The sequence below is a fragment of the Molothrus ater genome, chromosome 2, assembly GCF_012460135.2.
Source record: "Molothrus ater isolate BHLD 08-10-18 breed brown headed cowbird chromosome 2, BPBGC_Mater_1.1, whole genome shotgun sequence".
Classification (NCBI taxonomy): Eukaryota; Metazoa; Chordata; class Aves; order Passeriformes; family Icteridae; genus Molothrus; species Molothrus ater.
This window is the reverse complement of record NC_050479.2, coordinates 94,322,464-94,383,411: the sequence shown is the minus strand read 5'-3', so window position 1 is coordinate 94,383,411 and position 60,948 is coordinate 94,322,464. Positions and strand designations below refer to the sequence as shown.

Here is a 60,948-nt window from a genome sequence, read left to right as displayed (position 1 = left end):
GCTCTCCTTTTTCCTGTGAGGTGAGCTGAGGGTGCAAATCTGCGAGCCATGGTCGCTCTGGCTGGGTGCCCTGATTTGAGAAGCCCTCCGGGTGCTCAGAGACTGAGGCAGAAACCACTCGGCGCTGCTCAGCAGCTTCAAAACTGAGACCCAGGGTTTCTTGGGGTGAAAACCCCCTCACTAACTGCCTTTATGTCACCTCATCCTCCGCTCGGCCCGCAGCCAGCCTTTCCCCCTCTCCCCCTAGGAGTGCCCCCGGAGCGGCCTCTCGGCAGTGTTTTCCGTCGAATCCCACGAACCCAGGATTTGGGAGCCGTTTCGCTGCCCGGGCGCTGTTTAACCGGCTGCGCTCACGGAGAGCGGCGGGCGCGGGACTCTCCTCGGGCAGGAGGCAGCGAACGCCGCCCTCCCTCCCTCCCCGCAGCCGGGAGTTTTTTCCTACTACAGCCCTTAAACTTTCCACCGGCGCGGAGACTTTCCCGTTAACCCCTGCGGAAGCCGCAGAAGGGCTGCCGCGGCCGGACGAGGAGGGCACCGTAGGCGCCTCAGCGCTCTCCGCCCCCCATGACGGCTCCCCCTCCTCTGGAGCAGCGACGCCGCTCGCCCCTGGCAACCTCCTCCCGCTGCGGGCCGGCGGCGCGGCCGGCGCCGGCCCCTTTAAATGGCGGCCGCGGCCCCGCCGTGCGCCCCGCGCAGGCAGCTGGCGGGCGCCGCGCGGCCCTCGCCCCCCTCCATGGTAAGCGCCGCGCTCTGCGCTCCCTGCCCGCCCCTCTGGCGGGCTCTGTGCCCCCGGCCGCCGCCCCCCCGGGCCAGCGGAGGGCCCCCCAGGTAGGTGCGGGGAGCGGTAGCCCCGCTCCCTTTCCGGGCACCCGCACGGGCGGGCCCCGGACGGGCGGCGGCGGCGCGGCCCCGCTGGCAGCGCTGGGAAGCTCCGCCGTCCCCACCCACCTCCCCAAAGTTTTTGGGGCGAGGCGGGGCCGGGGGCAGGGGGGCCCTCGGGGCTCCCCGATGAGGGGAGCGGCGAACGGCCCGCGGGGTCCCCGCAGGGAGGAGCTGGGCTCCCGGGAGAGCCAGCGGGGAGGCGGCCGCGGGGCTGCCGGGCAGCCACTGAACCCCGGCGTTTTGGTGGGGAGGAGCGGGCGGGCAGCAACTGGTGGAAGTTGCAGCGAGTGCGGGTGTTGGCGTGGAAAAGCCCCGCGGAGGCCGCTCTGCTCTCATCCCACGCAGCCCGGAGTGTCTCTGCCTTTGCCTCGCTCCGCTGTCCCCTCCGTAGCCTGTCCCCAGCCCGGGCCGCGGCCCCGGCAGCGCTGGGCGGGGTAGCCCAACACCCTCTCGGTTCTGAGCTGGTTTGGAGTTGAAACACAGCGTTACCTCAGCCCGGCGGATCCGGTACTACAGGCGGGGTTACTGGTTAGGGCCCTGGGCTGGTTTTGTACCGTTTGCTAGCTGGGATGGCACAAGTGACGTTCTGTGACTCAGTTTCCCTTCATAAAGTAAAACTGACTTCCAAAGTGAAGAATACTGATAACAATGGAGAGTGCTACAGAATTAGAAAACAGTGCTGCTTATTATCTTAATAGTGTTATGAGTCAAATTACTTGTCTCTGAGGTGTTTGTATTTCTGTACAATTTATAGTGTAACTAACAGTAAGTATAAACACTTGATGTATCAGTATTATAATAATATATGTCAGTACTCTGGTAAAAATGCTACACCTGTATGACATTTCTCAAGTTCTGAAAGGTCTCACAGGTTCCTGAGATGTGCTGCATATTAGGCACCGATGTCTTGTGTTGATATTATTTGAGTTCTAAGTATCTGTGCAGCTTTAACATGCAAGATGGGGGGGGAAAGTGCGCTGGAAATAAAATACTTTGATAAAAAAATGTAAAATATAATTAAATATAGTGTAGTCTAGGGGGAACAAAATAAAACCGATGAAAAAGCTGTCTGTGGAAGTGTTTCCATGCCACTCACCTTGGTGAAATTACCATGTCAGGTTTCATTTAATATACAGCTGTTAAATGGACTAACCATCTTGTTTCACCTTTCTCCACCACTGCTGGATTACATACCTTACTTCTTTGTTCACAGGAAGTTCATGAAGTGGATCATGGTCTTATTAACCAGCTACTTGCTGATTCAGAGGAGACTCTTAATTCATGCACAGAGAAAATGCAGGGTCCTGCTCAGTATAGCTGGAGTGCTGACTGGAGCTTTTGGGTAATCTCTGCTAACTTGGCTTTAATTTATAAATATAATACCTGTCTGTTTTAATTTGCATGTGTGTGTATATGTACAAGTTTTATATCCACAGTTCTCAAGTTGCTTTGTAGTCATGAATTACTAAAGTGTTCTCCACCCATGTAGTGAGGCAGGTAATTTTATCATTACTGGCTTGCTGAAGTGTAAGGTGAGACTGAGAGGGGGTGAAGTTGTTTATCTGATGTCTCAGATCAAGTTAGTGACAGATCTTGTGGCTTCTATGCCCAGTCCTGTCTCTCAGGTCCTGACGTGAATCCATGCCAGCCAACCCATGCCAGTGTTTCTTATGCCTATAGAAATATATTTTTGATGCTCTGATGCTTTTTAAGCATAAGGACTGAATTTTGATTCTTGGTGGTTCAGAATAACATTCCTAGTGTTCATTTTTGTCAAGTAAACATATTTGTTTTTCACAAGAGTAAATAAACTTCCTGTGTTTTCTGTAAGAATTGACTTTGTGAATAAAAAAGGCAGAAAACAAGTAATTCAATTTTTTTTCTTTCCGGGGAAATGCCTGACTGAAAGCATAGTGTGTAATAAATAATAAGTGCCTATTTCAGTACTTTTCTTTTGGTAGATTTTTTTTTAAATGCCTTGAGAGAAGGTGAATGTGTGTCTAGATTTGGAGTGTATGTTTTGCTGTTAATTTGGGGCATGGATTGTTATTGTTTGATAGGGAAGGAGACCACATATGCAAGGAGCAGGCAGGGTAACAGCTGATCTTGTGGGAGACACAGAGTGCCAGAGCTGTGAGGAAGGGAGTCTGGTTCTGTATCAGGTGTCCTCAGTACATCGCTGTGCTTCAGCTCATAGAAAGTCATCTGGTCCACTGTGTCCTTCTCCTGACGAGGTCATCACAGTGTTCATTGTGCTTAGCAGGTGAAAGATTGAGTAACTAGTGAAGGCCAGAAGGAGTCCATGGCAGAGCTGTGAGCAGAAGCAGGGAATCAGATTTTCCAACTCCTTGTTTATAAATCTAGCTTGTATGTTTTTCACTCCTCTTCACAAGCAGATGTTCTAATGATAGGACATCTGGTTTTGCATCTCAGGCCATAGGATAAATCCCCTCCAAATGCATGTGTACTCTTAAAAATGCAATAGTAATCTGGAGCCAATGAAATGGGACAGGACTAATAAAATCCCAGCAGGTCATAGATAGACTTGTGTTGCTAGAGTGAGTTCTTGGGGTGTTCAGTATTTTCTTCACTATCCCTACAGAAACAAGGATGATCCTTGGCTGTTCTGCCTGTGCCCAGCTGTGTGTTGGTACTTGAGTCAATAGGAAGTCATGCTATGCAGACAGTGCAACTGCCAGCTATGTTCTTGTTAGGTGGCAAATTGGATTGTGTAAGCTAGTGCTCGATGGTTTGTATACAACCACTAATGCAGGTAGTATTTTGTGAGAGGAATAAACCTGTTCAGGTCTTGGTGTTGGGTTGTTGGACCTGCAGTTAACAACCCAGTGTTTCCTCGATATGCCTGCTGATTTAAAATAAATTTATTAGAGTATTCTATGTGGAGAATGTAGATGTGCTATTGGCTTTGCACTCTTAGGTTTGAGACGTGCTGAAAGCTTGAAGTTTCTTTTCAGGAGAGTGGGATCCTTCAGTGCAGTCGCAGCTGCTGTGTGAGGTGTTTTTCACTATGATAAAATGATTATCTTCTGTGTTATTTATACTCAAGACCTTAGTATGTGTTTGATGTTGGTGTTTATCTGGCTCTGCAAACATGACCTTGCAGTTAAAACAAAGTAATTGCGTAAATACTTCCCTCTTATAAGATAACGCTTTGGTTGGAAATGTTGTAGCCTTACTGTCTGTCACTGATTAATTTTAAAAGCTGTACCAGTCTGCTTGCAGGAAGCCATGGTGCTTATTTTCTCAGCCTCAAGGCAACTGAATTGTAAAGCAGCAAGAACCAGGAAATCACAAATTCAAGATGAAAATTAATTAATTCTATTTAAAATGTTATGCCATTGGTATCTCTCCTTGCTCTTGACAGAAAATGTTTCAATAACTTGCATGGTTGATGATCAGCTGCTGACTATTAAACCAAATTGTTAAATCTCCTTGAATTGAGTCATAGTAAATGTGTGGGTGACAGCATGGAAGGCAGCCTGTTGCAGTGTGTGAAGTATGTGTCACTAACATTTGACAAAGGTGATCTTAGTGTCCTGTGGCAGGTGGGGGGACCTGTTATGCTCATTCCCACTCTTGAGTCAGTAGAATGGAGGAATTGCTACAGAAGCAGGACTAGCCTCTGGTAGCATCCAGGGATCAGCTTTGATGCTAGGGTTATTTGCTTGGAGAGGCTGCATGTTTCCAGCAACTTAGGTTTGCTCCAAGGGTTCATTTCTTCTGAGGGTGATGTACTCTTGTTTTGCTGATAATAGAAACCAAATGTGGCTGTTAGAGCCTGGCTGGTTTGACTTCAATTTTTCATGGATTGAGTGGGAGTAGGCAGTTGTGCCATGCCTCTGGAAGTCAGGCCAGGTATCATGCATGCTCAATAGGCGCTGTGAGCACATGTAATTAGCAGCAGGCTAGGGTTGACAGCCTCTGGGACACAATCTCTCTCTTGGCTATGGTGAGTGGGGAGAAGGAAGGGTAGCTGAAAAACTATCAGGGAGGGAAGAAGAGTATCCTACTCTGTGGAATTTTTCTTATCTCTTAAAAAAAAGAACACTTTGGATATCTTTATTGAATAATTTTGTGAAATAATTAGTTTTCTCTGTTACTGTAAGCAATTCTTAAACTGATAGTATTACTGACTGCTGTTTGTAAGATTGATGGTGTGTCATGGGATATGTTTTGTTTTTTGTTTCTGGGTTTTTTTTTTTTTCCCCCCCACCTGGAGGTGGACAAAGCTGGACTTCTATAAACTCACTGGAAGAAGAAAAAAGATTGCTTACAAACTTAATCTCAGGGCTTTTTCTCTCCACTGGAAACTGTAAAGCTTTTATCTCCAGTTGATTAAATAGTCCTAGTTTTGGCAACCGCAAATAGATGATGAAAGTCAAAGATGATTGGAAATTATGTTATGTCTGGAAGCCCTATCTCAGGATTCTGAATTCACCTTTTTATCCTTTTTTATGCCCTTCATACTGGTATACGGTTCAGTTTAATATCCTTGGAAGAAGAAACCTGTGAAAGCCTTAAGTATTTTCCTACCTTAGTGAAGAAGGTAAAGGTGAATGAGGAGGCTAATGGAAAGGATCCTTGCATCAAAAGTGAGGCTGTTGTGTCTGGGAACTCTGGTTTGTATTAATGAACAGTCAAAGAAAGTTCATGTATGCCAACAGTAAGAAGAATGCCCATGAAAAAAAAAACCTAAAAAAGTAAGTCCTTCCCTTGGAATGAAAAGGTAGGTGGAATGAGTGGAAATCAAATGAGCATCTCAGAAAATTGCTTGTATCTGGGAGGCTTCTTTAAGAATTTGAAAATGTGAGATATCAAGGAGGTGTTGAAAAAAAGATAATAAGGCTTAAAAAGGCAATTTATTGGAGTGTAAGTTGGCTGCCAGTTTAAAGAGTTGGTCAGTGTGAAGGAGTTTGAAAATAGAGGCAAATAATTGATACAGTGAAAATAAGCCTTTTACTTTTCATAATATAAAAGCAACTGAGGTTGCACAAGATGAAGAAAGTGTTTTGAATTTTTACATGCATGGATCTGGTTTCTACAAGAAAGAACTAGTCTGTGAGTGTGTGACAATATGTATGGCAAGAATACAGTAAGCATATATGACTCAAACCTGCAGAAGGAGGGATGCAGATATGTATCACAATTTGGAAGATAATTTGATGAAGCACAGATACAAATTGAGGCACTTTGGGGCCCAAGACAGGTAGGGTTAAATGAAATATTTATTGTATCTATAGTTGTTTGAATCTTCCTTCCACCTTTCTCTGAAGACTCATGCCATTCTTGGAATGGCTTACTGGGCTGGTTGAAGTGGGAATTGTTTTGGAGGCTGATATTTAAGGCCTTCTGACAGTAGCTCTCTCTTATGTTGTATACTTGGTATGTTGTTTCTTATCTGTGCCTCCAAATATTTGGGTTGTGGAGGAGATATATCAATTCTCTTGACATTGGAGGAGGATTTTTGGCCTCCTTATTATTTGCTGGTATGAAGCAGTCTGGTAAGGAGGATGAGAATTGGTTAAATTAATTGCTATAGGTCTACAAAGAGAATAAAATAAAGAGTAAAAAATCCTTTAGGCACATTAATGCTGCATTTTGGTGTTTTGTTGGTTGGGCTTTTGTTTATTTGTTTCGTTTTTTTTTTTTTTTTAATGCCTTAGCTTTAGTACAAATAGCTTTTGCTGTAGTTGTAGGACTGGCATGTTGTTTGTTTACCTGCCTGGAATCTCCAGAAACAGGTACCTTTTTTCAGCCCTGTGATAGCCCTGATTATACAGAAGCAGTGTTTTAACCTGGTAGGAAGACAGACTGCAGTTCTACCCAATCCTTGAACATGGGTGATTAGGCTAAAGGGGTTTTTTTCCCTTTTGGTGCTGGGAATGTCTTTAGTGCTGTTGATGCAACTCCAGACTGAGCACTGAGGTAGATCTCGTTGACATAAAATTTTGACCAGTTCTAAGCAAAGACTGCCAGTGGTGCCCTGTCAAAATAAGCTTTTGCCAGCTGCAGCAGTAGATAGTTCTCTATAATATTAATTATTACTATATACATATAAATTAGTCTAGAACCTGAAGATTAAGTATAAAAGGTCAGAAAGAAAATGCTTCAGATTTATGTGATATACTTATTTTTTTCTAGCCACTGGGAGAAAAACCATAAGAAAGGCAACATGGTTCAGGAAATCTGCGTGGAGTTGGAATAGTGATATCCTTTTAATGAAAGGGAAGTCCCTAATGCAGAATGAAAGCTTTAAAAGTCATCTCTAGGAGAGGGAAAAAATATTTTTTCAAGTTTTATTTTTGGCCTTAGTTGTTCATTTACAGCTTGTATTTCTGCAAACAGGTAGTGGTGTAGCAGTGTCTTTTTCAGGTGTGCTGTGCTTGAACCACTTGTATATAAGGAGAGGAGAGAGGACAGGTAGATAAAACTGTGCAAAATGTGATTGTTTTGTGGTATATTAAGTAATTAGCAGCAGCCAGGAGATGTTTTGGGGCAATTGCTTGGTGAGTGCCACTTTCCATAGAATTTCAAATGCAGCAGGGTTACTGGCAGGCTTAATAAGATGACCAGAGTAATTTATAGCAAAGCAGTTTATGTAATTGGCCACAGTCACTCCTGCATTATTATCTATGTAGCGTTGTGGTTTAATATGCTCCTTCAGGTTTTCACTGTAGTCCTGGTTGAAAGTATTTATGTCTCCTTGTATGAGTCGCTGAAACCCAAATGGCACCAAGGGGAATTACTACCATGGTGATTGTTTCCTTCATGATGTTGTTTTCTGATCCTTGTTTGGGCACTGTTACTAAACTTAAATATAGATCAGAGATGTAGTTACAGAGAGACAGATTTTACTGGCAGGGTAAGGAGGGAAATGTTCAGCTGAAGGGTGCTGCTCATTTGCTTCTGTATTTGTCTACTTTGGCATCAAATAATCTTGGTGGGACTTTGTTGCAGGTAAGGAAGATGAGTTGAGAAGTTAAGTCTTGTAGTTTCGTTATTGTATAAGGCATTTTTCATCACCCTGAAAACATCTGGATTTTCCCTGTCTCTGTTAAATGGATCAAATAAGTCTAAAGACAGGCAGTTTGGACTTTTTTTGTATTACTTGGGCAGCATGCAGTGAAAAATCAGGTGAAAAAACAGATTTTCTTAACCAATAACATTGGCTACTTGTTCCATACATGTGCTATAAAAACAAATGTGAGTCAGATGAAACTGCTGTTCAGAAAGGAATGTATTTTGTTATCCAGAAGGAAATAATCTTAATTGGGCTTTTAATTGGCATTGCATCATAATACTTAGTACACTTATGGCTGTTGAAACCTGGACAACATAGTTACAAGACTCAAAGTTAGCCTGGGGAATAGACAGATTGACTTGAGCAAAAGAGTAACTTTGTGCTGGAGGATGACAAACTCCCTTCAAGTACACTTAACTTTAAGTGTAAAGGTAGTGCAGAGTTCATCCAAACACACTTGGTTTATTTGTATTAAGTTTGTTTTAGAAGGTGTATCACAGGACTTTGTGGTTGTATTTTGATTTACCCTTTATCTTTTTGGGTAAATCTTCATGGGGTAGACAAAACTACTAAAATAGAACAAAAAGAATGCTTGAATGCTGCATTTGTGAAGTCAAGAAAGTAGATACAGATCCACAATTTTCCCCTAAGAAATGAGAAGGAGTTTGGCAGTTAAGAACCTTGTGAACTTGGCTTGTGCTAATTCTGGGGAGGCAACATGAGATGTGGTTTCTGGTGAGGGGCATTATAGGAATAGTTTTGCTACCAGGTTCAAAAATGTTATTGCCAGCTAGGGAGGCGTTGATGAAGATGCTGAATAAATCTGAGATTGGGACACCTTAGCTCTTAAAAGCAGTTTAATTTCTAATTCAGAACTGAGGAAGGTGTTTGTCCATGGAAGTGTCCAAAGCTCTTGAACTTTTTACTTAATTTTCATATTTAAAATCTAAGTGTTTGTTTCATCCAAACTCAGAAGTGCTTGGTGGCAGTTATATAAATAATTCTATTTGAATCTGAAATAATCAGCCTCCTTGATAATTGCCAATGTCCACACTCAGGTGTTCAATCAGCTGCAGATGGTGTTATCTTATAAACAGGAAATGCACTTAAAACAGTCTATGCTAATGCTATTTTTGAGACCTGAGTCACACTGGTACCCAGGCTCTGGTAAGGCCTTTCTGAGATCACTTTGAATCCTCTCACTGGCTTTCTAATGGAAATAAATTGTCAGTGAATATTTTTCTGTATGGATATACTTCCCAATACTTTCCTGTTCCTTTCAGAACAGAAGATTCCCCATGATATATCCTGTCTTTGCTTTGGGAAAGCAGAAGAGTTACCTTGTTTTTCTGGTGAAACCAGTTCCTGCTATTTACATATGTAGCTGATCTTGACAGCAGAACTGCAGGTCCTCCAAAGCCACCACCCAGCTAGGTGCACAGACAGCTACTTACCCTAGCCAGCAGCCGGGGCTGCAAAATGACTGTAAATACAACCTCTTTTTGTTCCATTATCTTCTCCTTTCAGACTTTCAGATTGAAATCCAAGTGATTACAATGTCTTGACATGCATTTTTCTTTTTCTTCTGTGAGTTTTCTCAGTAGGGCTGTGCTGGGAGAGGGCTCTCTGCTGCTGACTCCATGTAGTTAGTTGTGAAAATGTAGCAGACAGGTAAGGCAGGTGGAAAGGGAGAGCCAGTGCAAAGAAAGCAGAATAGGTGCATGGCTGCTGTTCCCCTCTCAGAGCAGGCAGAGATCTGTTGGGCATGCAGAACCCTGTATCCCTTGCCTCTAAATGCCTGTGAAGAGCTGAGCTCTGGGTGGCTGGTAATGTACGCATTTTGGGGAATTTGGGTATACAGGAAGCATGCCCTGATGTCCTGAGCTCCTGCTCTGAACCTCACCCTGACTTAAAACAGGAGACAGTGGCTGAGTTTTGATTTGGCTCCATGCTGAGCTGCCAGGTGCAGATGTACTCTTCAGGCTGGTTCATGGACTGTAGCCTTCAGCAATGCAGAGAGGAGGGGGTGCTAGGCATTAAGTGCTTCTTTCCAAGCTGGTGTTTCCCTGGTGATAGTACTTTTCCTCTGCTGTTCCCTTTGGGACTTCTGTGAACTTGAAGTGATTTATGCTACTGCAGTCTGCTTCCCAAAATCAGTTTTGGTGATGGTGGTTTTAGATTGGAGCTGGGCAGTTCTTAAATGTCACCCCTGCATAAGTTTTCTTTGCCCAGTTGCTGCAGTATTTGTGTGCCTGTTCTGCAAGACTGGGGTGTTTCAGCCTGTTTTCCAAGCCAGCATGCAAGCAGAGGCTGGCAGAACACTAGCTAGCACTGCTGGAGGGTGGCCAGCACCAGCTCTGAGCAAGTGGGTGAGAGAGGGGGGAGCTGTAGAGGCTTTGGCCAGGGATTTGTATGGTTTGGAACAGGCTGCAGGCAGCTAGAGGAGGTATGTGTAGGGGGTGTGTGTCTTCTGACTTTACATTAGCTTCATGCTTCAGTCAGTTTTATTCTGAAATGGAGCATATGCTTTGCTCTGCACAGAACATGGCAAGCTTGAGATTTTTATCTCCAAATCAGAGTTGTTATGAAAGTACATTGGCTTCACTGTTAAAATGCTTTAAAACACTTACTTGCAGAAAAAAAAAAGTACTGAATACTACAAAACCATTGCTTCAGAATAAGCAGAGATATTCTCAAAGCAGATATTCTCAATCCAAGGTCTTATTTTTCAGGAAAAAAGATATAGTACTAGTAGTAATGGCAGGAGGCTTTCTTATAATTGATAAGGTTATCATTTTGTTTCCCAAGCACCTTCAGCTGAACCCTGTTTCAGTGAAATGGGAATATGAGCTAATTCTGGTATGACCTTGAAGGAGAAATTTGTGAGAGTACCTCACATGTTCTAAACTGAAATACTCTGTTACAAAATTCTTCCCAGTCTGTTCTACTGTTTTGGTTTGTTGGGTGTCTTGGTTTTTTTAAAATTTGTTTTGAGGTTTTTTCCCTTGTTTTTTTTTTTTTAAGAACATGAAAAATGTAATCTCTGGTTATGCAAATCAAAGTACTCTGAAGAAATACCTTTATATTTTCAACTCTAAGTCTTTTAATTTTCTTCCTGGGAAGGATGCCAGATTTTAAAATTCTTCACAAAAATGTTACCTTTGTTATAATTATATAACCTGATGTTAGCAGCATAGTATTTCATAGGATGTTAAATTTTCTTGTCTGTCAAAATCATAACTGTAACAACTTTGGTTGTGGATTTTCTAGGCTGTTTTGATAGTCATATAGGTGAAGCTGAAGCATGAGACCTTCATTTCTGCTCCTGGAAGAACACTGTGACTGGTGAGGTGTGGGAAATGACCAGGCCTTCTGTGAGCAGTATTCCAGCTCAGCCAAGTTCATTTTCTACATGGGGAAACGTTTGTGATCAGGTTTCCGTGGTTGACCAGAACTGCTTTTCAGGAAAACAGGCTTTCACCATGTGCCAGGTCAATGCTGGCTTGGTGAGACTGATGTCCATCTCACTTGGTGACAGCTGGGCTACTCCTGTGGGACACAGTACTTTGATGTGCTCTACCCAGTCTACAAAATAAATGGAAATAGTCTTCCTTTCAGAAGCACCTCATTCAGTCACTTCCTTGACACTGGGTGTCAAATGTTTTCTGAGTGGGCACCCAATATTTCAGCAGCTCTCCATAATGCAATAGTTCTGAGGAATTTCTTTCTATGTGGATTTTTGGAAGCTCCTGGTGTTATTGGTAAGGCATAATCTGCCTAACATGTTCAGTGTGCCTGCCTGTGTGAGAACTTGTGAGAACTATTTAATAGTAACACTCATCTTGGGAGAACTAGGGACTCTGTCTTTAGCCTTGTTATGGGGTCTTGTAGGCTTAAAGAAACACAACTACCACCCCAACTTTCCTCACCCCCAATGAAACTAACCCCTGGAAGATACAGTAACTGGAGTATTTGCCAGTGACCTGTATTTTAATATCCCTTTCTTTAAATTATACATGCTGTATTTCCAACTGAAGAAAGACATATTTTCACTGACATTCTTCTGGGTGCCACTGAAGGAGAATGCTGTTGTTTTTCTGCTTGGTCAATAAGAAATGTTAGAGTTCCTTTCTCCTTCAGCTTCCACAAAGAAGAGGGGGCTGGGCCACAGGAGTGGGGACATAATGGCTTTAGTGCACAGCCCTGTGCCTGCCAATGGCCCTGTGCTTGAGACTCCCCTCTCCACAGGTAAGGGTGAAGGAAAAACAGCATATAATGAATGTAAGGAAAATAGCTGTAGGTCCCTAAACATTTCCCCCTCGCAGTGTGACTAGGAGCTTGTTCACATTTCCTTGAGAGCATGGGAACTTTTGAAAAGCAGGCTTCTAAGGAATACAATGGCTGAGCAAACCCTGGCAACAGTTGCTTGGTTTCTTTTTTTTTTAATTGATTGACGTGCCTCTCATGACCTATCAATTAAATACAACTGTGTGGATAAGCAGATGTGATCAAATATCTCCTTATTAAAAAAAAACAACAACGAAAAACTCCCAAACACACACAACACCCCTCCCAAAACCAACAAAAGTGAACCAAAGTAGACAGTAAGTCACCCTAAGTAATGTCATGGTCCTGTGAGTGGTTCTTTCCCCATGTAAATTAAATGCTTTTGTCCTTCAAGAGAGAAAAGAACATAAGTCACTGCTAGTAAAGCTTTTGAGTACTTAATGATTGAAAATTGTTCCTAAACAGTTTTTTGTAATTTTTGTCAAGAAGTGGTTAGTGAAAGTAGATCACTGTAACAGAGTAGATCTGAATTGTTTATGTACAACAAGATGAACTGGAGAAGTCTGACACTTCCAATGTACAACCTAGTGCTAGGTGTCAGGAGAATTGGGAAACTGTGCTCTGTAACTGCAAAAAGATAAGGCAGACTGGCACTCATGTGGATGTGAGCTTTCACTGTGATTCTGTGCCTAAAAGCAATCTGTGATTCAGATTTATGTTTGTGGTAATTCCTGCAATGCTATATCTACCTTTCAAGAAGGACACTGAAAATGAGAGGATTCAGAAAAGCCAGAAGAGTAAGTCTGAAAAAGAACAATCTTTTTGCTGATAGGCTTGAGAAGCTTAATTCCTACCTCAGAAGGAGATATGGAGTAACTTGCTTACCATCTAAAAATAATTCACAAAGTAAAGATGAAGTTAACCAAATATACTAGCGGAAGAACTATCCATAGATAGGATGGATAGATATTTTATTTTTTTCCAAAGAGAAATTTGGTCATTTCAGCTCTACTTTTAAAGCCAGAGAGTTGTGGCTTGTGTATTATAGATTAGATTGGATGATTAATGAACTTTTGTGGACTGCAGGAATGCTGCAGTGGGATCAACATTTCTGTGATGGAAAGGCTTGTCAGACCTGGCACCTTTTACAGGTGAGAGATCATCTCAGTGTGCCATAGAAAGTGTTCCTGTGATAATGAGGGAGTCTGCCTGAATCTGTCCTGGAATATGTGAAGTGTCAAGTTTGTCTCCCTTACACTGTTAAATGAGGCTTTTATTCAGGGCTGTTAACTTGGTTCTCATCTCCCCTAGTGAGTCTTTAATTTCGCTGAAAGTGGGATCTCAGTATGTTTTGTTTAGGTTCTTTTTGGGTTTTTTTTGGTTTTTTGTTGGGTTTTTTTCCTTTGGGGGGGGGGGGGGGGGGCTGGTAGGCTTTGGGTTGATATTTTTCCCTACTTTTACTTCCCCATTTTTCCCTAATCAGGTGCATTTAAAGAACATTCACAGTATAGAGGAGTCTTGTATAAAATCCAGATTTCTCTCTGACTGGGTGTTGTTTTTCTGGAGACTGTGTTCTTTTTCTTTCTCCTGATGCTAAGAAGGGTTTTATTATTCAGTAGAAATGCAGCAGCTTTTGCCAGAATACTTAATGTTTGTTTTAATATGTTTATGTAAGGTTAAAATGTTCTTTTATCCTAACCTCACTAATACCTCCAAATTTGTTTTTGACCATGTCTAGAAACGTCATAGGAAAGTACAGGTCTTTGGGGAATAATCAGATGATCTTTATTTGGGGTTTAGTTAGTGGCTTGGATTTACATATTAGACAGAGGAGCAAAGCCTTAAGTTCCATGGGCCATATTTTGATGGTTAAGTGAGGCTTCTGAGCATAAAAGAAATGGCAGTTTGGGCAGCTTCCTTATAGGCTTGTTTGATTCTGGGACCCTGAGCCTGTGGTGATAACTGATTCTGAGACTGAAGCTCAGTGGGAGGCATCTCTTGAAATTAGGTGATATGAGAGTTATTACCCTACTGATAAGTTCAACTTACCTGTGATTTCAGCTGTTGAATTCATAGCTGCATGTCACAACTGTAGAATGCAAATTGTCAGGTTACCTGGGTTTTGTAGTGTCTCGAAACAAAGGGAAAACACTAACAAAACAAATGCAGAATTATTGCCGTCGTTAGTGATTGTTAAAAATGTGCACACCATTCTGCTGAAGTTGATTGCTTATTTGCATACTTAGTGATATCTGCAATCAAATAATTTCCTAATGATTAGGATTTTTGATGTACTCCTGGGAGAAATTGTTGCTTAATTTTCCTCTGCAGTTTGCTAAATGGCTCAAATTGTTTGCAGTGGCTACACTTTGAAGATGTAAATGTGCAGGGAATCTGTTTTTCTTAACAGGCTTCTGTCCTATAAATAACTCAGCTTAGTTCTATTTAAGTTTACATATGTTTTTCTGGAACATGACTTTATATAGTTGAACCATCCATTTCCAAACAAGGTATGAGAATCATTTGGTTATGTGTCTCCAATATCTGGTTCTTACATAACTGTCTTCTGTAAAACTTCTCGGTTGTCACTGAAAATGGTTTTCTATTTATGCTATTTTACAGGTTTCTGGTATATATATTGTGGCTTCAGATGAAAAATGCTAACAAGTTGTTGGCTGCACTTAATAATTTCCTTGGTGATTAAATATAGCATGACCATAAATGCCTAAGATTACCCTCAGGCCAAGTGTTTGCCTGATGATTTATAATTAAACTTAGAAATGTGTATGTATTAAAAACAAGTTGCTGTTTTCATCTTGTGAGTGCCATGCTACAACCTGTTTTACGCCTTTCCTCTTTTTATATTTGGTGCTAGATTTTGTAACTCAGAGGTGGCAATCTGCTTCAAATACTGCCACATGTTGGACATTATAGTAGAGACTAGGAGAGATACTGTATTCATAGAAATGTCTTGTTTTCTTCACTTTAAGGAAATTAAAATTGCCAATAGTGTTAAAATTGCCCCTCTTGTTTCCCAAGTCTGTTGAGGGATCTCTTCTCAATCATCAAGCCACCTACTGAGTAGGTAAAAAGTACATATTTATGTGAGCTAGTTTTCATGCAAAAAAGATAAGGTTCAAAAGTTTCAATGTGCTGACATTTTTCTGCTGATTAGATAAGGATTCAGAGCAGACTCTGCCTAGGTGTCCTAAGATCTCAGTAGAAATCTACCATTAATAAGGTTTTCTTATAGTCCAGTCACTCATGAAAACACTTCTAAATGCCAGCAAGGGTTTCTAAGACAAGCTGTAACAGGTTTTATGCTCTAGAAAAATTTCAGTTCTAAGTAAAACTCAGTATCCTGAGTCTGGATTCTTGGAGCTGTTGAACTGGCTGATTCAGGCACTAATATAAATATGTCTGTGACACTGTGATGCTCCCCTTTTCTTTGATTCCTTTTGTCTTATAACCACAAAGATGCTGAACTTCAGTGTAGCTCTTATCTCTTGTATACATCATGTTTGAGAAACTACATTTCTCCTTAAAAGCATTGCTTCCTAAATCATGATTTCACAAATTGTGACTTTTATTTTCCTCTCATGGCAAACTAATTCTTTTATTCCCTGTATGCTGGTGTTGGCAAAACAAGTCCAGACTTCAGTCAGCTGAGGTAGGACTGTGTGTAAACCATAGGGACTCAGGAACTACAGGTGGAAACTTGACAGGTGTGAGTTAATTTTTCATTTTTCCATATGTCTCTTTCCAGAGTAGTTGCAAAGAACTAGATTTCTTCTAAGCAGTGCAGATATTGGATGCTTTTTTTGGATGATCAGTTAAAAGTGTGCATTTCAGGGCTGGATGTTGCAGGCCAAGAAACCATAGCCCACCTACTTCAGCAGATTACATGCTTTCCAAGAATGTTGTTTTTATAATCACAGAAATAACTGAAATATAACTGGAGGCATTACAGTTTAGAGGAGACATGTTCTAACATGTTTCTCTTTAGCTACACTCAAACCTTTCATGTTTGCTTTCCTCAAAAGGGGAGGGGTGGATGTATTTTCTGTCTCCATCCCTTGCTGCCTTTTTGCATTACAATGCTCAGAATATCACTGGACAGCAAATATGTACTCAAACAGAGGTCAAACATATAGACTTCCTTTTATTTATGGTGTAGAAGGTAAATTGACTTATTTTTTAAGAGCTGATCTGTGTCAGAGCAACTTTGCTCTCTCACATGTTACATGCACTTAAACACTTGACTTTGAGGTTGCACTTGAACTTGCATTTCCTGTGGCCTAAGAGCTCAGTTCTCAAGTATAAGATGCCAGACAATTGTAAGATCTAAGCTGTAGGGTGGTGTTCAGGGAACTTTTGAACTGCAAGAAGCAGGAATGTCCTCAGTGAAAAAGAGCAAAATGTGGGAATCTTGAGGAGGTGGGAACAGTGCATTTGTTCTAGTTTATTAAAAGGCCATCAAGCTGAAGATGTCTGGTTTTGTCCTGGGGTTTTTTGGACAAGCACAAACATAGTGAAAGAATAGTGGCCAACTAACATGCTGCAGGAATGTGTCAAAAGTAAGGTCATACAATCAAAAGTAGTTCTTTGCCTCCTTTCTTCCATCTTCCCCCATCCTAAATATAAATAGAAACTAATCTTATGGTGGAGATGGGTTTAATGGTGAATGTCAAGTTTTGGAGTAATACAGGGGCTCAAGCAGAGAATAGCATCCATGTGCTTAAGATCTTTAGAAAGGTAAAAAAAAAAAAAAAGGCGTGAAAGAGGCTTTTGTAGTATATTTATACCTGGTTCTAGGAACACTTAAAAGTGATTTCTTCCTGTCATAGTTTTAGTCTAGCTGAGTGCATGACCTTATACAGCATTTAGTTAAGACTGCCTCTAAAATAAGTGTCCAATATCCATTAAGGAAAAAAAAATATGATCCTCTTACAACTGAAAATGAATAGTAGGACTTCTATGCAGAATATTTTCTGGAGAAGGTGCTGAAGCTCTTCATTTGTATGGGAGCAGGTACATTTGTTTATAGGAGTAAGGAGTTAAAGTCCATTGAGATAGTCCTCTGCTGTGAGTTTACTGCCCAATTTGAATCTTAAGAAAATCATAGACAGTGATCTCTTTAAAATGGGGTGAACTGTAGAACATGACAGAAAATCAAGAAGTGATGGTGATGCTGCTATTCATTCTTACTGAAGGAAACTATTTTCTTTGTTCCTGCAGTTCTAGTTACAGCAACTGTTGAAAAATCCAGTGCATTGAAGTATTCCTGAAGTAGTACTCTAAGCAGACATTGATGTTCTCTGTTGGGTCCTTTTGTTCTATTGGCCTCTGTGAGGGCTTGATTTTTTTCTGTCATCTCTGTGTTATGGCCTTGCTGCCTTTTCACTTGGTCTGTGCTAGAATATTTAGTCCCAGAGGGGCTCTCATCCCCTTATGGGTGGAGCAGGTTGCTATCAGCATTGTAATGCCTTGTGACTGGCATCTGGCCTGATACAGGGAATAGTTTGGCCCATGCCAAATAAATACTCTTACATAAGTAAGCATAAAGTTACAGTGATGATCACATTTAGATACCACCTATTCTTTATTGCTCTTCTGAGGTTCATTTGTTCTTCAAGATAAAATTACACATCCAGTGTGAAGACAGTTCATGGCTGAAAATAAATCTGTTTGCATAACCTTTTACTGTTCTTTGTTGCAGCTCTCAAGTTCCACTTACAAATATAGGAGTGAGGAATTCAAGAGACAGTTTTCTCATCTGCCAGACTCAGAGAGACTCATAGTAGGTAAGAAATAATCACAGAAAAAGTCTTTGTCTTCTGTTTGGTGCCTTCAGATTACAGTCATGTCAAAGCATTTTGTGTTTTTTATGGCAAATTCTGACTACAGGTGATAACTCCCTATTCTCCTGTCTTTGAACTAGCAAAAAATACTTTCAAGGAAAGACAGGTCCATACTCCTCTCTTCTACTGCCTGCCTTGTGGGAAAAATAAAAAATGGGATGTTGTTTCTGAGACCCTGTTAACTAGGTAGATCATCCTTAGAAAAAGCTTTCCCCTTGCTCCCTGGAACTAATACCCTTTCCCAAGGCACCTTGATTAATGTGACTCCTGGGACAGAGTGACACATGGGTGGTTGTAATTTAAAAGACGGTTTTTCAGATGCATGGGAGAGAAAAGAAGCAGGTGTCACAGAATATCAAACTATGATGCATTACTTTTCTCAGTACTGAAATACTCCTTTTCCAGCTCTGTTTCACTCCACTGCAGAATCCAAAGAAGGCAAGCATGTAATCCTACCTCCTTTGCATAGTGATGCACCTTATTCCCTTCATCACCTGCCTGTGTTGTATTTATGTAACAAATACACTGTATATTTTCATACAAAAGTGGCGTTGTGACTGTTTCAAGTTCATCTCTCATTTTATGCAACTTTTAAGGAAGTGAATATTGAGAGGCTGTTTAGTGGATGCTTGGAGTATGCAAGCAACAGCTCTGTAGCAGTTAAATCCCAGTGTCTTTTTCCAGTCACAAGAGGCAGTTATCCTCTGAAATGCCTTATGCATTTTTAAAATACTTCAGTAGGGATGTAAAACAGAAGGAAATGATATTACTTCAAAGCATTGTTTTGATGTTTCTCCTTCCATTGGATTGATTCATCCAATCAGTAGAAAGCCATGGAGCAAACTCTGAAGCGCAGTTTCAAAGGGACTGTATAGGATTTAGAGAAAGATTTAGTAATGGGTTAATCTCAATCTGCTCCATAAGAAGCAAAGCCACTACTTTCATATAAATTTCTTTTACCCCATAAAAAGCAGTGTTTCCTTGAAAGGGCTTTTTGCATCCTCCAAGCAAGGAGCTCTTCCTTTGCTTGGTGTAGAGAAACTAGGTCCAGGCTTTGTAGTGCTCCAAGAAACCACTGCTTGCTGCTGTTCATTGAAAGAATTGTTACTGCTTCTGTTTTTAAATCAACTGTTAAAATTAAGTAACTATTCCACTGTACTGAGCACTGTATATAAATAGTATAGAAAATAGTATTTTCTTAAAATGAGGGGAATTACTTAAACCTTCTAAATGGGAGCTTAAAGGAGTGCTATTTTAATTTGCCTGAAAATGTTGTTTTCAAGCAACATATTAAGTTACAGTTCTGAAAACTTAAAAGGAGAAATGCTAATCTCTTCCATCTGTTTTGATATTCTCTTTTGTGTAGGTAGGTCAGAGTGGGATTGCTCATGAGTTGCCCAGTGATGACCTCTGTAGGTCTGAATCCCTCTCCTAAAAAACGCAGAAGTCAGATGCAAGCTTCTTAGTAATGCTCTCCTCAAGTCCTTAACTTCAAACTCCTGTTGCCTTCCTCTGTCAGCATTTTGGTGTCTGACAGTTCTCAAACATGCACTTAGTTCTTTAGATTTAAGTTTCTGTAGTTCTATTTTTAGTTACATCTCCAAGGGCTTGTATACATGACTCATCCTTGTTATAAGAAAATTTATTTCTGCTTGATTATTTGAGGAGGAAAATGGTAGAGAATTTTAAAAATCATAATAAAAGCTTCTGTAAATGCAGATTTAGCTTGAAGTTAGGATGTTGGGGACTCCTGAAGTTCTTGATATTTGAACAAGAACTGTATTAATTATGTTCTTGTAGTACACAAAATCAAAATTCTGGCTCAGACAATACCAGATATAAAGGTATTAAATACCTCTAAGGGTAAAATCACTAATATATATTGTATCAATACATACATTCTGATTATTTTGTGTACATTAGGTAGCCTTCTTTAGGTTGGACCTCCCCAAAGAGGTCCATCTTAATTATCTAGCAGCAGTTCTTCTGAAAATTCCTTTTGTTTGACTCTTCAGGCTCTGAAACTGGGAAAGCTCTGAGATTTTTAAGAAATGCAACTAAATCCTCTGCTCTTGTTCTTAATTAGCAGGTATCTGATTATGGGTAATTACATTGTAGATGAAATCCATTTCTCAATAGGGGTGTTTCAGTCAGAGACAGAATGATAAAAATGATAGTCAACTTCAGGAAATACTCCCTGCCTCAATAACTGGATAGCTTCAATCTGCCTGTTAGTGTCTCACTCTGCAGATAGTTTTAGCTAGTGTTAGGATCTGTTTAGTAGAATACTATTATCTTGCTACAACATGAACTACTGTTACATAGGAGTTGACAGTATAATCTGTTGTACTATAAAATGTTTGTGTATTCTGTTGTTTAGATGCTTTGAAGTTTGACTAATGAATACTTCTCCCATGTACTCCTGGTCATGCCTGACACCTCTTCTCTGAAAACCTAAGATAGTACGCAGGGGATGGAATACATAGATGGAATGCTGTCCTCACATGGATGTACCATCAACTCTGGCTTTGGGCTGTTCCCAGAGCAATGGTCTGGATGCAAGCCAGTACAAGTCTGCCTTTGTAGACTTCTTAAAAGTGAAAGAAATGGCTTTTTATTGTATTGTAATACCCATTTCATTTTAGTTAACAGGTTTGGGTCAGCTGTGCTGCAGTCAGTGGGTGAGTAACTTGCTCTTGCTCTCTGTACGCAGATTACGCCTGTGCGCTCCAGAAGGATATCCTGCTGCAAGGACGCTTGTATCTCTCTGAAAACTGGCTCTGCTTCCACAGCAACATTTTCCGATGGGAGACCACAGTAAGATCTCTTAGCTCACTTGAATCCCACCTTTTCCATATCCTATCAGGATATAGGATTAGAGTCTCTCAGATCTCATCCTGTCAATCTCATACTAGTAACTCTGGGCTGTGAAGAAAGAGCCTGCATCCCCGAGTGGAAATTCAAACTCATTATGTAAAATAAGAGTAGCAGTGGAGGCATCTGAATGCTGAAGTAAGCCTGTTCAGTCTGTCATTCAGCATAAAAAGTTTAGGAATTATGCTAAAGCTGGCTTTTTACAGTTCTGGTAATGACAATTTGCCTTTCCTTACCATGCAAAATTGTCCTATAAAGGAATGTAACACATAACCTCCTACTGTAAGTCCTGGGGCATGACATGGTATGTGGTGTTGCCCTATTCAGAACTCTCCAGTATTAAACCTTACTTGACATAGCCTTACATGTAAATATCAGCATCTAAAAATAGCTGAAGGGAATTGATAAATGACTTCTGCAAGTTCTCATATTGTGGTCTATGGCTTTTGAACAGTACAAGCAAAGGTAGATAGGTATTTGTGATATGTTGGCCCTTTATTTCTGTCTGATTAGGTTAATGAGTTTAAATTTATTCATTCAGATGCAGTTGTTGCATCTGCTGCAGAACTTACATGAAACAGTGAATAAGAAAATGAAGATAACCTAGCAAACAGAGGATGGACAGGTCAAAATGTTCTGTGAACTATGAGACTGCTCTTAAGTCAGTATCTCACATTTGAGTGCTCTGAAATATACAGGACAAACAACAAATAGCTTGTGTATTTAAGCCCGTGAGGGGCTGTAGAAATACTTAATTGAAAACCAAGCTTAATTTCATCAGATGGATTTGATGATTGAATATGTCTTATTTTAGATGTAAAATTAATTAAATAAACTATACTCTTGAATATATAATCTGCTCAAAGACTGATTGGGTTTTGTTTTTTTTTTAATCCAAAACAGCATACATCCTGGTAACCTGTTTCTGCCTGTCTAGCAGGGTGACATCTTCAGCAATACCTTTAGGCAATCTGAGCTCATCAACTACCATGGTAGAGCCAAGTTTGGGACCTCATTAGCAGGCTGTGTTGTTGCAAAGAGAGAGGGAGTAAGTGGAGAACTTCCTGCTCACACAGGAAAAAACAAGTTAGAGCTGTACCTTCCTCCTTTCTCTATGCTGAATGGCAGCACAGCCTTATATTCAAGAGAAGAGGGGGGGTAGGCTGGAAGGAAATAGCTTCTTGCAGCCAGTCAGACCATGTTCTTCTAAACAGAAACATTTAAACTACTAATACACAAGTCAAATGTGCCTAGTAACCAGAAAGGAAGAATTTCTTGCAGTGACTAGACTGCAAATAAAATTTTGAAAATTGACTATATTGTAAACATCTGTGAGATAGATGAGAGAGATCAGGTAACAGACTATGTCCTGCTTTATGTATAGCATTCTGATTGGGATTGACTTTCAGATCTGTGATTTGTGTTTGGTTGGGATTGTGGCTGGAGGAGTGGAAGAAAAGCAGAAAGATCCACTTACTTCCCTAGTCCCAATGTGAAAGAGGAGATGACTCTTAAGTCACCTCAGCTTCTACTTTGAAATGCTTGCTGTTAAAGCAGCAAATGGAGACAGTAATTCCCTTTGTGATCTCATCTGAATTGCATCCCAGGGTTTGGGGTTAGTTTGAGTTCTTCTTGCATGTTCTGTAACTTCTAAATTTTTAGTCATAAGTTATTTTTAATATGTCTTATTAAATGTGTTTCTGCTTAGATTTCTATTGCTTTGAAGGATATAACTTTCATGACAAAGGAGAAGACTGCTCGTCTCATTCCAAATGCCATACAAATAGCAACAAAAGGAGAGAAGGTAAAAAACTGTTTTTAAATATATTCTTGCTAAATGATAGAGTCCTGATCACAGCACTTGTTCTAGTCTATATTTGCATAAGTACTTCCCTGTCAAATGCTTAAATGTGATTTGGATTAGAAGGCAGACTTAGATTTGGTCCCTGTGCACGTTTGCTTGCAAATTCGTCTCCAGTTTGACTGCAGAATCCCTTAGTGGTGTTGATACAGTAACCAGAAAGTGAAAGTTTGTCTCACATTTCAAAGGAAAACTAATTCAAAGCATGAATTCAGAATGTGTATTCTTCATACTGGAAAAATATCAAAGTCACTGGATTTCAAGTACTCCTTGAAAAAAACTACTGAAAACAAAAGGACTGTGATGTCATGGGTTTTGAGTAATGGAGAAATTTACCCCAGAACACGTGCTGGGAAATGAAGTTTTTAAGTGTGTATTTGAAAAACTAAAAAGCATGATGCAGAGTCTTATGTGTAATACACTTTGTGATTAGTTCTTCTATAAATGCTTGAAAAATAATAATTCTTGGCAAAGAACAGAGCTTTCCACTGTGAACCTGGAGCTGTTCTTTGGGAAGCAACTGTGATTCATCATATTTGCCTGTTCCCTCTCAATTCATCCAGCATTAACTTTCATTGACAAGGAAGATAGACCTCTTTGCTAAAAAAGCCCCAGCTTTCCAATGGGAAAGATTTTAATAATTGAAATTATGCATATAATTTGATCTCCTATTTTAATTATTTTAATTTCACATCATCTTATGTGAAAAAGTTAGTAAAAGGCTTATGGGGCAGAAGAATGCAAATAGCTGTGGCCTGTGAGAAACAGGCATATGTGTTTCTGATTTGTTCAACCTTCTGTGGGAAAAATTTAAGTGTGTTTAAGTTGAGGAGGGAGCTCTTCCTTTATACCAAGGGTAGTCACATGGCCAGAACAGCAAGTGTCTTCATTTACTGTGTGGACATTGGGGAAAATCATCACTGATGGTGATTCAAACTGTGGAACCTGAGGAATATGACCCCAGGTTTGTTGAATGTGAAATGAGTCAAGCTGTTACTGATGACCTTGGGCTATTCAAGATACAAGGACCGCATTCTGGGATACCTGAAAATAGCTACACATGAGCTTATGTTTTACTTTGTTTTTTTCTGCAGTTTTTCTTCACATCATTCAGTGCAAGAGACAGAAGCTACCTCAGTATCTTCCGTTTGTGGCAGAATGTGTTGCTTGATAAGGTAAGCTTGTCTGCAACAGTACCTGTGGTTAAGCAGCCAAATAAACTTTTTCTAATGTAGACAGATGTACCTCTGGAGAATAAGAGACTAGAAGTTAGCTTTTCCTTTCTGACTTAGAATTCTAATCTGATGTTCTGCTTTGGTTCCTTGTACTTTAGATCACAGACAAAATTCTCATCTTTTCCTTCTTAGACTGCCACCTACAACTCTGCTGTTGAAGGAGCGTTTTGTCTTTGCATATAGGTTGCATGCTTCTCTTCACTATGAGCTCAAGCATATGTTACTAAATTGATATGCATTTGCTTCACATTTTCTATGCCTAATTTGTGATCAAAAAGGCAAGAGATTTTCTCAGTGAAAACTTCAAGGAAAAGAGCCCAAAACTCCTTCTTAGATAAGTTAGCTGAACCTTTGCCAGCCAACTCATTACAACTCTGCTGACCTTGCATAAATGCAGTAAAAGCAGGCTGTATAATATGGAAGTGTATTTTGGAAACTTTGGCTAGTTAGCTTGATTTATATTGCAATTTGTGGATACTTAAGCTAATCTTTCTAAAAAGAGACATTTTTAGAAAGAACATCATGAAAGACAGACAAGACAATTTTTTTGTAAGAAAGACAATTTTGTAAACCAATTCCTTCCTGTTTGTCTCTCATTGTTTAAATATTTCAATTCAGTTGCAATTACACACCAAAATATCCATATATAACACTGCAAAGATCCCCAAAGATTTAAAGCTGTTGTACTACTTACACATAGTAGCTACACTTTTTTTCTTTTTGTTGGATGAATTTTAGGGCTGACTAGAGGCACTTTTTGTCAAAAAAAGCACTGAAAATAAAGGGAAGTGCTATTTAAGGCAAAACCAATGTTTCTTGCAAATCCCTTGTCCCTCAAATCAAATACTATTTAATTGTCTTGAATCCAGCCACAATGTACTTTGTCACCTTTTGACAGAAACAGGCAACTGGAAGTAACCTTGCTTTCTTTCATTGTGCAGAGTTTGTCAGAAATGGCACTTATGTTATTCACTTAGTTTGTGGTGCTGGACGGTCAATGTATGGACATTCAGGTATACAAACCTATCCTAGGGCTGGAACAGAGGTAACAAGCTTTGTACTGTTCAGTATTAATTTTTCTTGTGTGTTTCTTCTCTGACACTGAAATGAGTGTCACATTAGGATCAAATTTTCACTTGAGAACAGTAGCTAAAGGATAGATAAGAAAGCAGGAGGCATGGACTGCATGCAAGATGAGATGAAATGAGCCAGTGGGTTTTAGGAACCAGTGCATTAGAGTAGCTTGGGAACTATCCTTATTTCTGTCAAATCTTGCTGTTAGCTTGCTTTCATCCTCACTGCAGTATGTTAAAAGATAAATCTGTTTATGAGAATTTTTGCTTGGGGTTGTTAATTGTAAAATGGAGCATGGTCATGAGGTGTATGTAGGGCTTTTTAATGTAGTATGTTTAGAACTATTATTGAAACAGGATTTCTGTTAGGTTGAGCTCCTACTTCTGAAACGTAGTAATGACTTCTGATTCTCTGCTAGAATGTGTTTGAGTCACCTGTCAGCCTTCTTTATGATATTCTTTACTAGATAAAGCTATAGAGGGGCACTGTGGAGTTGAAAGTAGAAACTGAAGTTGCTGGAGCTGGATCCACTGACACTACTAGAATGGCAGCTGTCTACTGAACTAATACTAAAAGAGAGCCTTTGGTGTTTTCAAGCAGTTTTGCTGTTTTCTCCCCACCACTCCAATGTCAGGAACAGCACACATTTGGAAAAAGTCCCATATACCTGAGGCCCTGCCATGGTATGCAGTGCCTGAGTATGCGGAGTTTGGTGTTCCTGGCTTCAGTGATCAAAGGGATGCCATCAGAATTTGTACGGCTTTTGACAAAAAACAAATGTCACTCTGGAACCAGTTCCAAAAGGAGCTGGTTTTAATGTTTCCTCTGCCAGTAACTAAATGTTTTGAAGCCTGTGAATAGCTTGTTTATATTCTGAAGCACATCTTCTAGACCTGGAGATGACATCCAACAGTTAAATTATGAAATAAAGTTGTCATCAAAAGTATAAATCTTACTTTAGGTGTCATAGTCCTGGTTTGCACCACCTGACAGTGAAGAATCCCCAGTTTTCAGGATTTGGATCCAGGGGACTGGAATTACATTTGCTTCAAATCATGGTTGTACCAAGGTAAATTTTAGTCCCTGGCCTCTTCAGCGCTTCTGGGCACAGATTTTGTGCTATGAAGTCTCACCTCTGAGGGGTGACCTGTCTGCTTTACCTGATTCACCTTAAGCTTTCACCACCTGCAGAACTTGTCAGTGGGGTCAGCCTCATACCCTTTCCCAGATCTCCATCTGGTGGCCATTCTGCCTTGTACCTCCCAAATATTGCATGTCCTCGGTGGTTGAACAAGTAGTGCTTTGACAAGTCTGCCTTTCGGTTAGAAGTGACTTGCACTGTGCAAGAGAACCAGCAAATGGTTACATGCTATTCTGTGCCCAAACTTACTTCATCCATTAAGATGCTTTCCCCCAGCTTGCACCACTGCTCTGACAGGACTCCTAGTCCTCTTCAGCTCAGTTACAATTTTGTAGCTCATAACTTCTTTAGACCTTGCTCAGAATACACTATAGTGTGTTTGGTGCCCTTCAACTCTAGTTCCTCTGCAAGTCAGTGGGTCCTTTCTTCTTAACGTGAGTCTTTCTTAGGCTTTTTCATTTTTAAATGCCCATGGAAAGACTTTTTTTCTTTGAAGGAAAATTCCACTTTATTTTTTTTCCATCCCTGTTGCAAAACATGTGCAGAGTGAGTCTTGTAGGCTTTTACCTTGCCATTGTGTTTTAAATGATCCAGCATCATGGAAAATAAGGAATCATTAATGCAGGTCTGGAAGAGACATGACACCAGTCTTGATAAAAGAGATAGCTGCTTCCACATCCACTGCAGCTTTCAAAATACTTCAGTTTCTAAAATCCGTCAAAAATCCTATTTTGTAGTGGGCTTTCCAGATTGGCACAAGGAATTTATTCATGGTTGCTATTGACAAGAAGAGCAGTGCCATTCACTGTTTTGCTTTATTTTCCTAAACCTTACAGGTGTCAAATATCCTTCAAGTTTAAGGGAGAAGGAACAAATTAAAATGTAATTAGGCAGGTCATTCAAATCCCAAACAAACACAGCGCTCCTTATTTCTAATGGAACAAGATCTTAACTTAATCGGTCTCAATTCCCATGAGTCCTTTGCCTTAGAATTAGATTTATTTTCCTATTGTTCTTCTTTTGCTTTGCTGGGTAGAGATTTGCACCTGTCTCCGAAGACATTGTAGCAGGTAAGTCTAGAGGTGTGAGAAGGGACCAGAATTTCTGATCACCTGGGCTTCTTGTGGCAAACATCTCCCAGGACAGCAGTTCTGCCTTCCCCAGCAGTTTCTTAGGGAAGGTTGTGAAAAGAGAGATGTTTATTTGCACCTTTGTGTACAACAAGATTAATTTAAGAGATGTAAGAAGACTTGGTTTGATTCTGAGCTTCATGTTTAGGCAATTAGAGGGAAAATTTGCTGTTTCCCTCCCCTGTTCTGCAAACAATCAGGATTCTGTATCAGAGTTGCCTGGTAGAAGTGTGATGCGTGGTGAGGGCTGTCTCTTTAGTCAACCTGTATGGCAGGTCTTGTTCTTATTTCTGCATTTGTCCATAGAGGGTAAAAATCATCAGCTTTGCTTCTGTCGGTGGTACTCTGTAGTATTGCTTGTGCCATGACACTGCTTTGTCTGGCATGAAGCAAAGTATTGATGATCTGTGCTCTGCTTGAAAAGACAAAAGTGTATCCCAGCTGCTTCTTGTAGCCTTTGTTTTTGTATACAAAGAGAACTGAGGAAGAATGCGGTGTAGACCATCACCTTGAATGGGCAAAGTAATGAATGTTTAGATTTCGCCTTTCAAGCTTCAGAGCTTCTCTAAAGCATCTCTCAGAAGCAGAAGTCTGACCCAGAAAATTTATGCCCTTTTTTGTTTTCAAAACTGACTCTTTCTGATACAATAAAGCAAGTCTCCTTTGATCTTGGCTTGTGACCATTAAGAACTTATTATATCTAGCTGAGCTAGGAATAATTGAGCAGAGTGGAAGAATCCTGTTTTAGAAGAAGAAGTTGGTAACATTGCTTTTACAAAACAACAGGAAACAGCTTTACAGATTTCTTTATAGAAGCTGAAAAGCTTCTCTGCTTTCCTCGAACTATTGAGCTGACTGTAAAAGGGCAGACTGATTTGCCCATAGACAGAACATACTGGTCAATTTAATTAGCAACGTTCACTCCATTATGACTGCCATTATGACTGGGAATCAAGGCATTGGCAATATTGGGCAACAGAAATGAAAATGGTTTTATTTCTGTCCTTTGATTCCTAGTTGGAAGGTGTGTTAGCTAAAGATTCACCTCAGTTGTATTTTGAAACCATGTAATGCCCACCCCTGGTTTTGGCCATTTAATACGAACAGCTGTAGGTAGTTGTTTGTGGTTATGAGTTTATTGCTTCAAAGACAGAATGCCTGGGGAAAGTAAGGCCAGCTGTAAGTGGATGCATGTGTTTCAGCACTGCATTGCTCTGTAGAACAAACCCGCGTGCAGAGGGAGCCTGGCGTTAGCTGCTATGACCCTTGCTTTACAGCTGTGTGTTTGTGTTTTAATGTTTACTTTGCCCTCGCAAGGATTAAATACTTTGAAACCGATCTCTGCCAATAGAGTGCTTGTTGCCAGCACAAAAACCGTGGTGTGCTGGAAAATACCCGAGGGAAAAACTCTTCCTCGTCTCCCGAGTTGGGCTATTTGTCCCGGCCCTCGGGGGGAGCGGTTCCCGTGCGATGCGATGCAGCGCGGGGATCCCGCAGCGGGGGCGAGGGGACAGCGGGATCCCCGCGGGGCCCGGCCCGGCGGCGGCGGCCGAGATTGGCTCTGTCCCGCCCCGGGCCGGCGGCGGCAGCCGAGGAAGGCGCTGCCCCGGCCCCGGCGCCGCCGCCCAGCAGGAAGTGGGAGCGCGGCGGCGGCTCCCGGCGGGAGCGGGGCTGTCCCGGGAGCGGCGCTGCCCCGCGGGACGCGCCAGGTGGGTCGCGGAGCGGGACGGGGCGCGGGGAGTGCCGGCAGCCCGGGCAGCGCCGGGGCTGCTGCGGGCACGAATTTACATCCTGAGTGCGGGTCAGCTCCTCCGTGCCTGTCTAAAATTGCGGGTGCTGTAACTAACACTCTTCAGGTGAAGCAAGCGGGTGGAGAGGATCATTTAAAGGCCTTTTAAATAATGCATGGGTATTTAATGTCATCATTTCATGCAAATAGTAAGCACTACTTGTGTTACTGCTTCATTAGCACAGTTCTGTTCCCTTGATCAATATGGATGGTGGCCGAGGCACATTTTCCAGTGTGGTGTCTCCTGTTTTAAGATTGCTAGTATTGCTCTCTGAGCTCTGTTAAATACCAAAACCTTTTATTTCCTTTTTTTCTTTCTTTTTTTTGCACACCCCCTCCCCCCCAAGCCCTTTACAGCCAAGGTGGACTTTGAAACTCATTGCTTACTTTGCAGATACGAGTGTGTCATACTTTCACCTCCAAGCTTTCCTGACAATTTAAGAGAACTTAAAAATGTCTCGGTAGGTGTGGGAATTCTTGGAACAGGATAGAGATATTGTAGAGAAGGAGAAGACTTAGCTAGTCCTCAATCAAGGTAATCCTGAAGAAAAGCAACTACTTTTCATTAAGAGGATGCTGGTGGTACAAAGTGAGGACCTTCTGTCCCCCCTTGGCAAAGTGGACAGTTGGTTGACCTAGACACCAGTGTAGTGACTGAAATGCTAGCCTGCCACAATTTGTAAAGTTCTCTGAACATCCTCAGGAAACAGGTATCTATTAAGCAGTTTGTTCAGAATCAAAGAGGTAATTACTTACCTTGTGCCATATCAAGTGAAGTTCAAGAGGGAGGTACCTTGAAGGTATCTGTGAAAATATAGGTGACATGTGAAGAAGCAAGTAATGGCTACAAGTGTGTGTTTTCTTAAAATGATGATTTTTCTTATGCCTGGTATGGTTGGTTAAACAGCAGTGGGAGTGTGGAGTAGACAGGAGTACAGTTGCCCAAAATGCTGAAACCCAATCTTGGAACATGATACCTGAATGCTTTCGGTCCTTGTCAGAATTGAGGTTAAAGGCTGTGGTGTAATACAAACTTGTTGCTGTTTTTCCTCCAGTGCCTTACTGTTCCATACCGTGGTTCTTGACTAGCCTACTTTGTTTCAGAGGTTGACCAAGCAGGAATTCTGGCAGCTGGTGCACCAGAGCTATGGCTCTGAGCTGGGCCTGAACAGCGAGGAGATGGAGAGCTTCCACTCATCGTCAGAGGACAACGGGCAGTCTCGGTAAGGAGAGGCTGTACAGCCTATTGAAACATCTGGGGAGAAGCAGTGTCCTCTTTCTTAGAAACTCAGTTTCTAAAGAGCTGCTGTAGCCTTACCAGAATGGCTGAGCCTGTAGTAAAAGGATGCAAAGCTCTGAACTGCATAGACTGAGTGTGCATACAAACTTAACTATGTGAATTTGCTAAAATAGTAGCAGTGTAGCTGAGGCCCCTTAGAAGAGGAGAGAGGAACATCTTGTTCTCTCCCTAGGTCTGCTTGGGGACCAGCATAGGGTAGCTTAAATAGCAGCCTTTTTGCGTGATGGTGCCTAGTCCATCTAGCACCTTAATGCCCTTCAACAGTTTGGAAGGTTTGCATAGAATGGAGCATTATTATGGTTCAGATGCTTTCTTTCTCCCCATCCTCTGCGGAGACTGAAATACTTGTTTTGCCTTGTTCCCCTGATATCTGATGTCTTAGCTTATTTTTGTATTGTCCTCAGCTTGAATTAAGAAACAGGAATAATAATATAACAAGCCAGAATAATTGTAATAATAATGATGTGAATTTTTGAAAATTTCCTTGATTTTTTTGAACAAACGTGAACTGATTTATGACCTGCCAGTGTCAATCTAATAACAGCACTCTACATATCTCTGTGTAAATAAGTATGACTCTCCAAAATGGAACAATGTACTTTGTCTCTTTAATCCTGTGTTATCTGAATATGTTTGTGAGAAAAATGTCTTGAGTTCATTACAGGCTTCAAAAGATGTTCTATTAAGTTTTTTTGGGGTTTTTTTCGTTTGATTGGTTTGGTTTCTGTTTTAGGTTTGCTTGGATTTTTTGGTTTTTTTTGTTATGTTTTGGGTTTTTTCTGTTAGAAAGTCGCAACTTTGGAATAAGCTGTGCAAGAAAAAAATTAATTTCTGACACTTTCATAATGCTTTTTCTTTCCAAATTAGTTACAAGCTGTATGTTTTTTCATTTCTCACAGCATTCACTTTCTTGGTGTCATTAACCTTATGATCAGAAGCTGAATGTTTTGAGAGGTGGCTGAAATGAGGAAGATGGCTTGATATTAATGAGCTGTATGTGGGAAGAATGACCTGGTAGTTTTTAATGTTATCTGAACAGCCATGTTTTCAATGCAAAAATCCCACGAGACGCTTTCTCGGATTTCTCAGTGCTTAGATCTCCAAAGATATCTTCTTTTTGCTTTGGACAGATCCAGCATTTGTGATGATTCTGGAGAAAGGGATGAAAAACTACCCAAAATGATTGGTTTAGTTCGTGAGCCCACACTTCAAACAGAAGGAGAGTCACTCAACAGACACATGTTGCCAGGAGTAAGTGCTGACACAGCCTTTCTTGCTGATAAGCATATGTGCTTAACGTGTATGTCTGTAAGCATAGGATGAATGGAGATTGTACCTTCCAAGGAAGTCTTTGGGAAGTCAAGAATGTTTCTTAAATTTGAAAATGAGCAAAATTCTGTGTAAGAGAATATTGTTGGTATAAGCTTCAGCAGTGCTCTGTCACTAATTCGCTGTGCAGCATTGCTGTAATGCTGAGGCTTATGTCCTGGTCTGTTTTTATCTCTTTTTCCTTTAGAAACAAAATTTCTTGGTTTTTCTTATCCAGTTCCCAAGGGGACCATATTTGTGTTTTATCCAAGTGCTTTTTGAAAGTAATGCCTTTTTCACTTCCAATGTTTTCTTGCTTGTGCTTATTTGTCATTTAAAAAGATATCTCCTCTTATTTTATTGTATCTCCTATACATAAGGCTTATTAAAGGGTAGTTACACTTCGTCTTTCTTGCCTTCAATGGTCAGTCTGCTGTTGTGAATATATGAAACCTTTTTTAATGCTTCAGAAGGAAGGGGAAAGCCCCCCTACTTGCTATAATGAAGATGAATTTCACCTCGACCTTGATGCCTTGGGTTAGTACGACTAACAAGCATGAATGCTCACTTGTGCTCACTCATGTTGTATGAATTTGTGAATGTGTTTGGCTAGTGTGAGCAGCAAGTGCATTAGTAGTGATATGAGATGGGCACAGTGTCTAGCACAGTTACTGGGGCTCCTGTGTGCAGCTGTAGTCCTAAAAAGTTGCAGATATTTTCTCTTGGTTATTAGGTGTCCCAAAGGTCTTGGAAAAGAAAATAAACCGCTAATGCATTTTTTTATAAGCTTCACTAGGGTTGGGTACTTAATTGCCAGTTTTGCTTAGGAGAATATGTGAAGGAAGGAAGGAGATAATCTTAATAGTTTTTACTACCCTACCCTTTAAATCTTCTGGCTTTTGTCACTTGCTGAAACTGATCTGGAGGTTAAGTAGGATTTAAATAATTTTGCCAAAATCCAAGTTAATGGCTAGAGACTCGTATCCAGCAAAGAATATTGGTGTTTCTCAGATGTTAAAAGCATAGTTGTTTGACTGATGGGTACTCCTTATGGAGTACCCATCACTCAAGCAGTATGAAACAAGATTTTTGGAGAGTTGTAGGGGAGGCCTGAGGGGACTGAGGATGCTGCTGGAATTTGGACTGTTTGGGATAACTAAAAATCTACACAGGTAGCCTTAGTTTGCACTTGTAAGTCTTACTTGCGCAAGAACAAGCCATTTGAAGATAATTGCTGTGCCTGGAAAAGAAGCCACACCCCGAGATGTCTCTTGCAGGTGCTAAATCTAATTTGGCATCTTGGTAAGGAGGAATGCCTGGGGATTTGGTCTGCAAAAATGCCAGTCTTCTGCCTTGAATAAACTGCCTCTGAAAAGTCTTTTAATTATAGTGTAAAAGTGCAGTCTTGATAAATGTATAACTAAACTGTTTACTGTTTCAGGGTAGCTAAAGTGCACAATGATTTTGTTTAGCTGTATGTGTCACTTGGCATTACTCAAGAATATCCATGCTCACTCCACAGTCCCAGGATTGCAGCATATTTTGTAGAACCACAAGGGCAATTGGAGGAGGCATTAGTGCTTAGAATGTATTTATCAGAAGTCATCATAGTGACGACACAAAGCAGGCTTAACCACCTTCCAAAGACTGGAGGGAAACAGGCTTAAATTCCCTTTACTGCTCTGATGGACAAAGTAAGGCCCAAAGCTCTTATAAGATGAAGATCTGAATAGTGAAGGTTTAGTATTTGGCCCATCTTGAAAAAAATATTGTTAATGGCTGTCTTGTGTTGATTGACACAAGTTTATGTGACTTACCTGCCCTCTCAGTACATGTGAATGTGGGAGCCACCTTGTTGCCTGTTTTTGCAACCATCATCTTCCCTCCTCCCCTTATAGGGAGGCCTTCCAGTCCCAGATCTTGCTGTTCACAGGCTGGAAACCAAAAAGCCCTTGGCACAGAGCTTAGCACTACTGGACTTGCTCAGGAGATAAATGTACAATTGGGAATAAATTATACATCTTTAATTCCAGCTGACAGATCTTAAAATCTTTACTCTTCAGTGTGAAAAAAATGCAAACCAACCCAAACCCCCATGAGTTCTGTCTTTAAACTCAATCAGTTATTGCAAAAGCCCCAGCTTGAATCTCTTCTTCCATAACTACATGAAAAGCTTTTTTTTTTTCCTAAGAGCTATTGCTTTTGTCTTATGACTTGAGCCTGGCTTCCCTGCTCTGCTTGTGCCATAGTGGGCTGCTCTTATGCTGCTGGTGGGAACCTTGCTTCACTAGATTGTGATTGTTGTCAAAATGCTATGAGAGTTCCTTGGGTTTGTGCTGGATCAGAGTGTCAATTTTTAGGCTGTTCTGTTGCAACTAGCTCCTTTTGGACTTCCATCTGTATTGGTATTTTGACATTTAATGTTGGTTCTGTCCTAGATCCTGTTATGTGACTGAGTATAACTTACATGGCAGCTTCACTCAATAGGAGCATTTGTTAACTGATGTGTTTTTCTGATTCAGTCCTCTATATTTTTTTGACCCCGAAGGAGTACTTTTGTCTGCTTATACTGCAGTCAGATTTATGCCTGTCTCTGTTTTCCAGCCACCCACCACCTAATAGCCCTTGGCTGCACAAGAAAAGTAACAGGTTTTTATTTTTTAAAAGACCCAAGAAGTACAGGAAGTACATGATGATTGTTCCAGCAGTGGATGCTTTTGCTTTCTTGAGTCAATGCTGAATACTCTTTAGGGATGATGGTTTTGCAGATGAGTCAGAACAACTCAGTTGAGGTGGCCTGATCATATTTACTGTGGTCCACACACTGCTCTTCCGGGGCTGTGCTGCTCTTCATCCCGATGTTCCACGGGTGGCAGTGGGGCCTTGAGGAGAGGTTTAGAATGAAAACTGATTCAAAGCTGGTAGCTAAACTTTTTGGGTGGCATTTTTAGATACACAAACTTTGTCCATATAGTTTCCCTGGAGATTTACTTATTTAAGTGTGCAATGACATACATGCTTAGCTGACAGTTCTTGTTTAAGGTTAAGAGCTGCATTATTGATTCAGTGACTGATGTTCAGAGGGATTTCCTTCTTGCTTACATATTGGAGATGGCAAATGATACTCCATTGCTTTGTTTGTGAGAAGTAATATTTTATAAGTAGGATGGCTCTAGACAGTATTTTAAAACTTCTTTTTTCTAAGGGTGATGGCATCCTACAAAATAAGAAGTTTTCAAATATGTAATTGGGGTAATCTAATCTTGCTGAAAGAGGGGCACCCTGCCTGTTTCATTGTGCTTCCCCTCTGGGTTGTTGGACCCTTGCTAAACTGTTAGGAAAAACTGACCTGATGAATGTAAAGTAAATCTGTGTAAGGTTAATTAATTTATAAATGTGAGTGTTGAAGCAGGGAAGGGGCCCAAACTGTGCAGATGGGTGCAAGAGGACTGTCCCATTTAAGGGAGCTCTTGGTACCATCAGTACATACAAGTAAGTCTGTTTCTTGTTACCAGAGTTCAGTGAAATATTTAAATAAAGGGAAGAGAGGTTAGCTGGGGTAGAGGAGCAAGGGGGAAATAGTGTTTGACTGTGTGGTAATTGAGCAGACAGAACTTGTGGCTTACTTTGTATGGCTGTCTTCTTTTATAGTAACTTTCTCTGTTTTTTTTTTTTTGTTTGTTTGTTTTTTTAATGGTCTCTGATTGCTGATATCTTTTTCTGCTCTTGGTTGTTTCAGGTGGAGGAGTCCTCAAGTGAGAAGCAAATAAAGAGTCCTCTTCCATCTTCAGAAAGAAAACCTGCTAAGCTAGTTAGGAGCAGGTCTTTAGAAAAGTCCTTAGACCTTAACGAGAATGAAAATCTTCCAGAGAAGAGCAGTGCTTCAGATAGTGAAGAAGGTAAATCTCTTTTTTTAAAGTTGGGATCTGTAAAACAACATGACTTTGGTGTTCCATCTCACTTGTGGAGAAAGTTAGAGAACTTTCTGATCTTATGAAACTTGTTTGCTTATTTGTTTCACAGAATTGCAGCAAAACCATTTTTTAATCTTTGTTTCTGTGAGGGAAAAAGCTGTTGGGTATTTAGAATGAAAACAAAGAAATTGTGGTTTTCTTTCTCTCTTTTGGTGGGTAGAGAGTTGCCAACAGTTTAAACTAGAAGTTTCTTGACAATGGGGTGGTGCTAATTTCAAAGATGTTTCTTTCCTTTGTTTGTATTTCTTGGAAACTGAGAGGAAACATTTCAGGCTGTACTTAAGTTTCTGAAAGTTTCCCCCAACCCCCTTCTTTACACTTGTACTTGCTTAAGGCTTATGGGCTTCATTGTTATTGGTGGAGTAAGCTGAGGAACTTACTGAAAGCCCAGGGTTTCAGGAGAGTATAGTGTGTATTCTGAGTCTGATCTGAAAATGAAAAACCTTAATGGATATCTTGCAGCAGCTTTCACTCTCTGTGCTAACAGTGGATCCTAATATACCAACCTCATATCTCATTACCCAGTACAAGATAGAAGAAGCATAGGTACCTGGATGACAGACTTGTGCTGAGATTTGTGGGTGCTTGTGCTGAGATTTGTGGGTGCTTGTGCTGTGGTTCCACAGTAGCCCCTGACAAGTTCTCACTTTCTATGGTGAGATTTTCACTTACCTGGGGAAGTTTTCTGTGCCAAAGGCTGTAGTTGTTCAGACAGCTCATTGAACTTTGGGGGATATTCTGTAATATCTGAATCTTGGGTTCTGTAAATGCTTTTAATGTGAAGTTTGCACAACCTGTATTGGTTCCAAGGTTTATATGGTGGTGAGAAAAAAAGGACAGAAAACTCCAGCAGTAGTAATGTGCTCAGTAGCAGCTGTATATTTCTTTCACGTGCAAAGAGAACTTACTTCATCACTTGTTGGCAGCAATAGAGCAGTTTAATTAATTGAAGGCAGTTCTTAATCTCACTGAGAAATTTTGTGACTTGTTGTTTTCAGAGTTGACAACTGAAGTTGTTTGCAGGTGTTGTTACGGGGGATTGTTGAGGTGTGCAGGAAGGCTTTCAGAGTTACAGTTTGAGTTGGCTGCCTTCAAGTTGTGATTTTTGCCTGGGAATATGGTTATATTCAGTTAACTTTGCTGTTGCTCCCCCATACTGCTTCTGTGTTGGCTTGAGTTCAGATTCAACTCAATGTATGTCAGGCATTAAAATTTTTGTGAATATACCTACTTAAAGAGTCTGTTGTTTATGCTGGACTCCTACACACTTAACAAGCTTCAAAAATTAATTTACTCTTTCACAGGTGTATCTCTTAGAGCAGCAGAAAGTTCTGGCTTTTGGATGTTTTAGATAGTTTGCAGCTTTCCTATTTTCCTTTTACTACATCTCTCTTCTGTCTCTGGATTTTATTTTTTATGGCGAAGGTCTCCAGTTAAACTGATTAAAAAGTAGTCCTGTTGTCTTTCCTGCTGCTAGTACCTAAAAAATAGCAGTAAATATTCCCTGTCATGCCTGCATTAGTGATGTTGAATAAATAGAGCATATTAAACTGGAGATATAACTTTAATAAAAAAAACCTGACTTTCTTATTTCTCTTCCCTTCCCCAAGACTAGTCTTTTTTTATTCGGAACAGGATTTTCTAGACTCACAACATTAATCTTTTCTCTCAGAATCTTCATGCTTAGAATTTTTTTCTTCTGTTTCTCTGTCTGTTTTCTGTTGCAGTTGCCCCACACTCTTACAAGGTGAATTCCTTCACGCAAATGAAACTAGCTTTCCTACATGGCAAAGGTTTACCCATGCGATTAATTTCTCTTGTGTCCTCTGGCTCATACTCAGGCTGCCCATGGAGGTGTCCTAGCAAATAAGGTGAGGGGCAAGCTCAAGACTGTTGTTCTTCACAGCAATAATTCCCTTGTCCTAAGCAGTTCTTACCTTGGGGATGGGGGTCTGCATCCCACTGTGCCCCACTGGCCTACTGACCTGCATCTTGGTGTTTTTGTCCAGTTACATAAATCAGAGTATAAATCCTGAGCCATGACAAACTTTTGGCTAAGCTAAACATTAATATCTGTGGCCTGAATTCTGAATTTCAGAAAACAGATTTTAGTTCAAGCACAGAATACGTGTCTCTAACACAGAGCCAGGAGATCTTTATAATTTCCTCAAGACTCTTTAGTACAGTTTGTTTGTTTGTCTGTTTTCCATGACCGTGTTCGGCAACATGAAATACTTCAAAGATAGAAGGGGGAAGGAGGATACAGGGAAAACAGTATTTTCTGCTAGAAGGCTCTACTGTATGCAGGGAGATCACACATTTCTGTTCTCCTTGTGTAACATGACAGACTTACTGTGTTGTTTCTGTGTGTACTAATAACCACCTTAAATGTGTGATCTGCAGGAGAGCATACCTGCCTGCACCATGGTGCTGCAAGATGGACACAGCAGAGGCTTGACTGCTTGCAGATAGTGGTATGAGGGCAAACAGTGTTTAAAATGCAGGACAGTTGAAATTAGGTTCAGCCCTGTACTAGTTGTCCCCCTCTTCCCCCCCAATACAAAATTTTGGATATGCATTGTCTGTAAGGAAGAGTAGCCCTGTTATCTTATTGGCATTTTAATCAAAATACTGAAAGGATATACTTTGTTGAAAAAAATTATTTATTTTGGTGTTTGGAGGATATATGTTTAAGTCACCTGAAGGCAAAAATTGGTGGGGATTTTTTATTTTGTGAACTGGAAAAAGCTAGCATTGTGACAATACTTACTTAATAGTTCCCCATGATAATTCTGTACTTAAAGTATAGGAGAATTCTCTGAAAATGGTTAATACCGCTGATACAGTCTTTAAATAGATGATGTCTGAAACATGTTCACTTCTAGAAATTGGTTTTATTCACTTGATTTCAGGTATTTTTTGGTTAAAAGCTTCTACCTACATATCTTTCATACAGCCTGTAATTTTTCCCTATCCACAGCGGTATAAAAATGTTCAACAGTGCCAAGATTTGCATACATACTTTTCAAAATCCTGATCCTCCCCCAACTCTGTGGAGTGGAAAAATCAACCTTCTTACTAATTTGTTTGATAGCCTCTGCTTTTATCAGTTCAGCTTTCTTAATTTGCATGTGGTATGTGTTTAGCTTTTTGCTGTTGGTTGTTGAGGGGAATTTTAATAATAGTGGTTTTCTTACTGCCCCATTCCACCCCTCATTTTCTGTCTCTTTTTTTGCACTGCAGATGTCTTTAAACCTCTACCATCTCTGCTGCATAATGGTATTATATTCAAACATTATTTCACAGCTTGCCTTGCAGTGATGAAAATGACCTTAGGAAGTGCAGAGCAGTAGTGGGGGAGGGAATAGACCCTGCTGTCGTTAGCCTGAACCAGAACACTCTGGGTGATATGCTTACTTCTGTGTTTTTGGGTCCCTAGTGATCCTTACCTAAAGTCAGAATAATCTCATGTTCTTTTAGCAGACAGCTCCAATTTAGCTATAAATGTATTCAGGTTAAGAAAGTTAGCATTGATAATTATATGCTGCTGAGGGGTTAGAACAGCTCTGAAAGTGAAGGAGTTAAACTGATATCTCTGTATTTGCACGAAACACTTTGTTAATAAAGAGCATTCCATGCCAGTCTTAGGGTAAAATGCTTTGTGTTGCCCTACTGTTGTGAAAAACAAAGGCAAGTTTACCTGTGTGAAATGAAACCGTAGACAAACATGCATCTTCACTTGTAGCAGAAATAAGTGGTTAAGGCTGCCTGTTCTGTTCAAATGACAAGTGTATAAAGTGTATGCTTATTCATTGCTGTGCTACTGTTTGTGCTCACTGCTTCATCTAGAATTTCTACAGACAAATTTTGAGAAGCCCAGATGGAAGTGACTTGAAGCTTGTCAAGTTCTTAGTGTATCCTGCTACTTGGTTCCACAGATGTGGAACTCACAGCATTTATGTATACATGCACCTTCCAGACTCATTGTCCAGAAAGTTTACAGTTTTCTGGAGAACAGCTGTTTGAATCCTAGCATCTAAAGTAGCTGATGGGCCTGATATGTAAACTCAGGTTTAGCTTGGATTTTCTGAAAATTACTGCTGTATGTGCTAACAACATTAAAAAAACTCCTTTGTTTCTTCCAAGAGCTGAGAAGGATTGTAAATAGAAAACATATTTCTCAGTAGATACTCAGGCACTTAATTGGCACTTCATTGACTATTCCTTATTAGAGACATGACTATATAGAGCTAGTGTAGGTAGATTAGCTTCGGGGAAGTTTTGTATAGACCTGTGGGTGCTTTTTGTTCAAACTCACTAGAAAGAGGATAGACTCAGAGTAATAGAGCTTGGTAGCAAGATCTGCACCTTATGGTAATAAAGCATGGGCTTTGTGCATATCACAAGTTGCCCTGGCATACCAAATTACCTTGCATCGGCAGAAAAATAGCAGCTGTCCTCAGGCATTTCAAGTTGTTTAGCTCAGGCTCACTGGGGCAGAGGTAACTTGTGTTATCTTGTGTTTGCTAAGACATATACAAATAGCTGACAAAACTGATCTGATGCTTATCTGGTGGCTTGATCGTGTGTCTGGGTGTCTTTATTTTTTTTTGAAGTGGTAGCAGATTCCTTGGGCATGCCAACGTCCAGCTGAGTAACACTCAACCACAGTAACTAGGTGTGAATTGCCTAGTAGCTCAAGCACAGTAGGAGCGGGGGAGGTCAGCATCAGTATCTGAAACTTCCTGTCTCTTAGCAAAAGAGAGGATGTGGGTAGTGCACTCTGAAAGGAGAGATCTGTAATGTAGAGGTCTTGTTAAATTAGGTCAAACTTACAGTTCACTTGGCCTGCCTTTTGTTAGAGTTAGATTCAGTTAGGAGAGAAAATACAGTGAGTAAAAGCTGAAAACTCAGGCTGAAATTCTGGCTTCCTGCTTCAATGTTTCAGCAGAGCAGAATTCATATTCTACGTGTAATGACTGTGTATGGACTGGTTAAATAGGCCTCTTGAAATGTGTGTTTGCTTTCTGTCCCATCTCATAATTGTGTGGAATTACAATTGCATAAGCAGAACACGGCATGGAGAGGAAGTCAACCTCTTGTGCAAGCACAAAACCACAGCACTCACGCTTCTCTTTTGGGGTCCTGCTTTGAAGTCTGATGAGATCAAGGAGAGCTTTTTTGGAGGCAGATGTTCTAGCAGGCTAGGAGCAGCACTAGAGAGGGAGTCTGCTCAGTCAGAACTGGGTTTCCTTGGGGACTGCTGTGGTTGTTCAGTCGGTGCATTTGCCTTATCAATACTGACTGCTACCAAGCCAGGAATGTTTTAAGTGCTGTAACATTAGCCTGCAGGCAGCTTGTGAACTACAGCGTGATATTCAGGCTCCTTTGCATTTGTAAATGGCACTGACCTTTCCTAGCCCTGAGCATTCATTTGTATCAGTTGAAAGGTTGTGTCTGTCTGCTGCAAGACTTGCTTTTGGGCTGCTTGTTTCATTTTAGTGATGTGTGGTGCTGGGGGGGCTTGTTTGTCTTGCTGGTAATTATAGTTTAGGATTGACTTCTTTCTAAAGCATAAGCAGATTGAGTTGGGATTGGCACAGGAAACTGCTTGCCCTCCAGGATTATAGTTCTATCCCTTATCTCTTGCAAGCGTGGCTGAGAAAACCACAAAGCTGAGTCATGCCAGCAACCACCAAGAAGCAGAAATAGCAAAGATCAGTGCTGCAGCCACAGAATGCCACTGGGGTGCTCGGTGGCTTTGAAATAGATGGTGGCCTTTGAGCCTCTCCATGCATTTTTGGGAACTGCAAAATGGAGCAGGGTGCCCCTTGTGTTCCTGTTCAATAGGTATGGAGGGAAGAACTGCTTGGGAGTCTACCTGGTTCCTTAGACTGTGGGCATTACCAGTATTACAACTGTTAAAAGCAGAATTCTGAAACCAGCCATAAGAAGAAAACTGTTATGGTTTTAGTGTCCTTCTTTCTTGTCTTTTGTACAATAAACACACATATTAATGAAAATTATGCTAACTTTCTTTCCCCAGTGTTTCTTGCAGGATTAGTAGAATACTGAAGGCAAAATTAAATGGATGGTAGCTTTTGCTGTTAATTTATCAATTTGCACAGGGAAGTGGTGGTAGTGGTGTGTATTTGAAAATCAGCTTTGGACTTCGTTCCTGAAGGCAACCTATCTACCAAATCATTTGCTGATATCCTTACTGGGTTTCTGAGAGCAAGAAACAAATGCTGATGCAAGCTTGGGAGAGATTTAAGCTGTAATAAAGCCTAGAATGCTATCAAGGTTATGTGTAATACTGTTCTTAACCTGATCTCTGTCTTTCTTAGCAGTGAAGGAGACTGTCTCTGACAATGATCTCTATGGGAGACTTTTTATAAACAGAGTTTTCCACATCACTGCAGACAAGATGTTTGAAATCCTTTTCACCAATTCTCACTTCATGCAGAGGTTTCTTAATTCCAGGAGTATAGTAGGTAATAAACTCTTCTCCCTTCTGTCTGTTACAAGCTACCCTGAAAATTTTTACCTCTGAGAATTACTAAATAGGGCTAAGTTGAATTTTTTTGAAGTTTTTCCTTGCTTTGAAAGAATTTTTGAGCTTTTAAGTTTCACTATGAGAGAGGATATCTAAAGCTAGACTATTGTTTCCCTAGGTATGCACATTTTGGAGTAAAAACCTCATTTCAGTGCAAAAACTGCACCTTAATGCCTGAATTTTGAATAGGTTATTAAGTTGATGCATTCTGTGGGGTATTTCTGATTACATTGTGTCCCAGAAATAGTGAAATTTGTATGGCTGGTACACAGGCAAAAATCATTGCATCCTCCTAAACGATACTCACAGGCTTTAATTTTCTGGGTGAGTAAATTTTATTCACTGAGACCGTAAGAACAGAAAATCAAGTCAAAAAGGGTAATATTTATTCAGTGTCAGCTGGAAAGGCAATGTGGCAAAAGCTTTTGATAATGCTAAGTGAATCTATTCAACTCTAAGCAAATGGGAAATTATGTACTTTCATTTAATTGCTTAGTCTTTTGTCAACCCTATTTCAATAGATTCAGGCTCAGCTATGCAGAGCCTCACCTTTGTTTATTAGCAGACTACATGGGTATGGTTTTTCCTGGAAAAGCCCCACAATTAATTGGAACCAGTTTTCTGTCTTGCCCCATACTCCTGTTCTCAAACTGTTAAGACATGATAAGACAGGTAATTTTTTATGTGAGATCTTGCATAACTTCTCATCTAGATGCTGTATCAACCCCTTGGAATAGAGACTCCAATGGCAATCAGTTGAGGACTTTGACGTACACTGTAACGATTAACAATCCCCTCTGTGGGAAGTTCACAACTGCAACAGAAAAGCAGGTACTGTGTGCATGTGTGTGTCTGTCTGGTGCCCTTTAAAGCAAGGGACAGATCTGCTCTCTGCTCTGTCAGAGTTCTGGCTATGGATTAAAGTTTGGTGAACTGAATGTGCATCTGCAGTTTAAACAAAGCATCTCTCAGGTGTCTTGCTGTGTCTCTCACCATTGCTGAGCCAATGCTTATGAAATGAGAGAGGCTTTCTACCTTTACAGATGTCTGTAAATTCCCATGAAACATCTCTTAGGAACTGGGGGTGTGAAAAGGTGCAATTAAAGGCTTTCAGTGTCCACTTCTAGGCTCCCCAGTATGAGAGGTGAAGAGCTTAACAAAGGGCCACTAAGATGATGAAAGGACTGGAGCATCCCATGTGAGAAATGGCTGAGAGCTGGAAATCTTCAGCCCGGAGAAGAGAACACTCAGGGGCATCTTAAAATTATATAGAAGCATCTGAAGGAGGGTGCAAAAAATTCTGAGTCAGGCCCTCACCATCAAAGGCCACAGATTTCAGTGGTGCCCAGTGACAGGACCAGAGGTGATGGACACAAACTGAAACACAGATGATTTCTTCTGAACATCAGGAAACACTTTTTCACTGTGACAGTGACTAAGCAGTGGAACAGGTTGTTCACAGATGTTGTGGTATTGGAAAGCCACTTGGACATGGACCTAGGCAACCAGCTCTAGATAGTCCTGCCTGAGTTCTTGGACAAGACAAGCACCAGAGGTGCCTTCCAATCTCAACCCTCTTGTAGTTCTGCTTTGGGAAAGGTCTCAAAGAAAAGCTGTGGTCATGAGGCAGTGGCCAGCCTTGTATCTGGTACTTGAGGTGGCAGTGGGGAAGCCCTGATGCTGCTGATGTTGGCTCTAGCAGGAGGCATCTTCTCTTTTCCCAGCCCACCTATACTTGATATTCTTTACTGGTTTTTATAGTGGTTCTTCAGGCTTTCTCTCTTCTTGAGTTCACTTGGAGTTGGTTGATCCAGCCTAAGGAACTCAGGCTGAAAGGGGGTGGGGGAAATTTGTGTACCATCAGTATACCTTCTTAATTTTCTTTTCTTTTTTGATAGATCCTGCATAAGCAGAGCCAGAAAGGTCAGTCTTACCAGGTAGATGCTGAGGTCCTGACCCACGACGTCCCCTACCATGATTATTTCTACACTGTGAACAGATACTGCATCAGCCGCACGTCCAGTCACAAGTGCCGGTTACGGTGAGCCTGCGTGCTGCACCGGGGAGGGCAGAAACCAAGGCAGGGATGTTCTCAATTGAGATTTTCCAGCAGCACAGAGAATGTTGGGTTCTTTTATAAAGAATAAGCTTAGTTTATTTCTTGTCACATGTATGCTGTGCTTGGATCTCATTAATGCAGTAAGAGATTAACTGAGATGTTGACTCTGAGGTACAGAACTCATCTCCCAGACTGAACTGGGTCCTGACCAGCCTTGTGTTTTTTGAGTGCAGCTGTGTGAGTGGGAGAAATTGGAAAAAATTGAGATGCTTTATTAGAAGGTTTCCCAGTCATCCTTGCTAAGGGCCTGTAGAGGAGAATGTTTTCACAGGAATGTGCAGAGAAGATAGAATGTACTTAATTTTGCAAGGAGGGTACTCAAGTGAACTCTGTCTAGATATGGAATTTCCTCTCCCATTTGTTGAAAACAATGTAAGTGGTGCTGTCTTTAATAAGAGCTTTTTTCTCAAACTTAATCAGTGCTCAGGAAAGGTTAGCAAGCCTGGATTCTATTCTGGCTAATCTCAGCCTACTGAAAACTCCCTCTCTACTGGGAGAATGGAATGAAGGTCCTTGAACGACTGCTTTGGATTTTTTTTTTTTGAGTGAATCGCTGTTCTTCTTTGAGATCTAGACTAGTTTTTTCTGAGAATGTGACAGCCCTAGGATAAGAGCAAAAACCTAGGTGCACGTGGTGCACAGAGCATACGTGTATAGAACAGAAAGGCACATAGTGATGTTACAGCTGGCCTTACTAAACTGTATTTAAAATGGCTCAGAAACTCTGTTTGAAAGGAGTTGTTTTATTACACCATGCCCAGTGGGCTTACATTGATTTGGAAGATTACTTAAAAAGTTGAAAAGAGTGTATTCTAGGATGGTCAGTCTTCTTGACTGAAATCAAGGACTGTCCTTTATGAATAGCTTTGTGATTCACTCAGTTAAAGCATGCCTCTGAAGGATTCTAGTCCAATTAATTTTTATTCTGGAAGCAGTATTGATTAGCTTTACCTGAGGAATGCAGGGAATGCACAGTAGGAATGTAGTTTTCCCCTCTGTCATGCTCATGGAAAGACAGATTTTAATTTCTGTCTACTCAGGGTAGGATGTGAGCACTTGAGTTATGATAAAGAATTTCACTTTCTGCTATTGTAGTGCCCATGTAATATATCATGTGTACTCATACAAAGTAAAAATCATTACTTTATTATCTGGAAGCCTGAATCCTATTTTAAATATGTGTTAAAATGAGAATGCTTCAGAGGATAGAAATCATCTGGTAGTCTGAGCCTGAAGGAAATCATGCCAAAATGTTTCCCATAATTTGGACATTTAGATTTTGACACTTTAGCTAGAGATGTTGTCTTTGCTACTGTCTGTCTCTTGTATTTTTTTAATGAAAGTGCTGCCCAGCTGGAGAGCGATGGCAGTTCCAGTTGGTATTGCAGATTGTAGACACAAGCTGGAGGCTGCTTCTGATAAGAGATTTCTGCTATCACCTATCACTGTGCCGCCTAGAAGAGCACTTTTCCATTATTGAATTCTGTTTTCTAGGGTTTCTGCAGAAGTGAAGTACAAAAAACAGCCTTGGGGCCTTGTCAAGTCTGTAATTGAGAAGAATACCTGGGGAGGAATACAGGAAAACTTCAAACAACTTGGTGAGGCATTTTCTTCTTTGTGCTGGAGTAAGGAGCTACCTTTGCTATGTACTTTTTTTTTTGTCTGTCAAACCTGGCTCCTCGAAGAATGGCTTGAAAAAAAGGCAACACCAAGCAGTCTTAAAGACAGAACTTCCTGTCATCAGTGTATCTGCCAGTTCCAGAGTATGAAAGAAGCCTTGTGGCTAACAAGGGGCTCTTGTATACCTGGCCGTAATGGCTTTCAGAAGGAAACAAGAGGAGCAGCAGGAAAGCTGTTATTCTCAGCTGGATATGTTTATCTCTAAGAATTTCCTTGACTGTGCCTTTGAGAAGAGAAGCAGTGGCACTTGGCAAGCTCCATGGATGTCTGTTCACAGCCTGGCCAGCCACTGCTGCAGGTTCACAGTCTAACACAATTTCAAGCCTCAGTCTAACAGTGTCTTGCAGTGCTCTTCCAGCTGCTGTCTGGAATAGCATTGAACAATCCTCCCTGGGGCTGAGTGTGCACCACTTCTGCAGGATGTTCCAAGTGCCCTCTAGAAAATAGAACAGGGATGGAGGTCAGGGTGTAGTTCGCCAGTTACCTGCTTTAAGTTCATGTATTGGAAGGTGTGCTTGTTCCTCTCACTGCCATCTTGCATATCTCACAATTTGTCTTCAGCTTTCTTTTTGACACTTTGGGAACCTTATTTTTTTCCACTGCAGAATCAGATCTCCTAATGGAGGAATATGCAATTAATCAGTCCATAGAAGACTCTGGGAAATTACTTGCTCTGAGACGAAGGCGACGCACTTTACACCGGGGTTTGGCAGAATCACTTCCCAAACGCTCTTCCCAGCATTCCTCTGGTGACATGGGAGTAGAGTCCCAGGGCAGCTTAATAGGTAGGAATTTTTATATATCAAGTGTTTTCCAAAAGGTATGTTCAAGAAAGCATAACTCTTAAAATAGTACAAGAATAGCATTTGTGAATGTATTGCTCTTTTCTGTGATAGCAAATGCTTTAACAAGTTCAGGCTTCTTCAAGCTTGCATAAAGTATATTTGGAGCATGTGTGATCACTTTTATCATAAGTATCTCATGAAATTAAGGCTAATATCACCTTCAGTTTCAAAACAAACAAAAATCAACCAAAATCTTAAATACTGCTCTGTATCTGCAAAGGTTTGAAAATGAGATTAGATCAGGGAAAATAAAACCTGATCCATGTAAAGTTTCTGAAAAATTTATTTTTTTTCTTCAAATAACTACACACACAGGTGATGAATTGATTGAACTTTGCCACTTGCCTCTTGGCCCTGTCATCTCAGTTTTGGCTATTGATTTTTAATGTTACGAATTCTGTTTCCCATATGCTTCTGTAATTTCTGGGTCACTGAAGCATTTCTAGCAGTTCTACTGCCCTTAGGCATGACAGACTTGGCCACCAGCATATACAACATTAGTTTCAGCTAGGGAGATGAGGAACATCTGTGCACTAGTTTGCAGCAGGGAATGGTGGATTCCATGACGGAAGTTGAATTGTAAACAGTGAGGTAGGAGCAAGTACACTTCCCTAAAGAGGGAGACAACGCTGAGTATAGATAGCACTGAGAGAATATTTGGATCAACAGCATGTGTAAAGGACTCTTTACCTATGTGAAATTGCTTCCTAATTACTTAATTTTGCTATTGTTGCTCCACCTTTTCAGATGAGTGTGCCTCTGTGTGCATTACAGCTTTTATGTATGTCTGTTGTGCAGGGCGGGGTGTGCAAAATCAATTCTATTTAAAGATAAGTGTGCCCACAGTGATAGGTGCTTGGTTTGGAGAGAACAGGCACACTCTGTCCCTCAGTGTCTGATCCCTGATGCCTGCAGAATAGCAGGTGGCCTCCTGAAGGGCTGTTACGGGACAATAGATAAACCAAGCCACTAAGGATGGGACAAGTTACAGGAAAATGTGACTGACAGATTGTCAGAAAGATGAACATGAGCAGGAGCACAAGCAGGAGAGAGCCACTTTGCACCCTGTCTCTGCTGTGCGTGACCAGCAGCACATTTGTGTGTTAGTAATGGATGGACTTCAGCCTTCTCAGGCAATTCCTGAGAAGGCTGAAGTATTGTGTTCTCCCATGCCCCGTATTGTGTTCTCCCCAGCACAAGTGGGTAAGGGGAATTCTGATGGAAGAGCCTAACTGTTCAGCCAGCTTCTCAGAGATGATTGCAAAAATGCCTTGGTGAATGTTGGAGGTGGTCCTATGCACCTACATGACCTGATTTTTTTTCCATTAGAAGTTGTTGGGCTATTCTGTGTGAAGTGCTGGGCACTGACGTGTATCTATCTGCAGACATCCTTTAGGAATATTCTTTAGTACTTTTTAACCTCCTTCTCTTCCATGCCCTATAGGAAGGAAAAGAGATGCAGTAAGTAGGACCACCACCATCATTGTAGTAATGAGTGTCTTGTAAGTACTCACTTGCATTAAAGTGTTGCTTGACTCAAGCTCATCTTGGTTTTTGTCTGTATTTGTTCCTCATTTTCATGTTAAGACTGCATGTAGCATGATAAACTAATTTGAGTGGAACATGGGGGTATAAAAGAGGAATGGATTGACTTGGAAATGACATATGGGATGAAAATGCTGACTTGTCAAACTAGTCTACCTTACAGGTTTACTTAGGTCTGATACTATTAAAAAATAAAGTCTAGAATCTACTCATTCCTAATTTTAAAAGTTCCAAGAAGGGATACCGTTGTTATTTTTTGCTATTACCTAGTTTAATGGTAACTGCTAGGAATTGTTCAGATGGGTACTAATTTTCAGTATAGTGCTGCCCCACACCTTTTTTCTCCCAGGATGCTGGGAGGATTCTGTTTCCTTAGCTGTCTTTAGCCATGATCTCGTATTTGTAGCATTGCAACTGAAATTGTTGAAAAATTGATTTTTGTTCTCCTCTATCTACAGTTTGCTGCTCTTGGTCTTGCTGAATATAACACTGTTCCTCAAACTCTCAAAGATAGAGCATGCAGCTCAGTCTCTTTATCATGTCCAGCTTCAGGAGGAAAGCTCTTTGAAGTGAGTTCACAATCTTTGCTTGCTTTCTTCTTCAGCTTATGTGAGAATCTGATCTAAAAAATAAATTATAAACAGTGAAATTGAGTGGTAAGTTTTCAGAAGTGGCTGCGGCTTGCTGTACTTCTGTGGTCTACGCTGAAATCCAGGGACATGTCTGACTGCATCTTGCAGTGATAAATTTCTTCTTTGACAAGCTGTTTTGGGAGAAATGTTAACCTTAGTTTGCATTTATCAGCCTGCTGTGACTCATCTTCTGTGAATATCATAGTGCTGATCACAGAACTGAAGTGTTCATCCTGTGTGAACCAGCATGTTCTCAAATGGAATGTTAAAGATTCATTTAGCTTTTTAGCTTCTCTCTGTGAGTCTCCTAAATCTCCTCTCCTTCACAAACTTCCATGTTAGGTGCCTTTTGTACTCAGGCACAGAAAGATGTTGCTTCCTCTTGAATACAGTATCAAGAAAAAAGTTAAAAAACATACCCTGATTTTGAGTTTGGAAGGGATGTGGGGACCTCTCATAGTGACAGAACTGGTTAGAGTGACTTTATTCTTAAGAAGAATCATGCTTCCTGAAGTGTGGACCTTACAGTGTAAACATAATGTGAGCACAGTTTTTTCTTGGTGGCTGTTGCCTGTAAAGGTCTGAGCTACTAGCTTCAAGCAAACAGGTATTGGAATTCAACTGCAGGCAGCTTTGCATGTGGCGTTTGTAAGAGGATGTTCTCAGCAATGGCAGAGCAATGGTGGCAGAGAACAGTTGCTTTTAAAAAGGCATTGGGGTGCATGTTCCATGTTTCTGATGTAATCTCAATCTTTTTCAGCATATCCCCAGAAATTGTATCAAAAGAGGAGATACCTCAATATGATAAGGAACAGGTTAAACATGTGAAGGGAGTTTTAAGAGACTCAATTGAAATGCTTGAGCAGGTAGGTCTGAAAATCTTTCCTGGTGATGTTTGTTCTTGTACATTCTGGTGATGTTCTTGTACGTCTTTTATCCCTTGTATTATCATAGCTTGATGTGGTCTGGTGCTAGATAGTTTTCTTGATCTGTTTTGCTCCAGGCTTGAGTTTAGTTAACAGGCAGTGCTTATGTTTCTGATGTTTCGGATCGCTTTGGTTTTGAATTTGTTTCTTGGAGGGTTGGGTTTGTTTTTTTTTTTTTTGTTGGTTGGTTGGTTGGTTTTTGTTTGGGTTTGTTTGTTTGTTTGTGGGTGGGTTTGTTTTGTTTTGTTTTTTGTTGGCTTGAGTTTTTTATTTGACTAAGATTTAAGTACCCATGTCAATTTTCTTAAACTTGTCAAGTGCTTAAGAGATGTGTTAATGCAGTTCTGAATCATGACAAAGCAAAGACTGGAGTATTTCAAAACAAATTCTAAGAACACTCAGATTAAGATTTGTGAAGTGTTTTCCCATCTTATTATGGAATTTCTTCATTCAGGTTTATCCTGGCATTTGTTCCCCACTGCTCCTCTAGATACTGGCAAGAGCTTCATGTAGCATTGATATCAAGGGGCCACCTAATCTCCAATGTAAAATAAATAATTTCTGCATATGTTTCTGAGAGGCTCCACAGAATATAATCCTCCTTCACAGTAACTTAAAATTTCAGGCTCTTGTATACTACAGACAAAAAAAAAAAAGTTGAATATTGTTGTGTCTCTCTGATCATGAAGTCCATGACTGTTAAATCCTTATAATCCCTAGACTGAAATTTCAACTCAGTACCTGAAGGACAGTAAATTCATGCTTTAGTTTTTACTTAGTACTCAGGAATGTTCTGATTTTAACTTCATTTATTATATCTTGAAATGTGATGGAATAAATTATTAGTTTAGGAAAGCTGAAGGGGGAGTTCACATTTAGCTTTCTCCATTGTGTGCTCTTTGTTCTTCCATGAAAGTACCCATGTCAATTTTCTCTGCTAAAGGAGGTTAGAAAAAGAAGCCATTTCTTACACTCCTCGTTTAGAGGTGTCTCTGCTTGCACAACTGCTATTAATCTGATAATTAACCACTTTGATCACAACTTGAAAAAGCCTAAGTGCTGGAAGTTTCACTTTAGAGATGAAATTTTCTGGTTTTCATGCCATTTTTATTTTCTCTGCTTACTATTCAAACAATTCCTAATTCTGAAGTGTTAAGTGCTTTTTGAACACACAGTGTAAAAAAAGAAAAGTGAGAATTTAGCCACCTTTTTCATCCAGAATAACACTTTTTGTCTGGAAGTCCTGACGCATCTTAATGCTTGCTACCTTATGTTTTCTGAGGGTTGTCAATAACCTAAAAATGTTTTGTGCACCAAAATGCACTAGGAGGGCCAGGTAGTAAAAGAAAATTCATGTTGTGCTGCCATGTTCCTTGGAGTATTTGCACTGAACATTATCTGTGACTAAAAATGAGTGGAGTGGTTTATCTTCTGTGCTGTTGTCTGGTGAGGTGTTAAGACTTTATCGTCCTGGACTGTTAGTATTTATAAACTCTACAGAGTGTAGCTGTTAGGAGAGCACAGTAAGCTGTTTATGGAAACAGGGAGGAGGAAATCACATGAAATCTTTAAAAGAAAATGAGGAGGGAGACTTTATTTTCCTGATATCTCACCCATGCAGGAGACTGACTTAAGTAATTGGTGGGGGGGTGGATTGTATCTTCACAGCTGAAGACTTCCCTTTCCATGCTCCAAAGAAGCTTTGACCACTTGAACAGGACACAGAGCAGCAAGACTGAGAGTTAATAGCCACATCAGCTTTTCATTCAAGATGCTGGAAGAACAGATGTGTGTGTGAGGACTTGTGGGGTAGGGACTGTAACTGTCTCCTCTGGACTCTTTACTGTTGCACAGAATAAAAGGTTTGTGGAAGAAGTAAGTCGGGTTCTGCGTTGCCATAGCTTGGCAGTCTTGTCTCTCTGCCAGCCTTCTTCCCTGGGGAGTCTCAATTCCAAACAGTGCAGAGCTCTTGGATCCATCCCAGGGTGAGTGAGTGAGGGCAGTTGTACTGCTGCTGAATGGATCTGAACATTTCAGAGGGGAAAAAACACCCTTGGTGGAGAACTGGGCTTGTCTCTTATGAAATTGCAGCTTTTTATGTCAACATAGGAAAATGACCATCAGTGAAGAGTGTTTTGGAGAAAAAAGAATGTTAGTGGATTCACAGCCACAGGATCTTCATAGGCTTTTTTTAGCCATGGGGACCTTGTGAAAGAAGTCACCATCTTAACGATGGATATGCCTAAGATTAATTAACAGGAAAGGGTTTGAGATCTCTTGCATACTGCAAGCTTTGGCAGGCTGCCTTCTGCCATATGTTTCCAGCTCTCCCAGAGAAATTTCAGCCCTCGGTGTTTTCCCTCTATCGAGGGTTGTGCTTCAGCGTGGTGTGCCCACTGATGATGAAACTCCCTTTCGTGTGCTTCAAGCGTTTTCCAAGCAGGTTGAGGGAAAGAAGATGAATACAGAAAGAAAATCCCAGAAAATGCAAGGGCTCCCTCCCTCTAGTTCAGGGCTGTACTAGGAGGGCAGCGCTGGCTCGGGCGGTGCACAGCCTGTGGGGCAGTGGTGCAGACACAGGTGTTGGGGTGGGGAGGGGGGTTGCAGGGTCGGTGTGGAGGCGTGCGGGGGGCAGCTTTTCCTGGCCCCGGGCCCGCGGCGCCGCCCCCCCGGCCGCCACCTGTTGCGCTGTCCCTTTAAGGCAGGTGCCCCCGCGTGACGGCGGCGCCGCCCCCCGCGCGCCCATTGGCGCGCGCCGCCGTCAGGTGGACGGTCCGGGCGGGGGCGCCGCCCCCCGCACACCTCGGGGCGCGCGCGGCCAATGGCGGGCGGGCGCTGCGGCGGGGGCGGGGCGGCGGGGCGGCGGGGCGGGGGCGGCGGCGCGCGCGGGGCACCTGAGGCGGCGGCGCCGGCGGGAGCCGCTCCCGGCCCCGCGGGAGGGACGGGACGGGACGGACGGGACGGGCGGCGGCGGCGATGGAGGAGCCGCTCTGCTGCTGCGAGTACGTGGACCGGCGCGGCCGGCGCAACCACCTGGCGGCGTGCTGCTGCGACTGCGAGGAGCTGGACGACGGCTGCGACAGGTACCGGCTCCGCGACCCCCGGGGGTCGCCGACTGCGGGACACCCTCCCGGCGGCGGCGTCGTCCCCGCGGGGCTGCCGCCCTGAGGGCGGGGGAGCCGCGCCCCGCTTCCCGGGAAATTTGTCGGGAGAGAGGGAGAGGGGAGGCGGTGGGAGCGGGACGGGGCAGGGGGCGGGAGTGCGGCTGTCCCGGTGCCAGCCGGCGCTGTGCTCCCCGCGCTCGCAGGTGGCTGACGTGCAAATCCATGCCCCCGGGAGCGCTGGAGAGGATCGCCGACACCATCGCGGACCGGCTGCGGGTCCCCTGGTTCTCGGGGGCCGTGAAAATCAATGTCAGCCTCGTGCCGCCGCTCGTCCTGCTGCCTGTCTTCCTCCACGTTGCCGCCCTGCACTTCCTGCTGGGGCTCATCATCCTGACGTCCCTGCCCGTTGTGGTGCTGTGGTATTACTACCTCACCCACCGGAGGAAGGAACGGACTCTGTTCTTCTTGAGCCTGGGGCTCTTCTCCTTGGGATATATGTACTATGTGTTTCTCCGGGAGGTGGTTCCCCGGGGCCACGTGGAGCATTCCCAAGTGGTCACTCTCACGTGCGGGTTAATTCTTATGCTTGCAGCCCTGTCTCGAGCCAAGAAGGACCCTGGCTACCTTCCCATCCCAGCAGGCAACGAGAAGCCATCGCACCAGGGTTTGCACAACAAGAGTATTAGAGGGAGCTCCAGCGGGCTCCATGGCATCTCAGGTGCTGCCAGCAGTCGTGCTGTGAATGGGGAGGCTAAAGGTTATTGCAGGATGTCAGCTGAGCAGCCAGCAGGTGTGAAAAAGGACTGGTGCACTAAATGCCAGCTGGTCAGGCCAGCTCGAGCAGGGCACTGCCGGCTTTGTGGCAGGTGTGTGAGGAGGCTGGACCATCACTGTGTCTGGTAGGTTTTTGCACGGCTGAGGCTCCCCGTGTTCTCTCTCTGAGTTCCCTCCTTTTTAAAGTAAGCTTCTTTTTTTACAGTCCCTGACAAATAGAGTTGCTTTTGCTATGTAGCAAGACCTTATGACACTCTTCTGCAAGACCTTATGACACTCTTTAAATACAGAAAGCTTTGTATTTACCCTTTAAAAGAACAGTAGAATAACTGTTTATGCAAAGTGGGTTGAGCTGATAGCTGAAAGCTTCTACAGTGTACTTCAGAATTGCTTTTACTTCTCTACTGTTTTTCATCAGTTTGGGATTGTTTTTGCTGTGGGTTTTCTTGGATTTGATTTTTTGCTTTAGACTTGGTCTGTAGAGCGCTAATAATCCTGCAGTTAAGTTGCATTAGCGCTCTCCTGGGGCAAGGGACTCCTGTGGTGCTGGAACCAAGGGGGCAGTAGGGTGTAATGTATCTCAGCAAAGGATACTACCCCTGCTAAAAATTTGATGCAAACAGTATGCTGCTGTTACCCTACAGGTCTATTTTCTTGTGTTTGTAACCTTTCTGTATAAAGTTATAAAGTTTCCCTGAACATTTTTCAAAGTTCTTAGCCTGTGTCGACTGCAAGTACCTTGGAAATCAGGTTCTCTGACAGCTGGGGGAGGAAGAAGAAATAGAACACTGTTTCTTTTCCTTTTTTAAGCAAAGTAATCTTTTCTTTCCTTTTGGAGGATTAACAGCTGCGTAGGGGAGCAGAACCATCAAGCTTTCATCCTTGCACTCTCCTTCTTCATGCTCACCTCTGTGTATGGGATTACCTTGACCCTGCACACCATCTGTAGGGGCCGAAGTCTGTTTGTGGCATTGTTCTACTGCCCTGGGGCCTATTCTGACTACAGGTGAGATGTCTGCCTGCGAGAGCTGCAGTGGGAGCAGGCTTGCTCAGGCAGCTTAGCTCCTGTTCGTCATTCTGCTGTTTGTCAGACCTGATCACAAAGTGTTCCCTAAAAAACTCTGGAAAGCAAAGATGTGTTTCTGCTTTTGCCAAGGTGGGCAGCCTGAGACTTGGAGACAGCTCGCTATTTATGTGCAAAAAGTTGAAGGAGCTAGGATTTGAAGTATTTATTGTGTTACGTATAGATGTACTTTTAGATATGTATGCCCCTGCCCAATGCATGTAATGGTCTAACAGCTTGGAATCCACATGCTCTCTCTCCCTCTCATTCCTTACTATTTATCTAGTGAATGTCCTCCAAGCTCTCTGCCTAGAACATGCTCTGTCTGGCAGGGAAGGTGGTGGGAGCTATTGCACATGAGTTCAGAGACCAGCACTACCACAGATGGGCCGAGTACTGATAGTACTCAAGTGACTCTTCCTTCCTCTACTCCATCTCATGACCTGCAGAGTGAGAGCATCCTGGGGTCCTTAAGTAAGGCCTGAGCACCATTACAACACGAAGAGTAAAGAGCTAGGTTCTGTGACAGCAATGTGTAAGAGTAGCTCTGCTAGCAGTAAAAGCTCTCATTAAGTAAACCCTGAAGCTTTAATTTTGAGAAAGCCTTTAAGGATTATCTGATGAAAGCAGCAAAGTGAGATCACTGTGGCAGATAGTAGACAGGGATTTGAACGGATAGTGATTACCAGGGAAAGTCACTTTAAAGCAGCTGCTCCTGTACTAAATGGCTTCCTTCCCATCTTTTTCCCTGCTGCCAGCTCTGCTCTGTCGTTCACCTGTGTGTGGTACTGTGCCATTGTAACAGCTGGCATGGGATACATCCTCCTTATCCAGCTGTTGAACATCAGCTACAACGTGACTGAGAGGGAAGCTCGGCTGGCTCTGCGGGACAACACTGGGCGCAGGCTGCTGGGTGGGTTAGTGATAGACACTGGCCAGTATAACAGGGGACTCCTGTGCAACTGGGGCCACTTCCTGAGCCTGGGGGCTTCTCCTCCACAGCGCTCTGCCGAGGACATCGTGTGACACCCCTCGTTCTGCAGATGGTGTTCTGTCATGGCTCACTGACTTTGTTTAGCAGGGGAGCAGCCCCTCCCACCAGGACTCCTCCTCACACAACCTTTCCTCATGGTCATTATGTGGGCTATCCCCTCACTGACAACAGCAGATGTTTTCCCCGGTGGAATGGTTCTTCACATGCTGTCAGCCAGCAATAGGATGCAGAAAGCAGTAAGCCATATGTGCAGGTGGGGAGAGGAGGAGCCTGCTGCCTTTTTTCACCGTGGGAAACAGCAAGAAGAGCACAAGGTTTTGAGAACTTGAGTTTCCCTTAGATGTTAATACTGGCATCAGGAGGAACCTGCTGCTGGGCTTCAGAGAGTGCACTGGTTCCTGCAAAGGTTAAGGAATCCCTGGATTTGTACCTATGTGTGCCATTTTGGAGTTGTCAGAAGAGTGAACTTTGGACACACTAACAGATGGAACCCTGCAGAAACTGGGCTCTTTGGCTAGAAGAGACTGTCTAGGCAGTCACTGGGGAGTGCTCTCCTCTCTGGTGCATTTATTTATTTATTTTTACAATCTCTGATTCCATCCAGCTGTGTACATGCTTCTATTAAGTGCCTTTGTGAGCTACATTCCTGTAGGACTTTGTACAATCCCTTCACCTCTTGACACCTAAAGTTGTTATTCCATCCGTGTCTGTCTAAATGAGTGAAAAGAGATCCTGTTGTTCTTTCTGCAAGCTGGGTCTGTATTGGTTTGAAGGCTTTGCTCATCTCCTTCAAAGTGTTTCTGCTCTGATTATGGGTTGTGACATGTGACAGCAGGTAAATACACCAAGTAAGGAGTTTTGAAGCAACATGTGACAGTGAACTTTGAGGGCAAAACAAGAGTGCTTTCTGTCTGGTATTACTGTAGCTTTACCTTCATCCTATGTCTATGGGAGAAGGGAGTCTGTGGGAGAGTAGGCAATTCTGCTAGCAGCATGTTTGGTAGGTAGCATCTTGTTTGTATTGCTGTCAGCACAGTGATCTTGTCTTCTCTCAGCCCGGTTACTGTGGAGCTGCCTGACTATAGATCTGATTTCTCAAGCTAAGAAGCCAAGGAACAGATCAACCCTAAGGTACATAGGAAGAGATGGAGGATGTGTTGGAGGTGTTTGTTCTTGGGATAAATGACCCCTACTGGCAGGTAAATGAACCTGTTAAAATATGCTCTGCAAGAGTACCATCTTTTCCTCATCAGCCTGCAACTGTATTATGGCCTGGACTCGACCTTCAGCCAAAATAACAAGGTTTTGGTGGCAGTGGTTTCTGGATTTCATGGGTGGGGTTTTTTTTGTGGCTTTTTGGTTTAAGCCCTTTATGTATGCCGTTGGCCCTGCAGTAATAGGAGAGGTCTGGCTGGAAGAGCTGGGGACTGTGGCACAAGAATTTCAGGTTGGGCCTAAGTTGCAAAAGTGGAGTTATTTGTTCCTAGCTGTGGTGTTTTCAGACGTGTGCGTGGGTCATGCCTGCCCCTGAGTGCATGGGCATGGCAGGCAGCTGGGGGATGTTGGGTAAGTGATGCACATTCACTGTGCTGCTGTGCAGTAGTTTGAAGAATAAATGGATGGTGCATGATGCCAAAAGAAAGCAGGGGCTGCCTGTTGGGATCCCTGCCATATTTTTGAGTGCTCCTCATGATATGTCCCATTTTAAGGTTAAGACTGTGTTGCTTTTTGCACTGTTTGATTTCCTCAAGTGCCACATTTTATAACCAGCAGATAATTAAGGAGCAGCTACATTTGGAATGTGGCTATACAGTTACTGAATTTCCCTTATTTCTTTCCCCTTTTCATCCAGTAAAGCAGTTCTTTATAAGGAGGTAAAGGGACAGCTCTTTTGCTTCCTACCTCTAACCAAGCACAGCAGAAAGTTCTGACCGCTTTCTTGACTCTAATGTGAGTAAAAAAAGTATGCAGCTGGACTGTGCAAAGTGTTCCTTTATGACCTTCTGTTTGGAGCTTGAAGCCTGATCCTAGGAGTTCAAATTGAGACAAAGTTGCTTCCACTTGAGTTGTCTGTAAATGTTTTGGTGGCACATATGTATATTGTGATGCCTGCTGAGATGATGTCAAGCTTGGCAACCCTGGAGATAAGGATGCTGTGGTCTAGGAGGATCTTCTTAGATCTTACCCTGCTGGCACTGAGGAAGATAAAGGCAGAAGGACCTTCTGGGCTAAACAAACCCCTGCAGTGGAGACAGCCAATTTTTCTGTCCCTGTGTGCTGCATGCACAGGAATCAATCAATGCACCCACAGGCTGAACAAGCTCTGGGAGCTTTTGCAGGTTTGAGATAAGTGATTTCTCTGAGTCCTGCTACTCCTGGCTGGGAGAAAGCAGGGCAGATCACAGGGTGCTTCCCTGGCAGTGCTAACCCTGTGGTGCTCACTTACTCCCACAGGCAGAGATTGGTTTCACCTTTGCAGCCTGTCTGTCACTGTAGCCTTGTCCCTTGTCTCTTAGTGAGTAGGAGGTTTCATCTGAACTGCTTACACTGAGACTCTCTCTGTTCTCCCAGGCAGCGTGGAATTTGGACTGCAGATAGGAACAAAGGACCTGAGACTAATGTAACCATTCCATACCTTGGTCAAACATGCTCCAGCAGAGTGGGGACAAAGTGCTAAAGTAAATTTCATTTTTTGCATTGGCTCCAGGGGAACTGAAACCATTCAGGGCACTAAAAGATTGCAAGGATGGAGTTTTTTTCTAGGAGGAAAATGCAGTGCTGTTTCCTCAGTGAATAGGAGGTTCAGGTGGCTGTAATCTGTATAGTAATGGTGACTGTTTCTTTAACGGCATGGCATTGGTTTACCTCTTCTTCCTGATAGGATTTGCTTTGTGAATGCATTGGGAGATGAGAAGCATAAAGTAATGGGATATTTTAAAGGCATCTAAATGGGCGGAAGAGTTTCAATCCCTTCAGATGCATACGTGGGAACTCTCCTTTTAACATCCCCGAGAATTAGCAGGAAACCCTTGGAGGGTAATGCTTCCTTATTGTTATTGCAAGGGCAAACTGTTGTGATCTGGCGTGCTCAGGAACAGTTTATTCTCTGAGTAATTTCCTGCTGAGCTTGGTACTGACCATGCTGGTAGAAAAATGTTAAAATCTAGGCATACAGAGTCAGTCCTTGGGCTCCCTGTGTTAGTAGCTGCCTAGATCCATGCTGCCTGGGGGTTGGAGCAGTGGGAGCAGCCTGCATTTGACAGGGAACTTGTGGGTTGTGTGTAGCCTTCAGGCAAGGACCAGTGTCTCACCTGTAAGCTGTATGCCTGGCAGTGCAGAAAACAGTACCCTGCTGGCTCTTGATCATTTTCCCTGTGTGTGAAGAGAGGACCTAAAGCTGAGCAAGAGCAGGGAATGATTTTGGTAATAGCCAGCCCTGATGTTTTTCCACCCAGACTTTAAAAGTTAGTTTATCTTGCTTTACCCATGACCTTTTAAGAGGCATTTGTTGTTTTACAAATAGTGTGGACTTCTGCAGACCAGGCAGCTCTTAGGGGCCCGGGATTCTGGTTTTGCTGGTGTTGTAATGTTACATCCTCCGTGTCCAAGTGCCATCACCCCACTGTTTGGTGTCTGTAGTAGGAACAGTGCATCATTAGATACATCCTGTAAATGGTGGCTTGGCACTCTTTAACTGTGTCTTCCTGCATTGTGCTTTTTTGTAGGCAAGTCACAGGTCCCCACGTTGACTGTTTCTCCATTTAACTTGTCCTCAAATGACAAAAGTCACTGGTGAGCCTGAGCTGGTGCTGCTTGTGACTCCTAATCACATTTCAGCCTTCATGCTATGATGGTGCTTTTTTTTTCCCTTCAAAGTAGGTTGCTTTCAAGTGTCTTAATGAAACCATTTGCTGTAAAATTTCTTCTGAATATAAAATGGATACTGCCTCACTGCCTAATGTCTTAATCATGTGCTTGGTTTTTTCCTCCTATATGAATGTATATTGCCTCATTAGGGCAGGAAGCGTGTGTGATTATGGATGTGTTTTCCTGTATTCCTTTCAGTGAAAAGTTCTACAGTTACCTAGGATTTTTTTTTTGCCACTACCAGGAGGATCCTGCAGCAAAAATCTGTTTGCAGACAGGTGAGCTTCTTTGTGAAATGTGGGAATTCAGCCTCCCAAGATCTTGTCTTTATGGAATTCCTCTACTGATAATGTAAAGAGTGATGGGCTCTAGAAGAAAGTGGAAAGTATTTTTTTTTAAACCCGAGCTTTAGGAAGAAATTTTGTGAAACATTTGTGAGCTTTTTTGAAGAGACTGATGTGTGTATGTTTATGTCCGCTTTGCATCATGTTCAGTGTTTCCAAATAGGTATCAAATAATCAAAATAAATTAATGGAAATGATCTGTGGAGTGGCCTGTTGATTTATGCCGACACATGCAGGCAAGCTGAAAGATCAAAAGCTGCCACTATCTCATGGCTATTCAGCTGAGAGCTGGACTGGGTAATAAGGGAGCAAAAGGTTATGGAAAACTTGGGAAGCAAATGTTCGTCCAGTTCTGCAAAGGTTGACCTTTGGGTTTGTTGGTGGTGAGATGAGAGACCTGCTGGCAGTTCTCAGCATCCTAGAGACATTCCCTCATAGTAGCAATTTGAATGGTAGCAGTTAATCCTATGAGCAATGCATTATCAGTATCTGAGCAGGTTCCAGGCCTTTTTATCCTGTGTCTTGCTTTCCCTCTGACACCTGCCCACATAATACACCCAGAATGCCAAAAAGGAACAATCTCTTGCTTTAAACTCTTTTCTAAGCCATATTTGGCAATTATATAGGATATTCTCCTTGTAGATAGTGGGAAGAGATGTAACCTTTAATTCTGTTGGTATCTTGGGACTGCTGCTGAAAGTCAAGATAACTTTTAATGAGTAGACTCACAGGTACCTTTGA

At 41.9% G+C, this 60,948-nt stretch overlaps 2 protein-coding genes across 4 annotated transcripts; both read left to right on the top strand.

Moving 5' to 3' along the window:
• Window positions 1-564: 564 nt before the first annotated feature.
• GRAMD1C (GRAM domain containing 1C) lies at window positions 565-51,940 on the top strand. Of its 3 annotated transcripts, none has more exons than XM_036385696.1 (18): window positions 565-733; window positions 2,094-2,224; window positions 17,931-18,015; window positions 20,786-20,889; window positions 22,655-22,750; window positions 23,902-23,982; window positions 30,281-30,399; window positions 31,607-31,727; window positions 35,524-35,683; window positions 42,106-42,252; window positions 43,027-43,145; window positions 44,213-44,355; window positions 45,928-46,031; window positions 46,719-46,898; window positions 48,403-48,460; window positions 48,962-49,072; window positions 49,896-50,001; window positions 51,730-51,940. In XM_036385696.1, exons 1-18 carry the CDS (start codon window positions 565-567, stop codon window positions 51,805-51,807), a joined length of 2,112 nt encoding a protein of 703 aa, XP_036241589.1. In that variant the 3' UTR covers window positions 51,808-51,940. The 3 variants fall into 3 exon arrangements, with proteins under 3 accessions (XP_036241589.1, XP_036241581.2, XP_036241572.2); XM_036385688.2 differs by having other exon boundaries at window positions 666-736; window positions 2,096-2,224; window positions 42,109-42,252; XM_036385679.2 differs by having other exon boundaries at window positions 666-736; window positions 2,096-2,224.
• Window positions 51,941-53,033: 1,093 nt separating this feature from the next.
• Window positions 53,034-60,404, top strand: ZDHHC23 (zinc finger DHHC-type palmitoyltransferase 23). Its single transcript, XM_036394785.1, has 4 exons — window positions 53,034-53,144; window positions 53,369-54,064; window positions 54,778-54,945; window positions 55,761-60,404. The coding sequence occupies exons 1-4, from the start codon at window positions 53,038-53,040 to the stop codon at window positions 56,026-56,028; spliced, it is 1,239 nt and encodes a 412-aa protein (XP_036250678.1). The 5' UTR covers window positions 53,034-53,037; the 3' UTR covers window positions 56,029-60,404.
• The last annotated feature ends 544 nt before the right edge of the window (window positions 60,405-60,948 follow it).

Excerpts from the sequence above, each read along its gene's own strand:
- ZDHHC23 (XM_036394785.1), top strand. The coding sequence starts at position 53,038 with ATGGAGGAGCCGCTCTGCTGCTGCGAGTACGTGGACCGGCGCGGCCGG. Across the intron at positions 54,065-54,777 it reads CTGGACCATCACTGTGTCTG|GATTAACAGCTGCGTAGGGG; the intron begins GTAGGTTTTTGC and ends TTCCTTTTGGAG. Across the intron at positions 54,946-55,760 it reads GGGGCCTATTCTGACTACAG|CTCTGCTCTGTCGTTCACCT; the intron begins GTGAGATGTCTG and ends CCCTGCTGCCAG.
- GRAMD1C (XM_036385696.1), top strand. The coding sequence starts at position 565 with ATGACGGCTCCCCCTCCTCTGGAGCAGCGACGCCGCTCGCCCCTGGCA. Across the intron at positions 44,356-45,927 it reads AGTCACAAGTGCCGGTTACG|GGTTTCTGCAGAAGTGAAGT; the intron begins GTGAGCCTGCGT and ends TCTGTTTTCTAG. Across the intron at positions 48,461-48,961 it reads ATTGTAGTAATGAGTGTCTT|TTTGCTGCTCTTGGTCTTGC; the intron begins GTAAGTACTCAC and ends CTCTATCTACAG.